This window comes from Pipistrellus kuhlii, unplaced genomic scaffold (assembly GCF_014108245.1).
Source record: "Pipistrellus kuhlii isolate mPipKuh1 unplaced genomic scaffold, mPipKuh1.p scaffold_m20_p_2, whole genome shotgun sequence".
Lineage (NCBI taxonomy): Eukaryota > Metazoa > Chordata > Mammalia > Chiroptera > Vespertilionidae > Pipistrellus > Pipistrellus kuhlii.
In genome coordinates this window covers 157,129,579-157,201,667 of record NW_023425515.1, presented here as the reverse complement: position 1 = coordinate 157,201,667, position 72,089 = coordinate 157,129,579, and the positions used below count along the sequence as shown (strand labels likewise).

General features: G+C 38.9%; 1 protein-coding gene across 7 annotated transcripts; it reads right to left on the bottom strand.

The window, feature by feature from the left end:
* Positions 1–16,173: 16,173 nt before the first annotated feature.
* On the bottom strand, positions 16,174–63,996 carry MYSM1 (Myb like, SWIRM and MPN domains 1). Of its 7 annotated transcripts, none has more exons than XM_036444248.1 (20): positions 63,864–63,996; positions 56,048–56,123; positions 53,366–53,436; positions 48,430–48,507; positions 48,312–48,335; positions 47,167–47,245; positions 43,709–43,807; positions 42,110–42,879; positions 38,242–38,372; positions 37,225–37,328; positions 35,690–35,767; positions 33,497–33,585; positions 30,273–30,327; positions 29,886–29,936; positions 29,142–29,216; positions 28,080–28,268; positions 26,236–26,368; positions 22,191–22,296; positions 21,964–22,021; positions 16,174–19,038 (listed from the first exon to the last, which is right to left on the bottom strand). In XM_036444248.1, the coding sequence occupies exons 1-20, from the start codon at positions 63,944–63,946 to the stop codon at positions 18,871–18,873; spliced, it is 2,517 nt and encodes an 838-aa protein (XP_036300141.1). In that variant the 5' UTR covers positions 63,947–63,996; the 3' UTR covers positions 16,174–18,870. The 7 variants fall into 7 exon arrangements, with proteins under 7 accessions (XP_036300141.1, XP_036300142.1, XP_036300144.1 ...); XM_036444249.1 differs by having other exon boundaries at positions 21,964–22,018; XM_036444251.1 differs by lacking the exon at positions 29,886–29,936.
* Positions 63,997–72,089: the final 8,093 nt, after the last annotated feature.

The window sequence follows — 72,089 nt, the reverse complement described above, 5'->3', positions numbered from 1 at the left end:
GAGAGAGAGAGAGAGAGAGAGAGAGAAACATCAATGTGAGAGGAACCTTGATTGGTTGACACCCATATGCCCCCCAACTAGGGATTGACCCTGCAACCTGTCTATGTACCCTGACTGGGAATCAAACTGGTAACCTTTCAGTGCATAGGACAATGCTCAACCAACTGAGCCATTCTGGCCAGGGCCCCCCAAAAAATCTTGAGAGCAACATCTCTGCCTTACTGACTTCAGATCCTTGAAAAGGGGCATTGGTTCTAGCCCATAGTTTGTTAAATAAACGGATTAGTATGTTAGACTTGGTTATACCTTCAAATCTGTGAAGCATCTTACCAGGAAGAAAGTGTTTTTCTATTTGACAATGCAAATACACATGGAATCCAGGGGATGATATAAAGAGAAAACTTACATGTCTCCCACCAAGTTTCTTTTTGAAGGATGTGTCTAAAAACTAAGGAGAGAGAATATGTGAAACCCATGCAACAGAGGATTCTACCTGGGAGAGCAACAAGGAGAATGCTCCAGGTGGCAGCTGTGCAGCTGGCCTAGAGACAGCCATCTGATCTGAGCAGCAGGCCGGAAGTCCTGGAGAGATGTCTCCATACTAAAGCAGAAAAAAGAGGTAATAACATAGATACAGTATCCAATATGAGAATGTTTTAAAACGATAATCAAAGGATAGGTAGATGAAAGAGCTGATGAAAAATTAAAAAAAAAATAAACTATTATAATGCTAACCCTAATTTTCAGTTAACCTAAAACTATGGAGAAGGTTAGGGATGAGAGGGTGGTATAATAATGCTAAATACTTGAGTCCCAGCCAGGTGGTTGGAGTATTGTCCTGTACACCAAAAAGTTGGAGATTCAATTCTCAGTATGCCTCAGGCAAGCGACTGATGTTTCTTTCACATCAGTGTTTGTTTCTCTCTCACTTCAATGTTTCTCTCTCATCCCTATCTCTCTCCCCCATCCCTATCTCTCTCCCCCTTCCTCTCTCTCTAAAATCAATAAACATATCCTTGGGTGAGGATTACAAAATAATAATGTTAAATACTTGAATCAGAACAGAATGACAATAGTTGGTGTCTAAATTTGTATAACAGAAGATAGTAAAATAAGCATATTGTTTAGAAATATGGAGGTAACCATCTGTTAAGAAAGCTTAAATAAGATTGCCTTTGAATATGAAACCAAGGGATGGAGAAGGGCTTGCTGTGTTTTATTAGAAGCCTCTTGGTACTCTTATCCTCTCTCTTTCTCTCTTTGAAAAAAGTATATGGCCCTGGCTGGTTGTATCAGTGGATAGAGCATCAGCCTGCAGACTGAAGGGTCCCAGGTTCAATTCCGGCCAAGGGCACATGTCTGGGTTGCAGGCTTGATCCCTAGTAGGGGGAGTGCAGGAGGCAGCCAATCAATGATTCTCCCTTATCATTGTTGTTTCTATCTCTCTCCTTCTCATTTCCTCTCTGAAATCAATAAAGAAATATATTTAAAAAAATAAAAATATAAAAATATATGTATGCATAGTTTGATGAAAAAAGATGAATTAAGTGAACCACTAATGTATAAGGAGAAGAGTTAAAGGTATATCAACTTCCCATCTCATTATGTGGGAGTAGAGGGACAGAAAGCCTGCTCCCTTGGGGAGCTGGGTCACCCTTCAGTGGCCTTTCGGCCCAGGGAAGCCGCTCTTCCGACACCTGACCCCTTGTTTGGAAGGAGAAGGAATGTCAAGTGACCACTTTGGGCTAATGACAGTGTCCCCTGCAAATGAGTGTCTAAGGCAATCAGGTTTGATCTTAACAACAGCTCTTCAAAGTGGGTGTTATTATCTCCATTTTACAGATGAAGAAACTGAGCTTCAGAGACACAGCCTTGCCCAAGGTCCATCAGCTGATTCCTGGTGGAGCAGGGACTTGAACTCAGATTTGCTGACTTCAGAACACATGCAACACTGAAGAGTAAATTATCTCTGAAGTCCCACCCAGATTTGTTTTCTGCCACCCTCCCCATCACACCTGCCTGCAACCCCGTCTATGCCCATCCTCCTGTCCACATGTCCTCTTGTCTAAGCAAGGTCAGCCCCAGCCCTGCCTCTCCCAGCCCCCACCCTCCTGATGGACTCCAGCACTTGCAGTCACACTTTGATGTGTATATTTATCTTTCTGTATAGATACAAAAAAATAAATGCTACCATATGATATGCGTGGTCCTATCCTATGTTGTTTTTTTGATATGTCTTGTCCCCCCATCAGTTCAGGTTGTTCCAGATCGTTTATTTGTCACTCATGATCAATACTATTCTGCAGTGCAGATGACCCTAACTTACTTCATCTCCCTCATGTTTTCATAAGGTCATTGATCCCTACTTATCATTCTCATCCTTACAGCAACACTTCCAGCAGAGCTATTATTATCCTGGCTGGTAACACTGAAGAACGAAGGCTTAGGCAGTTTATTCTTAGGACTCAGCCAATAACCCGACAAGAGAGGCTTGAGAGGAAATACACACTGTCCAGAAACAACCCAACACGCTAAAAAGTCCCCCTTACTGGGCATTGCCCGTGGCCTCAGTGACTTTGCCGTGGGCTTTGCAGCAATTTGGACAACCCTGCGAGTCCTCTCACCTGCCGCTCGCTGCAGGACCCGCTGGGGCTCAGAGGCCACCACCCTATGGTCCCATTCCTGTGCCCAGGCCTGCTGCCTTCACTTCCTCACAGGGCTGCTTCCTGACAGCACTTTCCCATCCATCTTCCAGGAATCGCAGGCTCTGAGTGTGTCTCCACTGCCACTGTGTTAGAATTTGGACTCATCCATTTTGTAACTCATTCTCGCCCCATGCTCTCTGCATCATTGTTCACAGCATTTACTTATATCTGATATATTATGTATTTACTTATTCCTTCCTCTGTCCCCGGGGCACACGCACCAGGCCAGCAGAGACTGGTTTGCTCCCTATCTTGTCTCCCACTCCTCAAAGAGTGTCTGGTGCTATTTAACAATAAAGAATATCTACATTAATTGAATAAATTAACCCTCTGAAAACTGTGGAGGCAGCCTAGGGAACTGGATAAGATCATGCTCTTTAGGAGGAGACAGACTGTTCTAGTTCAACCCCGTTACCAGGGACAACTTTGGGCAAGATTCTTAACCTTAATTTTCTCATCTATAAAATGAGGCAAATGAGACCTAACCTCATAGAGAAAGCAAACAAAACCCTTAGAATAGTGCCTAAACCAAAGTTACCACTAACCCCTGTTAGATCACTGTAATTCTGAACAGATCTCTCAAAAAGGTAATTATAAAAATCAAAATTTTAAATCATTTCCTTAGACCACTAAGTTAAAATACTGGGGAGAATACAAGCAGGTGGTAATTACCTCGCCAGCCTGCTGCAGCAATATTTCCCCTAATTACAATGTACATTTCATAAGCTGGTTCTGCAGCATTCAGTGCAGGACACAAAAATCCCATTGGACAAATGAGCACCTTATACACAATAGGCAGAGCCCTTCACCAGAGCACCTGGAGCTTTCAGGGTATTATCATCTTTTGTCCTCGCTGGCAATGGCAGGTGTAATTTGGGAAACCTGGAAGGTGGGAGAACTAGTTTTGAAGAAGTAATACAGAAGTAAAAATAAGAGAAGAAGGTTTGGTTCTGAGTCCTTGTCACTCCATCTGCTGGCCATGCCATCTGCCACAGGGGACCCATCCATCCACCATCCATTTCGACTTTTATTAAGCACTTACTATGTGATAGCCACTGTGCTGGACCTGGAGACAGGAATGAGCAGTTTCAGCCCTCAGGAAGCACAGTCTCTCCTGGGAAAGAGAGAAAATAACAATTATATATCCAAGTAGCAAGCACTCAAGTTCAGTCGCATGTGCTCTGGGACTTAGTCCTGTGATGGGACCAGGAAAATCTGGTGAAACTTGCTGGAGAAGTTGATGCTGAGTCAGTCAGGTGGAAAGAGTGGGAACAAAATTCCAGAAAGAGAGAATGACAAATGGATAGGGATGGAGTCTTGAGAGAAGGGTACATTGATGAACTATGAATAGCTGAGCAAGACATATGTAGAATGGTGCTAGTTAGGAAATGAGGAGTGATGAGTCCAGAAAAGTCCAGTCAAAAACCGAAGGAGCCATGAGAAGCTAAGGAATTTGAAACTTGTCCTAATGATAATGGGACATTGAATGTTTTTAAGGAGAGGAGGGACACAGTCAAATTGGCGTTTGTAAAGACCATGCTGTACCCATTGGGATGTGTAGTCTCTAAGGAGCACTACAGCCAGGTGGGGGAGAAGTGAGATTGACAAGACAGGAGGTCAAAATGACACCCAGGCTAACAGCCCGGGAGAGGTGACCAGGGCCTCAGCTGACACAGGAGTTGTGTGTGGTTTGAGGAGAGCTGAGAGAGATGGGACCTAGAGGTAAACCTCACAGACTGATGGCATGTGGGAAGGGAGAGAGAGGAGGAGCGTTGGCTGTCTTGCAAGTTTCTGGCTGGGTGACCAGGTAGGTAGGTGTCTAGCTGGGATTGAAGGTGGGGCTGTACCTATTGGGTGAGTATTAGGGCTGTATGAATCAGAGAGGAGTCTGTGGCTGGGCTTACTGGATGTCTAACACTCCACCCCCACAAAGCAGAACTGGTTCCAGAATAGAGGTCAGAGCTTGGTCTGAGGAGGAGGAGGAACAGGGGGTCAAGTGGCTTCATATTACCACGGCCAGGGACAAAACACTTTGAGGAGTCCAGAAATTATTCTGACATTCCAAAGAGGTGTTATCATAGATGCAAAAGAAGACCACAGGCTCAGTTTAGGTAAAACTGGCCTTTGCTAGGGAAAAATATTGGCTATTTTTCCCCCACCCCTGGAATGATCTGCACAGAGCAGAGACCATAAACCCCCTCACTGTTACTATTATCATTTAATTATTGATCGTTAACTATCCTCTATTCACCAATACAAAAAGTATGTGCATAATCATTTTACTTTTTATCCAACCCCCGAGATTTTCCCTTTGCCTTCTCCTACCTCTCTAATCTATCACCAATGAAGTTCCTTTCAATTCTGGCGTATAAATTAAGTGGTTGTCAGGCCAGCATGGCTCAGTGATTGAGCATCCATCTATGAACCAGGAGGGTCACAGTTTGATTCCTGCTCAGGACACATGCCCAGGTTGTGGATTGCGGGTTGTAGGCTCAATCCCCAGTGGAGGGGCGTGCAAGAGGCAGCTGATCAGTGATTTTCTATCATCATTGACGTTTCTCTCTCTTCCTCTCTAAAATCAATAAAATATTTTTTAAAGTGGTAAAACTAACATTTTACAGAGCATTTTCTCAATCTGTTAAGATTTTGCTTCCCAGCAATTGTCATCAGTTTGGCTCAAATGAACTCAAACATTCATACAGGTTTGGATGTTCCTACCTTGACACAGCATAAAGTCCATCTATGTTGTAGCCTAAATCAGTCCTCTTTCCTTTTAAGGGTGAGTAGTATTCCATCATATGGATAAACCACGTGTTGTTTATCCATTTTTCAATTGATAGCCAATTGGTTGTTTCTACTTTTTGGTTTTTATCTGTTTTATATGCTTGGTTTTGATGCAAGCTGGCCTTTAAATAGAGATCTCTGGCTAAAGAAAAGCCTGAATCCGACTAGTTTTGTGGTCAGCAGTTAAACAGACTGAGTAGAGCAAGGACAATGGGCCAGGTAAAGAAGGTCACCCCGGTGCCTAGGGACCAGCAAAACTGGGAAAACAAGGACCTCAGGTACCCCAAGGTAACCTTTCCTCCCCTCGTCATGCAGGTTAGATCCCCTGGCAGGGAAACAAACATGGGGCCACAGAATAGTCCTTAGCATTAAGCCCACAGGACAACAAGGCTCAGACCTACCTCAAATACATCAGGCCTCAATTGTTTCAGCTTCAGGCCCAGAAAAACAGCAAAACTAGACAAATGGCACCATGGCTGACCTCAGGACCAGGTGCATTGACTAATGACCCCTCTCCTGGTGTGGACCATTCGGGAAGACCACAACCTGAACAGCCTCACCTGGAAAGCTGATGACTATTCTATTGAGATCTGCCCCTGGAAGCTCTCCTAAAATCTCTACCTTAAAAGCCTGTAGGAGGGAGGACCTAGCGGCTTTGCCTCCCAGGAGCACATCCATGTCATTCCCTCCCCCTCCTCTTCTCCCCCTAGACACCTTCTTCCCTTTGCCTTTCTCTCTCCTAGGTTCCCAGGGCCCTTCTTTTGCCTCTGTAATTTGTTTCTACCTGTGTGATTTTCTAAACAAAGTTTCTCTTATAGTAAGTCTTGCTTTGAAATCTTTCCTAGCCAGAACGAGTACCGAGGTTGCTGAACCCCTTCCCTGTCTGACCTCACCCATCTAACACCTGGTGCCAGCAGTTTCGTGGAAACCCTTCACTTTAGGGTTTAAAGAGGGTGCTTGTTGGTTGCCCAAACCTCTTCATGAGGATCACGAATATCCCGCTCTCTAAAATGCCATGTGACCCCCTTGGGGACCTGACCCCACAGCCCCATCTCCTGTGGTGGCCCCTGACTTGCAGCCACACACAGGGCACACCAGCCGCGCGGAAATCTTCACTTGGCTTCCTGTGTCCCTGTCTTCTCTCTTCCCTGTGCTGCTGCTGCCCCCTACCTTCTGCTGGAGGTCTTTTCACTCAGGGGTCTAAAAAAAAGTAATACTTTTCTTCCCACCTTCTAAGTTCTTCTGGCTGGGCTAGGCATCCATTTGACAGGAGAAAGTAAAGGTTTTAATACATGTCTATGGGGAATTCACAGGCATGGAAATACCAAAACAATGAGGCAACGTTGGGTGCACAAGGCATCCTGGACAAAGGAGAGGAGCAAGGGAGGCAAGGGGTCTTAGGTCTCAGAAGTGAGAGTGAATTTGAGGCAGTGAGGGAGAGGGGAACACACATGCAGGCTAAGTCTTGCTGGGAGGCTCAGGAGCCACAGGACACAGGGGCTATCTAGCTCACTGGCCCTGCCTGCAGCCCTCTTGTTTGCCATACTTACTAGTAATTCCAGTGAGACAAGGGAATAGCCTAACATCTCCTTCTGAATCTCTTGGGAAGGAAAGGGAGGTGGGTCAAGGGTTCTTCCTAAGTCTTGTTTCTTAATAAACAGTTTAAGTCAATATCCCAAAAGGCAGCCTCAGGATAGCAACACTCTAATCCCCTCTCCCCGCTTCCCAGACTGTCCCAATCCTGCTCTCCCTTTCACAGAGAGGTCCCATGACTGGGATTTCAGCTCTTCCTGCCTGGCCCTGCCCTCCACAGCCAGCACTGCCCACTCCAGGGAGCTGGGGTCTGTGTGTGTGTGTGTGTGTGTGTGTGTGTGTGTGTGTGTGTGTGTGTGTTGGGGAGAGGGAGTCATGAGGAAGGACAGTAACACCCCTAAACCAGGGGTAGGGCAGAATCCTGTCTTTTTCTCCTGCAGCAATGAGAAAAGCCTCCCACCCTGCAAGGGCCTGATTTTTGTTTTGTTCTCCTGGGTTTTGTTCTCTCTCCTAATGGGGAAGAGCACTCTATCCTGGGTGCAGAGAGGCAGGTGTACCCCCAGCATGACTATGCCCTCCACATGGGCCTGGGCAGAGAAGCCGGCTAGACTGACTCCAGGACAGGGAGGGGAGCACAGTTCAAGGGCATCTTGCCAGTGGAGACAAGCCTTGGAGGGGAGCTGGAGCCGCCTCTCCCCGCTCCGCTGGGTTGGGTCTCAGGATGTGCACCCACATCCCCTTTTGCCCAACAGAGGAACACCAGTTGCCCAAAGAACACAGAGCCCTTTCACTCCCGAACCTCAAATGACTGAGGCAATCGTGTCACCTTAAACTGATGCTACCACATTGCCTGCTTCCTCATTTTGAGTGGTTTTTTCCACATGCAGTCGCCACAGCAAAGTACACGGGGGGATGGATCACAATGTGTGAATGCCCCAGCTCCCGGTGATCCAAAAACACCCAGGGCGGAGAGTGGTAAAGCCGCTGACATCTCAGAATGATGAGTTATGTCACACTTTTAATTAGAAAGCATGACTATGTTTATCGTGTTACAATCTCACCTGCCTTTTTGTTCAGGGAAAATTGCCAGAGAACGCATCTCCTGGAGCGAGCTGCCCTTGCATAGCTGTGGGTTCCTGTCTCTGGGAAGCTCCCTCGAGCTCATGCTACCAAGGAAATGCTGCTTCTCCAAGGCTCCCAGCCCTCCCACCCTGACTGGGGGCCCCTTTTTGGAAGGAAGAAGGCCCCTCAGTTTTTTTCTCCTCCTAGTAGGAAACAAGAAAATCTGGCGTCTGAGTGTAATAGAACTGATTTCTCCCAAAGGATCTGCCTTGCGTTCTTCTTTTTGGTTTTCCTTCATTCATTCAATCATTTATTCATTCATCAAACTGCTATTTAGTGTATTTTTAATTTATGCGAGGTCGGGTGATAGGAAGTTTAAAGAGGCAAGGTCCATCCTCAGAAGCTCAAGGCCAGTAATGGCGGCAGAACAGGAAAGAGACAAGTCAGAGTGGGTGTGACAGGACAGTCAGAACAGGCTGACAGCCTCTAACCTAGGCCCAGAGTGAAGAGTGTAGGGGCAAGACAGGCTTTTAGGTATGTGTGATGTTTGGATTTTGAAGATGGTCCAGAAATCAGACAATGTTGGGACTAGGGACTGTGCTCCATGCACAGGGATGGGGTTCACCACACTGTTCATACTACTAGAGCTGTGTGTGTGTGTGTGTGTGTGTGTGTGTGTGTGTGTGTGTGTGTGTTGGTAGGGGAAGGAGGATCAGCAAAAGGTGAGACCAGAGAATGGATAAGGGCACATTGTAAGGATGTTCTAAGCTTTCATGTTGGACTTGGTGCAAAAGTGTGCAGAGCCATTGGAGAGTTTCAAGCAGAGAAGTGACATGCTCAGATGTGTGCTTCATAACACACAAGCCTGTGGCTGCAGTGCAGAGGGTGGAGGGGGACTGGTGGGGCAGAGAGATTAATTACTTTTGAAAATTCTAGGTGTGCTTATGAAGTCACTTCTCCCAGGGTTGGCCATAGTGGAAAAGCAGAGAACCAGGCTGGAGTAAAAATCTCTACCCTTCAAATCTTTCTTTTGTCCAGGTAACAGACACAATCCATGGCTTCAGCTGCTGTACTGTTGTGGGGAAACTTTTTTTTTTCTTCTTTTTTCTCCCAAGGGCCATTTGGATATTTATAACACCGTTCGAGGGCCATACAAAATTATCAAATTAAAAGTCAGCCTGCTATTTGATCAAACATTCAATTAACTCGATCAAACATTCAATTAACTCAATCACCCCTAATGCCTAGGCAGGGTCAGACCAAATGATTTCTTAGGCCTTATATAGCACATGGGCCACATATTCCCCACCCCTAGGGTATAGCATGTGCAGAATTGAGTGCTCAGGATTCCTTTGGTTGCCCGAGAAGTCAGAGTTTCCATGAGGTATAATCCAGGAGCACTGGCATTGGGAACACCTTGATTTTTCAGTATAGCCTGAATGTGGACAAGTCACTCCTCATACCTGGGTATCAGTTCTCTCACTAAAAAATGAAGACATTGAACTCAATTGTTCCTTCCTTAGGTTCATCTCAGCTCTGAAACCAGTAACATGATAGTTTGGTGAGCTGGTATTAAAATGATTATATAAGTCTGTTTGAATTCCATCTCTGCCATTTCTGATTGCATGACTTTGGATACCTTACTGAAACACTCTAAAGCGAAACTTAAAATGGAGACAATCAAACCTCTGGCAAGGCTGTTGTAAAATTAGATATTGTATGTAAAGCTAACCTAGAGAGACCATGAAACAAGGAAACTTACACCTGGACCACACAATGTTAAGGAACTAGACCATTGGATGTTTTACAGTGTTTACAAAGTCAGCCATCTTTTCTGACTTTGTTAAACCAGACAGCATTACAGGCAGAGACTATTGTGCTCATGCACTATGACGGAGCGCCCTCTCGTGGCTGCAGATATTAACAATTCATTAAAATGATTGAAGAATACATGTAGCTTTGTGGATTTATAAGCAAACAGCAAGAATGTGGAGGTTTGTTAATCTTAGATGAAGCTAATAAAGCTAATCTTAGATAAAGCTAGTAAAGTGCCATTAATTATATAACTTCTAATAGTAATCCCTTAGTCAACTTTCCCATAAAAGTCGTATTCTGGGAATTTATTAGATCTTGCCATTCTAAAAGACAAAATTACTTTTTAAATTAAAACATAAATTATATTGAACACTTTAATTGCACATAAGATCTTCACAGTTCTTCATGCTATGAAAACTGAAAATAATTTGGAATCACTCAAAAGGATGGTGCAGTAGAACTGGGGGTTTCCTAGAGGTGACCTTGCCACTAACTTGGCTGTGCAACTTTGGGCAAGTTGCTTATTTCTATTGGCCCTAGTTTCCTCAGATTAGACTCTGAGCCTGAACATTTTCAAGATTCTTTCCAGTTCTAAAATTCTTTTATTTGAGGGGGGTAAATGATTCATTTTTTATTTTTAAAATATATATTTTTTTTATTGATTTCAAAGAGGGAGAGGAGAAAGAAGCATCAATGATAAGAATCATTAATGGGCTGCTTCCTGTGCGCCCCTTACTGGAGATCAAGCCCACAACCCAGGCATGTGCCCTGACCCGGAATCAAAAGGTGATCTCCTGGTTTATAAGTGGCAGCTCAACTCCTGAGCCATGTTGGCCAGGTGTAAATGATCTTTTTTAAAAAATTAGGGCTCTGCCTTTAAAGAAATTTGATGTCAATTTTCTATTATGAACTTGGTGTCTCAAGCACAGGAGTTTAAAGCCCATATGAAGATGTGTATAACATTTTACAAAAACCATGCTACCCAGTTGTAACAGAGTAGTCACTAACAGCGATTCTCACTCTCCCTCCATAGTGAAAAGCTTTGCAAAGAAGCAGCTGCGCAATTGGGACTTCATTTAACAGCTCCTCTTTGCATCTGGGTAGAACCATATGACGAGTTCTTACCAAAGGACTGTGAGCAAAAATGATGTGTACTACCTCAAAGTCAAGATATTTAAATATCACGTGTGACCTTCCTTACCTTCTCCTTCACCTTTTCCTCCAATGGATGATACCTGGGCTGCTTGGAGTCACAAGATGGCAAAGCCACATGGGAAAGAAACCTGGGTTTCTGAATTACCTACTGGACATTATCCACCCAGGAGAGCAAAGCGAGCAGAACACCTGCAGTGCACTTCGTGTGAGTGAGAACTTATTACTGTTTCAGATACTGAAAATTAAGGGTGGTGTGTTAGAGAGCTTGCTTTAATTATCCTAACTACTCTCCAACCCCATAATATTGGAGTCCAATTTGAGGCTTTGCATAAAAGCAAACTGACCTCATAAAAGCAAATTCTCTTTCTCTCCAGAGAATGGGGTAAGTCTACTCATTAGGTCTTGTGATTAAGAAAATAGTTGTTCTGATGGTCATGTTCTGATTTGAAAAAAAAAAAAAAAAGTTGTTCTGAAGAAAGGTCTTAAGATTTCGAATAAACTTTGTTACACAAATGGAGTCTGATATAGACAATCTCTGGCTATCGGTGGGATAGATGCCACAATTACTGCTGAGCTGTGTTTATCAGGTATTTTGGAACCACAGAAAGTTCAATAATCACTGATGTAGATAAAATAAACTAAGCAGTTAACTTGCTTTCTGAAATGTTCCCATTCTTTTATAGTTTGAGATGACCTTATTAATGGGAGAAGTGAAAAGGAATCATTGATTATATCCAGTGACAGGTACTCATTAGTTATTAAAGAGAATTGTTTTTGATCGCAGGAAGTATATGGAAGACAAAACAAGTATTTTTATTTAGCTATACTTTTGCAGATACTGACAATATTTTATTTAAGCTAGCATTCTATGGGAAGATAATTGAGAATCAGTGATGAGGAAACACATCAGCAACACTAAGAAAAACCATTACAGTACAAATAGGATTGTGAGACAATGCCGATCTGGAGCCACAGGCGGGATATGATTCTGGCCTCAATCAGAAAATTATATCAAATGCTTAATTAGCGAGAACCCATACAGCTGTACAGAGTAATGAACTTCCACTGAAATAAATGCCTTGTAGAATTATAACTCTTAGGATTTCATTGTACTTTGCCACCTAAATAATCATTTAGGAGCTTGAGTTCAAATTGGTTCTGTAAACAAGATGTACATAGCTGTATTACTATGGGAAAAATTAGCTTATACTGAAAACTTTTCTGCAGATACTAACAAATTTAAAGGGTACATAGATCTTGATCTGGCAACTAAGCTTCTAAAAATTTATTCAGCCTTATCTGGTTTGGCTCAGTGGATACAGCATTGGCCTGTGGATTGAAGGGTTCAGGGTTTGATTCCGGGCACAGGCACATGCCCAGGTTTTGGACTTGATCCCCAGTAAGGGTGCGTGCAGGAGGCAGCTGATCAATGATTCTCTCTCATCATTGATGTTTCTCACTCTCTTTCTCTTTTGCTCGTTTCCTCTCTGTAATCAATAAAATATATATATATTAGAAATTTACTCAGAGACATATTAGCAGTGTACAAAAAAGGTCAATTTCTCATAGAAAAACAAGAACCTAACCTTCATCAATTAAAAACTGACCAGTTATGCAAATCTGTACTACTGAATGTGCTAGGTACCTATTGCCAAGAATAGATGTTTATGTGTGGCTATGGAGGGAAGTCCCCAATGAAAGAACAGAAATTAAAGATACTATATACATATAGAAATTAAAGATACTATTGTATATATATAAAATGGCCGTTGTTTTTCAAAATTGATAGGTTTGTATATACTAGGAGGAAAGACTAAAAAGTTAGACTAGTTAAGAGTAAATTCTAATTTTAAGGTGAGATTTTTCTTACTTACATCTTCTGTATTTTTAGTTGACTGGATATGAATTGCCTTCATAATTAGTATCTGCACATACTCTGGCACCAGATGTTAAATATTCTTTTTAAAAATATATATATTTTATTGATTTTTTACAGAGAGGAAGAGATAGTTAGAAAGATCGATGAGAGAGAAACATCAATCAGCTGTCTCCTACACAACCCCCACTGGGGATGTGCCAGCAACCAACATACATGCCCTTGACCAGAATTGAACCTGGGACCTTTCAGTCCATAGGCTAACACTCTATCCACTGAGCCAAACCAGTTTCAACGCTAAATATTCTTTAAATATTTCTCACTCCTTACATTTATGCCTCCCATGCCAAAGTCACTTCTTTCTGGAACATCTTCCCCCAAATGTCATCTACCCCAAACCATACCAGGCCATTTGAAGGCACTCACTTCCAAGAAAACAGGACCAATGCTCACATTTTAGAGAATCATTTCTCATTTGTCTAAACATCTATTACCTGTGAGGTCTTTTATCTTCAATTACAGTTTGTATCTTAAGAAAAGTTAGCTATCCATGTCAGGTTTTTAAGTGTTTCTAACACATTAGGTAATAGGCTTCTCATGAGAAGAAACCAAGATTTATTCATCTTTGTGCCCCCTACAATCTCAACATAATAGATGCTTAGCCAATGTATACTAAATTAATGGGACATTTTTTTGGCATTCAATGTGTATGCTGTTAATAATTCAGAAAAAGACAAAATGATTCACCACTTTATTTTCAAAACTTTACTTATATAGAATCTTCAGAATGTTTCTCTTTAATTTTTACCACAAGATAAAATCTCACTTTTTAAAGTCAGATATTTTATAATATGTCAGAGTTAAGTATTGGGAGGATAGTTCAATAATTTTGAGAAAAAGTTTTCATAATTTTATAAATATTCATATTCACAATATTCTTTAATATTAATAGACAACATGGCATCATATTTAAATGTACAAAATAGCTTAAGTTGTATTTTGTTACAGAACATTACAAGATTCAAACTACTAAAAGAAATCCATAAACACTGATAATATTTTGGGAAAACAGCAATAGTCTTATCAATAATCATTGTAAACTTATACATAATACACAATTTACATGTCAAATCCACAGATTTAAAGATATATGACTAATCTATTTAAGTCATGCTAGAATCTACATACTACTTTACCATCCATAGGTTGAAACAAATATTCTTTTGTATCCTATGAAAGAAGAACATAATCTATGAAATCATATTTTACATCCTTCTTAATTCCTAAGGAACTACTTAAGGAATTCTCAAAGATAGCAAATCAGGCATTTTCCCCTAAAATTAAAGTCCTTATGAATAAATTCATAAGTAATATTCAAAGAAAATAAAAACAAGATGTCATAAGCTAATTATTTAGGGTGAGACCATATGTGTTCTCTGTCTTGTTCCAGAAAGGATTTAAGATGACTTAAAAGATTCGGATGCCTGGCCAGTGTGGCTCAGTGGTCTGAGTGCCTGTTAGGACACATGCCTGGGTTGCAGGCTTGATCTCCATTAGGAGGTTTGCAGGAGACAGTTGGTTGATGTTCCTCTCTAATCAATGTTTTTATCTCTCTCCTTCTCCCTCCCTAAAATCAATAAAAACATATTTTAAAAAACCTTGGAAAACAGCAGAAAGCACAAATAACAGGTTAAATGAAAACAGAAAAACACTCAGAGAAAACAGTTTGGGGAAACAGCACATATAAAACCACTTAATGAAAGGTCAGGAATTAAATATATTACATTATTCTCTATAATGATTTTCTGGAAATATTGCAAAATCTGTTATTAATTTATAAGAAAATTACTAAACTACTGAAGAACTGGAGATACAGATCAAATGTGTTAAATGTATATAAACCCTGATGGAGCAGGTACTGACAAAAATGTTTGTGTTTATTCCTTTGTGCTTAAGTGAAGTTTTCCTAACTGCCATGATGTGTGTGATTATAGATTTAGTCTCTAGCTATTGGTAGAGGAAAAACGTAAAAAAAAAATAAGTGAACAAACACAAAATGTGGGTATCCTAACTTCATTTTTACTGAGAAATCCATCAACTGGATATCTGCTGATGACTTGAGGACAGGGAGCTACCTTTCAGGTATTCAAATGTCATATGGCTCTTATTTAGGTACAGGACCAAGCATCAATCCTAGGACACCTAGACTAGATCAGATCCTAAGGTCCTCCAGCTCACCTTGTTAGGACCCAGTGTAAAACAGGAAGCAGGTAAACTGAAGAGCAGAAAACCTGCTCAGGTTGGCATGTTGAAGCCATAGTTTCCTCTGTTGCCCAGAAAGATGCAGAGGTTCTCTGACCCTGCTTGTAGGGTGCACGTCACAGACCCTACCACTCCTGTGGGGGAGTCAAGTTAGAGAGAGAGGCTGGGGCAGCATTAATCAGCTCCTGGGAAATATGAATGTGTCTGTCCATCTCTATTCTTCAGGTCCTGCTTTCAACAAATGATAGAATGAATGACCTTGTACCTAAATGCTGACAGGTCAGAAGTAGAGGAGTCCCAGGGATGAAGAAAGGGCTTGAGGGAAATGAAGGGAAACTATAGATTATAAATTCATTTTATGCAAATGCAATGATAATGTACTAAAGACCAGGTGCATGAATTCATGCACCAGTGACCAGTGAGGTCCCTTGACCTGGCCTAAGGGATTGGGCCAAAACTGGCTCTGACATCTCCCAAGGGGTCCCAGATTATGAGAGGGCAAAGGCCAGGCCAAGGGACCCCACTGCTGCAGGACTGGAGCTGGATAGGGACGAGGGAGGTTGGCCCACTTGGGGAGGGACTGTGGAAGAGCTCCAGGGCATGTCTGGTACGTCTTGCTCAGTCCTGGTCTCACTCAGTCCCTATCATCGGCTGGACCCCAGCAGCAAGCTAACCTACCGGTCGGAACATCTGCCCCCAGTGGTCAGTATAAGTCATAGCAAGTGGTTAAGCATCCTTAGCCTATCATTAGCATATTATGCTTTGATTGGTTGAATGAACAACCAGATGACCGGACACTTAGCATATTAGGCTTTTATTATGTAGGATTAATTTTTAATGGAAGAGGTTCAAGAAGATAAAAGTGTCTTAGACCCTGTGATAGTCATAAGGTAGTTCTGGATATGGGACCAATGGACCAACACTAGAATAATGGAGAGGGAAGGAGAGTCTGATCTCATTCTACTGATTTTTCTTTTTTTGAACGTTACTTTGGGATTAGATTTTTCAAGAGAACTAAATCTAACACTGGCAAAGTAATAGTGTCAATTTTTACTAGCCAAGCTAGAAGAAAAAAATTAAGTTCATTTGAAGAGACTTGGATGTTTTCAAATCTATCTCCAATACTGTACATATTTAAGAGGTATATTCTCCTTTAAGACCTTGCCTCCTGAACTTCCTGTACTACACTGCCATTCAGTTCTAAATTTCTTCTGTTTCTCCAAGAAAAACCTGCCTGCTTCAATACCCTAATAGCCCAAGGTTGGCAGTGACAGAAATGTGGGTACTTCCAGCTACAAAAATGTTTTAAGAATATGCTAAGAAAAGAAAAGAAAGCAGGGAAAATGAATGAGGGAGGAGGGGAGGAAATATCACAACTTTTAATGTTCTAAAATTACACTATCCAAAAATAAAATGGGGAAGGATGTGGTTTTTAAATAGAATATTTTGTTTTAAAAAAAATATTTAATTTAAAAAATTGTGCTCTCAAATCTCTAAATGCTGAGAATTAGCACCTTCGCATTCCTCACAGTATGGCTTAGTAAATATAGCTAACCACTTGCATGCAGGAGACCCAGATTGGAGAACAGAGCTTCTAACAATTTCCACCCTTTTCCATCACTCATAAATTTGGGTACTATCGATCACAAAAGCTAACTAATACCATTTTTTAAGATCTGCTCCCCATGTACAATGAGGAAAATACATCAAAAGGAAGAGTACAAAGAAATGAATTACTACACTTTACAGAATCACAGATTTTTCTGCACTTGGAAATAAATACTAAATCATAACATTAGACCCTTGAATTCTAGATTAAGAACCTGAGGTCCAGACAGGTTATGTGATTTTATCAGTCACACAGCAAAGCTGATAAAAGAATTAGGGTAAGAACTCTTAAAGTTTCCTGAGTTTTAGTCTAGAGCTTACACCCCCAATCTCCAAAGTAATTGCTTTATATGTTAGGTTTCATTGTTGATTCTAAATGCATATAGAGAAATAGAAAATACTACCAGTTTTCTTTAAAAACATTTGCTAATTTTATAACTATACCAACTCAAAATATCAAGTTTCAGGTGAGTGATCCAACAATTAAAATTAAATATATGATTTCAGACTTGGAAGGATGTCAGGAAGATAACTCAGATCTCAGATATACAGGAATCTAGGCCTAAAGAAGTTAGTAAGCTTATCCCCCAAAATTACAAGGATGAATCAAGACCCAGGTCATCTAAAACTGGCTCACTGCTCCTTCCAGTACTGCCTTATTTCTCCTTGGCTACTGATTATAACCAAAAAGGTAAAATACAGGATCATACCCAGATTAGATATAACAAACCTGTTATTAATAGGAATGTTGGGGAATGGATATAAATTTGATGGTTAATAGAAATAAACTACAATTAGGATAAATAAGGCAGCATGATTGTTAGGTGTTTTTTTTTTTAAATGTACTTAAATGTAAATCACAATTTTGAGTTTTATTGTTTGAAAATGATGCAAGATCTTTCAGTGTCTCAGGCTCATGCATCTGAAAAAAAATCCTAATTATCTGCAATTCTCTAGAGCAGGGGTTGGAAGGTAATGGGCAGCATTGTTTTTTTGTGAGGCTTATGAGCTAAGAATGGCTTTACATTTTTAAGGGTTGTAAAATGATATAAAGAATGTCTGACAGATAGTATGTGTTCAGCAAAGCCTAAGTTATTGACTAACTGCCTCTTTACATAAAAAGTTTGCTGACTTCTGTTCTACATTCAAAAAGTATATCAAATTGGGTTGTATATGTAATATGTCCTGGAAGGCTTTTTTCTTTTTTAAAAAAGTAAATATCTTCTTTAAGCTTTATTGTAATTTGTCTCTTTCTACTAACAGCAGGTAATAGAAAAACAATCTAGTTTGAGGGTTATGATTATCTGTGTTGCAGTTAAAGTGAGGTTTTATCACATACACACTAATGTGTGGATATATAGTTGAAGCTAATTATTTTATATATCTGAAATCCATACAAAATGTTTCAGAGTTGAGAGAATGGCATATCCTATAGTATTGTGGATATATATTAAAAAAAAAAAATGGAAGCAAATATCTATAATTAAAAAACCGGTAATTGGATTCTCTTCTTTGGGGCTCCTCCCTATTTTTAAGATTTTTCTCCTTAGGCCTCCCCCTGGCCTCACATTGCATGTTGTTATATTTATTAAATCAGTAATTTTCAACCATGTTAATTACCTCTGGGACCACCCATCCATATCATATTTGCAACCATAAACAAATCTCACCAAAACACATGTAAAGGATGAAAGTGCTCCTAATGAGACATGAGTTCCCAAAAATGGAATGACTAGTTCAGGAAGAAATAAAAATTAGAGACACACTCTGCTTATCAACCTGAATACAACAGTAAAGCAGACAGCCCTTCAGTCTGCTGCTCTGCTTGCTGGCCACACCCACAGGACAGGAGCAATGTGGCAAACCCATTTACACAAACTCTGGTACTCACTACATAAAAGCAAGTCCCTATCCCTTTCTGTTACATGATTTAGGTGGCAAAGTTCAGATTTTGTGAATTAGAGAAAAATATCAAAATTGTGTCACTGTTAACTAAATTACAATCATTCAAGGTTGTAAAGGACAATAGGACCTACTGTGTCAAGATTAAAATGTCTTACTTTAAAGTCACTACATTAACAATTCCTTTGGACCTACAGCACAGTTGTCTTCACCCACTTCATTCTCCTGCTTGCTTTTATAACTTGAAAGGAATAAATCTTCTATTTGAGTCAAGAATTCTTCAGCGATGAAGCAATTTGTCACTTTGCTCAGAGTTTTCCTCAGACACTCCAAAAGCTAGTTGAAAAAGAAAAGTTTTACATTTGAACACATGAAAAGTACAAGGTTTACATTATTATCCTTATTTAATGATAAATCTCACATTTTCTAATGCTCAAATGATAAACATTTTTCTTACATATGGGAGAACACAAACTTGTGCATAGTAACTGTGCAGCTGGAGTATAGGAAGCCAATGTTGACTGCTTAGGTTAGTTCCTTTATGATTTATATTAGAGGCCCAGTGCACAAAATTCGTGCATGGGGTATGTGTGTGTCCCTCAGTCCAGCCTGCACCTTCTCCAAACTGGGACACCTCGAGGGATGTCCGACTGTCCATTTAGGCCCAATCCCGGAATCAGGCCTAAAGGGGCAGTCGGGCATCACTCTCACAATCCAGGACTGCTGGATCCCAAACCCTCGCCTGCCTGCCTGCCTATTGCCCTTAACCACTTCTGCCTGCCAGCCTGATCACCCCCTAACCACTCCCCTGCCAGCTTGATCGATGCCTAACTGCTCCCCTGCCGGCCTGATTGCCCCTAACTGCCCTCCCCTGCAGGCCTGAAGGTCCCCAACTGCCTTCCCTTGCAGGCCTGGTCCCTCTCAACTGCCCTCCTCTGCTGGTCATCTTGTGTCCACATGGGGGAGGCCATCTTGTGTGATAGAATGATGGTCAATTTGCATATTACCTCTTTATTATATAGGATAAGGAAACAAATTTGATATTGTATATGCATAAGTGATGCTTTCTACTTTGGACAAATTTGTGACTGTGCTTTTTTTTTTTAAATGCTCATCTGAGGATATGTTTTTATTGGTATTTAAAGAGGTAGTAAGAAAGAGGAACATTGATTTAAGAAACATCAACCAGCTGCCTCCAACATGTGCTCCAAGAAGGGATTGAACCCGCAACCTAGGTATATCCCCTGACCAGGAATAGAACCTGCAACCTTTTGATGCACTGGCTGATGCTACCAACTGAGAGACACCCAGGTATGGCCTGTGTTCTTTTTTTAAGTAGCTACATTACAAAACAAAATATCCAGCCTGGCCCATGTGGCTCAGTTGGTTGAGTGCTGCCCCATGCACCAGGAGGCTGCCAGCTTGATTCCCAGTCTGGGCTCATGCTCAAATTGTGGGCTTGATCCCCAGAATGGGACCTACAGGAGAGAGCCGATGGATCAATATTTCTCTCTTTTTCCCTCTCTCTAAATTCAATAAAAATAAAAAATTTTTAAACTCAGATAAGATTTTTTAAAATCTATGCAAATACAAACACAGGACTCTACCATTTTAAAATTAGGATGCTATACAGTCTATTTCCTGGGAAAGGTGCATATTAATCTTAAAACAGATAAAATGGTTATAATAGAAGGAGGTAAAATATTATAAAAGAAACAGCATGTTTACATTTTCTATTTCCAAACTGCTACCAAAAAAAGAGAGAGAAATGTTGCCAGTCTACCGGTCTTAATTCATTACCTTTATAAACAAAATTAAAAGTGAAATAAAAGAATTTAGGACTCTTATATCCTACCAGAAAATTAAATAAGACCATTTAAATTTAATTGTTAGATATATAATACCATTCTTTAAAATGATCAATTGTTAAAACTAAATGGAAACATGGTGCTTTTTAATTTAATAAAATGAGAAAAATGTTCTCTATTGTGTACAATAATATGCTAAGAAATTTATCAGCTAACACTGACAAATTTATTCTAAAATAGTGTTTTTTCTATATGCAAGTGTGGGCAACAAAACATATTACTAATTTTCTCCTAGAAATTAATTTTAAAAAGGAAAAAAAGCAATAAAAGAAACAGAAAATGTATCCACAAAGCATTAAGCATCCTGGGAAAACACATTGAGATAAATAGCTTTAGAATCCTCGAACAAAGGAACCAATTAAAATAAAGGCAGCTCGGCGTGAGTGAGACAGAGCCCATGCTAGCATGGAAAAGGCTCTTTTGTTTATTGCATCGGACTTGGCTCCTTGGTGGTCCTTGGGGATCACAAAGTCTGGGCGTAACAGTTACAAGTCATGTGGGGGGTGGGGGTAGGAAGTGTGACAGAGAGGGGAGCCTCGGGGCCCCCGGGACCAGAGTACAGGGAAGTGGGGCTGAGGTGGTGAAGAGCAGGTGCCACCAGGTCTAGATGGCCTCAGCCACAAGGCTGCCAATCTCCACAATGACAGGCAGCTCGGGGCAGGGGAAGGGACATGGGTGGTTGGCGGTCTGCCTGTTGGTTGAACTCCTGGTTGAGGGGACAATTTGCATATTAGCCTTTTATTATATAGAATATACAAGAATTATCTAGGATAAAGAATTAACTGTCATGTAGGTCCAGATAATACACTTTGGAAAGAAGAAGGCTTTTTCCACTGCTGAGCTGCCCCTGCCTTTACAGATTGCTCAAAGCAAGCTAATTTGCAAAGTTTACAGGGAATCAGCTGAGGGAAGGAGAAAGTGTCTCCTAACCTGGAGAGGGTCAATAGTATTCAATTTCAGTTTCATTTCACAGAAAATGCAAAAGGAGAATCTTGCTTGTTTCTCTTTCCGCCTGTCGTCTGGCATAAGAAAAGAAGAAGACAAATGTGACAGCCACAGTTAAGTGTCTGAGAGAAAATTTTGATTTCATTACTGTTTAGAAGAGAAACTGACTCTCCACGGTCGGGATTTAATATCTGTGAATTAAAAATTAATTTGTAATGTTAAATTCAATCCAGACTATTTAATTTAAATGGATAACATATATTAAACACCAAAGGTTGGATCCTGGTGGGGACTGATATACACGCTCCGTTTTTATGAATCGTTAGAGAATATTTTTCACCCCTGTATTCTCTTTGGAAAAAATCTGTGACATTAAAGAACATATTTTTTCTTTGGTGGACTAATAAAATAAAATAAAATAAAATAAAACAAAATAAAGGCAGCTTACTTTCTGCAAACAAGTCAGGTCAGAATCCCGGCGAAAAATTTTATCCATAGGGACACTGCTGTTGTGAAAAACAAGAAAACAGATTGATGAAACAAGTACTATAAACTAATCAGTTCTGTAATAAACTATCCCTGATGCCATACATCACAATTTAACTTGGGTTTTCTCTAAAACAATTTAATGAGAAATACTGCAGATACGCAACCATCTCAAACCACAGCACGTACCTATGGGAGAGTCTATATTTTTCTATTATCCATCTTGTCTTTTCAAACACTAATCCCCACTGAGGTTCTTCCAACATCTGCTGTACTTCAAATTTATAAGGTACACCTAGAAAAACATAAAGAAGCACATTTTAATCAACTATTTCTTAAAACGCCAATCTCCTTTTCCCTAGTTATATATTTATTTTATCTTCTCTGATAGCACATTGGACTCCTTTCAATCTCCTTTTAACTACTTAAAATCCCTTTACTGTTTTCACAACTATAGCTTTGCAGACCAGCTGAACAGCACTTTAACATAGTAAGCCATCATTAAATATTTATTGCCTTGCTGAACTTAGTTCACCAAGCATATTAATGCCAAGCAATTAATAATAATAATAATAAAGAAAAGTTCTATTTGCATGACAATTATATGCAAGGAACTGTGAGAGGCAAAATGATCACATAATTTATTACCTAAAACAAGACTTTTTGAGTGAAAGGGGGCATTACTAATAATTGAGCCAGAATGACAATAGGCTTAAACTGAGCCTGATCTAAGCAAACCAAAACATAAACCATACTAGTGATTTTTTTAAATACAGGTTATATTAAGGCTTACAACAATGTTATAAGGTAGATACTATTATTCCTATGTAACAGATAAGAAAACTGAGGCTGAGACAGGTTAAACAATCTGTTCAGACTAGTCAAGTGGAAGAAGTTGGATTTTAAACCATATCATGATATCATGTTTGCCAGATTTCTGTGTGTGTGTGTGTATATGTGTGTATTTAAATATATTTTTATTGATTTCAGAGAGGAAGGGAGGGGAGAAAGAGACAGAAACATCAATGATGAGAAAAAATCATTGATTGGCTGCCTCTTGCCCACCCCACACTGGGGATCAAGCATACAACCTGGGCATGAGCCCAGACGGGGAATCGGGGAATCGAACCATGACCTACTGGCTCACAGATGGACACTCAACCCTCAACCACTGAGCAACACCAGCTGGGCTTTTTTTTTTTTTTTTTTTTTAATGAGAACATTGAGCCACAGAGAGGTTAATAACATGTTCATGGACATATATAACCAGTAAGAGGTGGAGCCAGAACTTGAGCCCAGGCATTCTGTCTCAAGCTTATGTTCTTAACTTTTCCATTATACTGCCTCTCAACTGGGTTTCTGACATCATAAGGCTTTTCAAGTAAATAAAAGCCAGAAAATCAGAAGCCAAAAATAAGAAAAAAAAATATGGCTATACTTCCCCGATTTTTTTTCATGTGTATGGAAGGAGAGAACAGCGGACCTGATGATAATTGATCTTTTTTTCATTCCTCAATTCTCCTCCCTTACATTTCTCACCTCCAAAAATTTAAGAGTGACTCCTTTAAGCAAACTCCCTTTGGTGATCATCGTTCACTTGATATGCATTGATTAGCTATTAAGCACAGACAATGGTTATAATTATAGCTACTAATAACCCTACTATTTGCTAAGCACTTTACACACATTACTGACAACTTTTACAACTCCTTATAAGCAAGGTGATAATTTTTTTTTCATTTTATGGATGTGGCAAAGAAGAATAAAAGTGGTAAAGTAATCTAACCAAAGTAAAATAACCAATAATTGCCAGAGGGATCTGAATCCAGGTGAAAAGCTCCTACTCCTAATGAAAGTCAAAAATGGGCAAAGAGAGAGATAATAAATCCATTTTCAGACTGTTCTGATGTAAAATGGTAAGTACGCACATGTACACGCTCACGCACACACAAGCACATTATATACAGCTCTATTTAGTACTAAGAATATTTTTCGAAGTAAAAAAAGTGGCACTAAAACCAGTAAAAAATTTCCTTTTGAATCCACTAAAAATCAGAAGAAAACTAATCACTAAGTATATTTCATACCTATTAGAAGTATAGAAAATGCTTAACCAGTAAAGACATTTAAAAAATAGAATTTGGATATATGCAAGAGAGAGAGAAATAGAGATAGTCAGAGAGAGGGGGAAAGAAGGAAGAAAGAGCCAGAAAAAGTACCAAAAAATAAGGTATCCCATGGCTTCTAGAGATTAATTCTTGAACCAGAAGATTGCCAAGAGGAGCAAAGGACCTAAGATTAAAATCTAATAAGCATGTTAATAATGGCCAAGTAATTTAAGAAGCAGTTCTGCCCAATATAACTTTTCATTAACATTGAATAATTGTGCATTGTCGTATGTGAACATCCAGTACTGTTCCCTCTAATCCTTTCAAGTGATTCTCTCTCCCATTAGTGTAGTTTCTTCACATGCTTAAGCTGGTCCACATCTTAATAAGTACTAAATTTGTATCTTCTACAAATTTAGTTGGCTCTATGTGACCTTCTGATCTCTGGCCTCTGTCCTGTAAATTTAGCTGCCTTAGTCTCACCTCCATCACCTCAACTCAGAGTCAGCCTAGCTCTGGGTTGAGGTTTCTCCTCCTTGTGCCATGCCTGGAAATTCTTCCAAGTTAGTAAGTTTGGTTAATTTGGGGATCACAATTTTGTCCAATTTGGGGCATTTAATTCTCATTAATTTAAATAGTCCTATGTGGCTAATAACTACTGAATTGAACAGCATCAGAGTACAGGTCATGAGATTAAGAAGTTATCTAAATTGAGAACAAATTATCTGTGATTCCTTCTTTTTAACGTTTTATACAATCATATTGGCTAAAGAATTATATATATATGTGTGTGTGTGTGTGTGTGTGTGTGTGTGTGTGTGCGCTATGTGCATTTTGAACTGAGGTTAATGTCAATACTATTCATTCTACAAATTTCTACAGAGTGGGGAGGTCATTTCCTATTAAGTGCTACCAGAGATACAAAAACAAAGAAGACAGTTCCTGCTCTTTGGGGCTCCCAGTTTAGATAAATTACCATTTACCAAGACAAAGTGACCATGAAGACTGGAAACAGGTATAGTAGATGCACAAAGAACAGAGCAACGAATAGTAAATGACTGGAGATAATGCTGGGAAGTCTTTATCAAACAGAAGGCATAATACCATTAAGAATAAAAAGAAATTTCGTAAACATTCACTTGGCACCTATTTAATGCCAGCTTATGCTAGAAACAGAATAGAAAAATTGAGGATAATATAGTATCTACCTTCAAGGAGCTCATGAGTTAATGGGGAGAAATACAATGTGCAGTGACAATATCTAGAGAAGACAGTACCATAGAATGGTAGTTAGAATAAAGAAGACAAAATAAATATCCTAACAATGTCCATTGTTTTCTCTAATCACTTCCCTTCCATCCACACTTCCTTTCCCTAGTCTGCTGCACTAATTCCTGGCCACAAGTGGAAATAAATCTCAAAAGAGCCAATTCATATGATGGGCTAAACCAATGGTCAAGCAAACTCATTAGTCAACAGAGCCAAATATCAACAGTACAACGATTGAAATTTCTTTTGAGAGCCAAATTTTTTAAACTTAAACTTCTTCTAACGCCACTTCTTCAAAACAGACTTTTGCCCAGCTGCGGTATTTTGTGGAAGAGCCACACTCAAGGAGCCAAAGAGCCGCATTTGGCTTGAGAGTCGCAGTTTGCCAACCATGGGGTTAAACCAACCAAATTCTTTCTTGTAATAGAATGGAAGCAAAGAAATAAAAAAGGTAGGCACTGTTAAGCCTAAACTAAGGTCATAGAGAGCTGGTAGGTAGGGCGGTCATTTTACTTTTTCTTTTTTTCATTTGTAAGCCATCGCAGAGAAAGCCCGTCTGCATGAATTGTACTTATTGCAGTGCCTCCAGTGTCTAACACACACACTGCTTGACCATACTCTTCCCAAGTTGTAATCATTTTGCCCAACAACCACAGTAAGACAGAGGAGACTGGAATCTAGATGAATAGCATTAAAGGGAAAAAGGTGATTGCACTATGTGGCATGCAAATAGTGATTCCCCTGTTAAGGACACAAACTTTTCCACCAACTAGTTTCACATAATTAAAAATTCTTTGATTTGTAGAATTCCAAGAAGAAAAGATAACAGGGAGAAGTTGTTTTTGTTGAAAACTTACGATAAGAGCCATCTGGGCTAATTTCATCACTTATAACCAGGCAGGTAATCTGGGAATATGGTAAAGGATTATTTCGATTATAGGGACTAACAATCATTCCAATGAACTTGGCACCACCTCTGGAGAAGTAACTCTACAATGAAAGGTAAAATACAATTAGTTTGAACTACATAAATTTAAGTCAGTATTTATCCATACCAATATTTTAAACAAAAGGGGGTTTAAAAATTCACATCTAAAGAGCAACGAAATGAAATGTCTTCTATAGTCATTTCACACTAAAGTTTTCAAATGTGTTCAACCCAACCTTTAAAAAAAAATCTTTATTTGCCATGAATGTATTTACTAATTATATTCACAACCCATTAGTATAATCTTTCTCAATATGGTAATAATTTACAAACAGCTGCCTATAGCAAAAGCATAAAATTGCAGAAAATAAAACTTTGTATTTCTCAGAGATGCAAAATATATATTATGTTTCTGATTATTTCAATTATTCCCAGACTCTGTTCTATTGTTCCCATCAATTTTTAAAGGCTCTGGGGGCAGAGCCATGTCTCACAGAGCAAATGCAGGAAGTCAGACAGTTTGGAGACCCCAAATCCATTTCTTTTCGATGTACTAGTAAAACAAAATCTGCCAGTGGAGGCAGGTGGCAGAAGCCAAAGGAAAAATAAAGGTAATTTGTAATCTAAGCCACAGAAGGCGAGGGGAGGTGGGGTGTTCACACAAGACCCTCGCCCCAATTCAAGCTGGGAGTGACCGAGGGACAGAGAGAGCAATCGCCAGAGGCACAGGTGCAATGATAGGACTCCTGTTCTCTAGGGGTGAAGAAGGGGGCGGGAGGGGAAGGGTGAAACCCATCAGAGCAAACGGCCACAGGGTGAAGGGCCACTTACCCAGAGGTCACAGGTAAAGGAGACACAGGACTTGGGCACCTGAGGGTTCCAATTTTAGCTCTGCCCTTTTACTGCTGGGTGCCCACCCTTGAGGAAGTCACTCACCCTCTCTGCTGCAGTAGCCTCACCTGCACAATGGGTCACAGCTGCTCCTCACAGAGGAGTGTGGGGTGATTGTGTGTGTGCCACACTTGCCCTGAGGGCTTCCCACTCATTAGTTAGCATCCCTGCCTCACCACCCTTCCCTCCTCCAGCCTTCCAGGGACCGCATAGGCCCCTGTGGACCTCTTGCATAGACCCTAGATGGGACACTGCTCTCCTCTCTCCTTCTCAATACCAGTTGTCACAGTCCCAGCAGAAAGAAAAAAAGATGGCATGCACAAACGATTTTCTGCAAGTACTTTGACAAAGGGACTATTGACAGGATGGAGAGCAAGGCCAGACAGCCAACCAGGGAGATGGCACCCCAGAAACAGAGACCATCCAAGGTCTCAAAGAGGTGGGGCCACATGATCAGCCAGAAGTGGGCACTTGATCAGGAGGGGCAGGGGCACATGATTAGCCAGAAGTTGACCCAATTAAATCAAAGTGACCCAATTAAATCAAATTTAGTTAAATGGATCAAAGTTAGTGGACTAGTACACTGCTCTAAGGAAAAAAAATAGAAAAAAATTTTAAGGCTCTGGGAATAATTATCACTGTTACTTTGATGGTTTGTCTGTATTAAACAAAATAGCTCATTTTCCAAAATTTTAAATAAACATGTATTACTCTGTAATCAGAAAAAAATGCAAGTTATTTAAAAACTGCAGATGTAAAGTACATAAAAACACAATACTTTGCTAGGAACCTTAAAAGTACACTTATGTAATAGAAATAGCAATGTGGGGGAGAATGTGCAATCATTTACAGAATGCATACACATACGACACATAAACACACCTGGTATTTGGCTTGAGTATCAATATCTCGTAGGGAAGGATTGGGATCAAAGGCAGGATGAGAATGGTACCATCCAATAACACTGTAGCCTCTCACAGCCAAGGCTTCCGAGGCCTGTGTTTGTGAGACAGGGTCCATCTCACACTGAAGTCCTGTACTCAGACTGTTACATGGTTCTGCTGCACAGACCTAAAAAGGATTAAACCTTGTATGATTACACTGGAATTGTTAATTCTACAACCTTAATGTTTTAGTTCTTTCACACATAGACACAGAAACTTTTTAAAGCCAAGCCTTTTGATTACAATCATAGGCAGCCTTTAACTTGCAAATGAATTATACTCCAAAAGTGTGATTGTATGCTAGGAACTCAGAATCTACTTTCTAATAAACAGGTAATAATAATAATTGTTAATTTTCCAAATCAGCCCATGTAATACCTGTACCAACATACTCTTTCAGTGACCCCTATTATTTATGATAATAATTTCAACAGAATGATGCATACCAAGTTTCATCTATAAGGTTATACATGCTTCCTGGCCTCATAGGGATTATAGCTTTTTACTGGAGAAAGCAAAGAGGAACCAAGGCCTGGCAGAGTGTTCCTTCTTCCTCAGTGGTAAAGGAAAACAAACAGGTACTCAATAGATGGAATGTTAAGTCACTTTTGGGAATACATAACTTTCTACATTTGTATGTTCTAATTCACATCATACGTGAAGTCACTGAAATCTATAAAAATATTTGGTATGGCCGAAACTGGTTTGGCTCAGTGGATAGAGCGTTAGCCTGTGTACTGAAAGGTCCCAGGTTCAATTCCGGTCAAGGGCATGTACCTTGGTTGCGAGCACATCACCAGTAGGGGATGTGCAGGAGGTAACTGATCAATGATTCTCTCTCATCAATGTTTCTAACTCTCTATCCTTCTCTCTTCCTCTCTATAAAAAATCAATAAAATATATTTAAATATATATATATATATATATATATATATATATATATATATATGGTATGTCAGTAGGACAAAATCTTTTAAAGTCTTTAAAATTGAGAACTTACTTCGACTATTTTATCTATTTCTGAATATCTTCCTCCTAAGAGACCAATCACTTCTGCCATAGACACATGAGCATGCTGAAAGAAATATAAAACAGACTTAGCCCAAACAAACCACTGGACAAAAAAGTCAGAATAAAATTCACTTATGTGTTTCTAATATAAAGTAGTATGCTAGAGGAGCTAGATGCTGGGCTCAGAGCACAAAGACTTAAGATTTCAGACCTAACTGCACTGTTGTTTGCAAAGCTTTGAACCAAACATTCAAACACTCCATAATGTTACTTTTTCACTTACAAAATAAAGATACCATTTGCTCTCCTTATTTAGGAAAGATATAAGGATACAAAGTAAAAAGTTACTCTAAAACCTCCTACAGAAAAAGTCCATAAACAAATACACAACTATGGAGTCTCAGTAGTTTAGTAGAAAGAAACTCCAAATTATGAGTATTGTTTTGTTGTTGTTATCTAGAAGGCAGCAGAAAAAGGACACTAGGAAATGAAAACAGGGTTAATGATGATAAACAGTCTGCAAAAACTCACATTAATTTACTTTCTCTAAAATATGGAAACATGCAATTGTTTGGCTTTTCTCCAAAAGAAAAGACTTATTTTTAGATTCCTTGTAAAAGAGGATAGTTAAGATCCAAAATACAGGTCTTCCATACTCTCTCTTATGCCTGCAATAAAAATACACAAGATATAAATCAGAATATAAATAAGAAATACAATAGATTATCCTTACCAAATCCATTATTAAAAGTGCTTCTGAAGCCACTTTCACCTGAAATGGCTCCTGAAATATAAAAAAAAACACACACACAACAACAACAAAAATGGGGGAGTATAAAAATGGGGGAGCATAAAAATTGTTCTCTCTCACTGGAATGTCCACCCTCTTTTCCTTTACCTATCACCTATCATTCCAAGGTCTTACTACCAATTAAAGCTCAGTGAGAACCAAACTTCGAAAACAATTTACCATTTAAAACCCTCTCATTTTCCATCTGTACTACTCATCTAACCCTTAATATACCCAGCCTTGCCCACTATATATATATATAATGAAGAAGTATTTCATGTCTGACAGGAGGGCATTATGTATGGTTATTCATTGATGCATAAGTAGTACCTGTTTTTCTTCACTGAAAAAATTACAAGGTATCAGCTGGAAGGGATCAAATGAGCTGAAAAATAAGAAAAATATTTATTTCTAATATAATCTCAACAAGATTAGGAAAATTACATTTATTTACAAATTTGAAAACATGTATCAAAAATTGAAACCTGTCTGAGAGAGAAAAATATTAAAGAAGGAAATTTTCTTAAAATGTTCCATACAACCCTTCTGAAAGCAGCACTGCTCTTTTGGACTTGATTTTTAAAAAGGCGGGGGGTGGAGGGAATGACAGGACTTTTCGGAGAAAGTAATTCTATTATCTTAATTTCTTTAAATATCCAAAGAAGAGAAGAGAACATTAAAAATGGCCAGATATGTGTCCTACACTGAAAGCCGATTTCAAAAAGTCCAAGATTTAACCAATTTCCTGACATGAGACCTGAAAGAAATGTCAACAAAGATGCAAGTTTCTCAAAAACATTTCTGTCCATATAATAATATGGTCAGCATAAAGTAGGGACTCAATAAATATTTGTTGAATGAATAAATGACAAACAGTTCTGCTATAGAAAATAATGTATACAGAAAGTTCTATAATAAACTGATATTTTAAAATGAAAAAGTGCAACAAAAAAAAAAGATGGGAAGAGGAACACCTAAGCAAGTCCAGATATAAAGGCATGTGCTAATAAATCTAAGAGAAATACTAGAAAGGCTTTGGCCAGTAAAGAATTGAGATCTAAGAAATATGTTAAGAATGAAAAGGTTTTGCTCTAGCCAGTTTGGCTTAGTGGATAGAGCGTTGCCTGTGGACTGATGGATCCGAGTTCAATTCCAGTCAAGGGCACATGCCTGGATTTCGGGCTCAATCCCCAGTGGGAGCATGCAAGAGGCAGCTGATCAACGGTTCTCTCTCATAATTGATGTTTCTATTCTTTCTCCCTCTTCCCCTTTCCTCTTTGAAATCAATAAAAATATATTTTTAAAAAAGAATGAAAAAGTTTTCTATGTTCAGATAAACAAATAAAGAATATGTTCATGTTAACATAACTGAAAGAGTGAAACTATTTAGTTCCTTTTCTACCTGAGACTGTTAGCTCCAGAACACATACTATACCTTGTTTGTTGAATACTATATTCCAAGGGTCTAGAACAGTGCCTGACATATCGTAGGCATTCAAAAAACATTTATTGAAAAAGAACGATTTTAAATTAGAAAATGCTTTATCAACATGAATAAAAATAAACTAAGATCATCTAGTAATAATGTCGTTTTTAAACATTCGTTTAAAATCTTGCTTGGCGTTGACTTGTATTGACATAACCTTCAAACACGTGGTATCTACAGAACGTGTAAAGTACAATTAACAAGTTTTGCTTGAAAAAGTTTGTGTTTGGTTTGGTTTTTGTTGCAAAACTAGGGCTAAGAAGATGGCGGATGAAGAGCATATTTGGCACTGCATGCTTTACGAGTTCCAATTAGGAAGAAAAGCAAGTGAGGCTGCAAAAAACATCTGTAGTGCTCTTGGTCAAGATGCAGTTAGCGCCAGAAAATGCCAGCGTTGGTTTGAGAAATTTTGCGAGGGAAATTTTTTGTTAGATGACAAGAGTGGTTGAGGCCGTGTGTCCAATTTTGATCAAGAAGCTCTTCAAGCTCTTTTGGTGCAAAATCCTCAAATTACCCAACAAGAGCTTGCGACAACTTTAAATTGTTCACAAAAAACAATTTCCAATCAATTGCGTGCACTTGGCAAAGTCCAAAAGTTTGGAAAATGGGTTCCTCATGAGTTGACCGACAACAACAGTAATCAAAGAGTCACAATTTGCAGTTCGCTCCTCTCTCGTCAAAACCGTTTGCCGTTTTTAGAGCAAATTGTTACCGGAGATGAAGAATGGGTGCTGTATGTTAATTTGAAAAAGCGGCCTCAATGGTTGGACAAAAATGAGGCTCCGCAGCCCACGCCAAAACCTGACTTGCATGCGAAAAAAGTGATATTGTGTGTTTGGTGGAATTTTAAAGGAATTCTTCATTATGAACTTTTACCATCTAACCAAACCATTACAAGTGCAGTGTATGGTGCCCAATTGGAAAGGTTAGCCCAAGCTTTAAGAGAAAAAGAACCCGCGCTGATTAATCGGAAGGGCGTAATTCTTCACCACGATAACGCATGACCGCATACTGCAAGAATCACTGCTGAAAAACTGCGCCAGTTGGAATGGGAAGTTCTCCCTCAACCTGCATATTCTCCTGATATTGCCCCTTCTAATTACCATTTGTTTCGTTCTTTGCAAAACTTTCTTCTTGGAAAAAATTTAATAATGAAGAATGCCTCAAAAATGCATTGACCGAATTTTTTGCATCAAAATCACAAGAATTTTACAACAGAGGGATTAAAATGCTTCCTGAGCGTTGGGCACAAGTAGTAGAAAACAACGGCAACTATTTTGTTGATTAAATTTTGTTGTATTGTTTAAATAAATTCGATTTAAAAAAGTATTAGAAAACGACATTAATTATTACTAGACCTAATAGATGAGAAAATAGCAAGAATGGATATGCATTCTAAAGCATTGAAGAACCATGATGTGAAATCACTGTCCATGTTTTTTGAAGAGCTGCAGAGAATGGGAAAATTATTGGAAGCCTTGGAATAAGCAATTATTGGTCTTGTTTGAAAACACAAAATAAGCAGACTTTAGAAACAGAGGAATCAGATGTTGAATATTAAAAAATTTCTAGAAAAGATTTTTGAATAGCTGATTAGTGAGCCTTTAGCAAGTCAAGAGGTGACTACTAAGAATAATTATGGGTTCATGAAAATAGAAGTTGTGATAAGTAGACCTAAATTTCATTTTTGATAGGAAGTATCTGCTAAACTAGTAGACTCAAAATGATTCAAGTATATTGACTCAAAATGATTCAACCACATTGCTAACAATCAGCACCACCTAAAGAGAGAACTAGTCATTCATGAGGTTACCAATTCATAATGTCTGAGTTAAATGACCATCTGTTATAAATAAGTCCCCTTTTCAAGAGTTACATTCACTGAACCTGAACAAATTTAAAACTTGTGCTCCAGGTCTCACAAAGTGATAAGCAGTGAAATAAAAAATTTTAAAAATTTTACATGCATTTCTTGACTTAATGTGAAAAATATAATGCAACTATTTCAAATATTTTCCTGTGCATTTTCTAATAATTTATGATTAGTTAAAGAATCACATTTATATACCTTTTTGTTGATCTTTGCACTTTTAAAGATTTAATAGGTTTGCATTTTTCCTCTTCTCTTCTTCTTGCCAACTCCTCAGCAGAGAGATGCTAAAATATAAAATACCAGTTAATCATGGATCCATTAACCACTGAGAGGTAGAATTAATAAAAATACTCCTTTAAAACCATATTTAAGGGCATGTGAGAACAAGACAAAGTTGATAAGTGTGTCTCCTTCTTGTTACTAATAAACAGAAATGCTGAATAATGTGTTTTAAAAAATTGTTCTAAAACATATAGCCATACAAAACTTAAAATTTACTCCTTTTCTTGACTTACTGATTTCAATTAATGGTATCCTGGGTCGAAAAACTCAGGATAACCTGAGTCTTTCCTCTTTCTCATTTCCCATTTCTAGTCAGCAAGTATTGAGTTTTCTTTCACAACTGAGAGATATCCCAGTGTTCATGATAAAGAGCAGATTCTGGAGGTAAAATGCCTGGATCTGCTGTTACAGTACTTACTAGATGGGTGAATCTTAAAGCTTTCTTTGTTTTAGTTTCCTCATACAGTATTTAAAATGGGAACAATATAGTAATAATAACCATTTCAGGATGTTATTGTGAAGATTAATGATTGTAAAATACTGACAATAGTGTTGATACATAGTAAATCTTATGTAAATAGAAGTATTTCATTCCATTTCTAGTACCAACCTTACACTCTAGCCCCAATGAACCATGTACTTTTCCCCAGAACATTTCTAGTATTTTTCCATTCTATGTCTATACCTTTATTTGTGCTGATCCCTCAGCCTGGAATGCCTTAACCTACATTCTACATTTTGAGATTCTCTAGCTCATCCTTCATGCCACAGGTGAAACATCACATCCCTTGTGAAACCATCCCCAATCATATCATTTTAGAGAAACTTATACTTCTTAGGGCCAATATTATGGAACTAACCACAGGCTTTGTCTTTCCTATTAATCTAAGTTACTTCTAGGCAGGAACCATGTATTACTACACTTGATCTTAGCCAAAAGGCCAAGAAGCAATGGAAACACGTGAATACTAATTGTTGTGTCTAGAACTGTGCTCAGTTGTGAGGTTAGGGGGAGGGAGTGGGTGAAAAAAAGAAGACTCACATTTACCACCTTCATACACCTATTTCATTTATTTCACTGAATTCTCACAACAATCATTTGAGGGAGGCATTATCTACCTTCACATTTTCCATTTGTATAGAGCATGAGCAGAGAGGACGTTTTGGACACCTTTGACAATCCAATGTGGAGTCACTGTTAGCCATGACAGTTAGGTCAAGTGTATGTCAAGTTTGAGGAGGGGCTGGAATGGCCAAACCTACAAGTTTGGACACCTGGATAAGAACTCACTGATATGAGAGAGGGACCTCCACCCCTGGTGGGTAAGAACTCAGAGCTCCGACCACGCAACACTTATGTTTGGCTGTACCACAGGTCTCGCTCAGAGCCCTGCCAGACTTCCAATTCACTAGATGAGTGCCATCATTGTAGCTGCCTACCTGAAAACCAACACCCGCCTCACTATCTGGGGACACCACCAGAGACTAAAACTTTGAAAAGGGTGCTCACTTTGCTAGCTTCTATAGCATAAGCTCCCCCTCTGTGTATAAGCTGCATGTGACTCCTTAATAAACCTGTTATTGTGGAAAGACACAAATGTGTGGGAGTGCCTCCTTTTGGGGATGCTTCCTTGTTCATGACACCATTATACTGCACTGGCTGTTCATAAACAAATAATATATATAGAATGAGTGTGGGTGTATACATACACACATTCATTGCCTATTTTCTTTTTAGGACCGTAGTTTTTATTAGTAGAAATAATACTTCAATATTTGTATTATGTTTAATGCTTGGGACATTATTTTAATTGGTGTATCAAAATGTCATTCAGCAACGTTTACTGAAATGACCTGGGCATACCAACTTCCCAGCACCCTGGAAAATATTCTTGAGCTAGAGAGCAGAATGTAGAAATAGATCATCAAAGTTCTGAAAATGAGTCCAACTCCTAGTTAACTGCATCACCAAATCCTTCTACTTGGCTGTTTATTAGTAACTTCTAAACAAAACAATTAACATGGAAATGAGACATATATATGTATATACTTTTAAAGTGTAATATTTGTGACATTAAGATATACATTTGAAAAGGTCAAAGTTACCTCAAATGTCTGTCCTTCTAAATCTTTTGCATCACACCAATTTCCCCATGGGTCTCGGACCCTACGCCTCCTTGTGCGCTGTGATGAGGTTAAAATAAAGCAAAAGGCAACAAAATTAACTTGGAGAAATCACAGCACATTTTAATAAAAGTAAAAAGAAATGATTTTCCAAAAAGCAATTTCTCCATAAATATATTGTATTCCCCAATTGGCAAGGCCTGACTAAATTTCATTTTATTAATTTATGTTCAATAGTTAGCACTCTGCTCAGAAATAGAAGTGATTATTTTCTGTATTCTATGGGATTTCGTCTTTAATTTTCATTTTCTTTAAACACTTGGGAGCTAAAACACTCAAACAAAAAGTATTTTTAAGACTGGCCTGGCAGGTGTGGTCTCAGTTGGTTGAGTGTCATCCCATACACTGAAGAGTAACCAGTTTGATTCCTGGTCAGGACACACGTCCAGGTTGTAGGTTGGGTTCAATCCCAATCCAGGTACATAAGTACATAAGGGAGGCAACTGATCGATATTTCTCTTTCACATCCATCTCCCCCCCCCCCTTCTCTCTCTCTCTCAAAAATCAGTAAAAACATTTTAAAAATATACTTTGAAGTCTAAAAAGAATCCCTAAAAAAATTACTTCCTGTTCAATCACTTGTGGTAGAAAACTTGCAATAACACACAGCAAGAGGGAAAATATTGAAAATTAGAAGCAAAATAATTATATTTCAGCCTTAGAAAGGAAAAGATTGCTTAGTTAATACAAATGGTAAAAAAAAAAAAAATTTACAATGTTGGATAACTGCATTACTAATATCCAGTTTTGCAAACTCAATGTAAAGCCTTTAAATGAATTAGCTTGCCAGAGGTCACTGTTTGACTAGCAACATCTCCAGTAACTATATTTGAAAACATCCTTTCTTACAGTAAATCTAGGTAGAACTGGTTTCAGCTCAAGTACTCTAAGACACCCACTCTAGTATTTATTCCTTTTTATCTCATCTATTACCAATTTAACCTATTTATTGGTTCACATGATTCTGTTTTTTAGGACTTGTTGGATTTATTTTTTAAATAAAATTCATGACTTTTAAACTATTGTAAAATTCACTAACCTCAAGAATTAAAAAGTAAAGTCTAAAATATTTTCGATAACTATCCCAAAAGACTGAATCTTAGGGTAAGAATTTTAAACAAACAAAAAGAAAAAGAAAAAAAGAGCTTAACTGTACGTACAGTGTAAATAAAATCTTAGATTTAGAAATCAAATCCAGCAGTCTAAGGCCACTTTAGCAAAACATTACACTTCTCTATTAAAGATTGCCAGTGAAATTTGAGGATTTTTGTTTTTGCCTTATAAACCTATGTGAAATTGAATGGAAACAGAAAAGTGAATGGCAAGGTAAAATACAAGAGAAAACATGTTCTTCCACTAAATGGCCACTTGTCAAACAGTTAAGAGTAGACATACCTTACTTAATAGGGTAAAAGGCAATTTGGAGAGATCAGTTAGTGAGAGAGGTGACTGCTTACCATGGATTGCAGACGCTGGGCAAGTTGGTATGCTTCTACTGTATCTTTTCTGTCTCTGATTCGTACTTTATCAACTGGTTGTGGCCTGTTATAGACAGCCTGTTCTATTGGAATTTAGGGAAAACAAAACACTCTATTTTTTCATTTGTTAAAAAGGGAGACACATCTACACTGACTATATATTGTAAGCCAATTTCAAAGTTTTTTTTTTTTTATTCCAGAGCTTCAATGTTTCTATCCTACTCCACATTTGAGGGAGATATTATCTACTTTCACATACTTTATGTGCCACTTAGTTCTCACATAAAAGTAATGCTATTATAAGGAAATCTCAATAAAATGTGTTATGTAGGAAATGGATAATTTGTTTAATTTTTTTTTTTATTAAGTCCACTTTGCTAACTTTGGAAGTCTAATCCAGAAAATATGATTGCATTTTTCTTTTAGTGGCTGAGGAAGCTATGTCACCTTAGTTTTCCTGAAAAGCTAGTACTAATATACAGTGCGGTGGGCAAACAAAGACCTCAGGGCAAACTGTAAATTCTATGACTTTTAAACTATTGTAAAATAAAAACCATCTCTGACAGGAAGTTTTCTGGTTAGTTATCTTTTCAAAGACACTACAGAACACTCTTCTCAAACCATGAGTTGCAAGGTTCTAATTACTTTAACATTTTGCAACTATGGTATTATCTTTCTTCAAAAAGTATATGTCATGTTAATAAAGGGGTAGAATACATTTAAAAATTTACTTGACAAGGAATTGCATTTTTAAATTATTTGTACTACCTAGACTGCATATATTTTCTTTAAAAATTATACCACCAATTTTCACTGTAGGTCGAAAGGAAATATAGCTTAATCACCAGAAATCTGTTTTACAGAAAAATCCCAATACAATTATTCAAAAATGCTATAGAATCTCTCTAAATCCACCTGAATTCTAACCATCAAAGAAATTAATGGGTGCCATAAGATAAAAATGTCAAGTAAAACATGTTGGGTTTTTATGTTTACCACATCCAAAATTGATTGCTCCTATCAATTCGAGGTATGTATGAATCCGTCCAATACAATTAACATCCCCACAGTTCTTCAGGCCAGGGCGTACTGAGGTCTTATTTAAGTATTTCGGTTTGCATATCTCCCTAATTAAGAGATGGAAGTACAATTATTTTGGATAAATAAAAACATGAAAAAGGATTTCTGGGAAAACTTTTAATATTTGAAATATGTTAAAAATTTACCCCTTCACAATATGTAAATGTGTAGTAAATATAATACAAATACATAATACCCAAATGTACTTTTTTCTGAAATAAAATGATATAATAACTTACTAGTGTGATTTTTATAAGTATCACTTCTTTCTCAATATTAAATTAAATAAAATAGATGCCAGTTATCCTAGGACTTTTAAGCTAGAAGCTTATTTACCTATAGATCCAGATTTAAGTCTGAATCCTTGACTAAAAAGAACACTTCGATAATATATTGAAGTATATGATATTTTAGGCTTTTTGAATTTTTTAGTATATCACTAGGTTCATCTATTTTTACTTTGTAGAGCAGTATCTTTTCATTATAAACTACCTTATAAATACTTAAAAATTTTATGTCTTTAATCATTATGCCAATAAAGTGCTTACTCTCAGTGGAAAACAGACATTATAGGGGATCCCAAAGAAATCAAGAAATGCCCAAAGATTATGAAAGAAATGAAAAGTTTGTATAATAAAACATATATTTACAGAACATGTATAATGTACCATGCTAGATGGTACAATATAAAGTGTAAGAATAATAGAAAACTTAATACTTAAATATTATTTGCTTAATAGAAGCAAATCATTACTAAGTTCTTATGCCAGATGCTGTACCTTAATCCTCATCAACAACTCTACAAGATATAGATTTTATTATTCTCATTTTAGAGATGAGAAACAAAAAGGTCAGAGAAATTAAAGCACTTTAAGTGACAAGATGCAAACAGACATTACAAACCAAGTATTCAGATAAATCATATAACAGGTATTTCTTACTCAACCTTGATTTTATCCTACAAATATTTATTTTATTTTGTATCCTCTGAATCAGGCATTGTTCTGGGCACTAAGGATACAGAGATGAATAATATCAACTTCCTAACCTTACTTTAACACTTCCTGACAACACTTTACCTAGCTTCATGAACTACTTTAATGGGGAGACAGTCAAATAAACTAATGAATAATATCTATTGTACTGTCAGGTGGCAATGAGTGCTAGGAAGAAAAAAGGATACAGTGAGATAAATAGGCATAGACTATTTTAGATTGGATATTTGGGGAAGGCCTCTCTAAGCAAAAACCATAATTGAAATAATAAATTCTATAAAATTTCAGAGATGGTAAAAAGTAATTTGTGATGTGGGAGGGTTTCAAAGTTCAATTGAAAAGTTGAGATTTCAAATGTTTTACAAGAAAACAAACTGCACAAAAGTCAAGAAAGCAGAAATGAGCATGGTATAACAGGCTACCAAAAAAACTGGAGTCTAAAAATTGAATTGATGTCATTAACAATTATCCAAATCACAGGCTTTAAGCAGAACTTAGTAATCTAGTACAGTGCTAAACAAATGATAAAGCCTCTCAAAACATCTGTTCATGATATGATGAATCATTCATTCAATCTTTTCTTCCTAACAAATGAAGAGACTTCTGTATTCCAAGCATTGCTCTAAACATTAGGGATTTAACAATGAACAAATAGATTATTTTTAAAAATCTGTCCTAGTGTGGAGCCTACATTATCACTGGGAGGGGGGTAGAAGAGGAGGGGAGAGACAATAAATAAAAATATAATATTTTCAGTGGTAATAAATTCTATGAAGATAAATTAAAAACAGGGTAAGAGAATGAGAAGAAGGAGATATATATGTGAGCTATTTTAGATAGGGTGGTTAGAGAAGGCCTTTAATTTCCCTTGGGCAGACATAAATGAGATAAAAAAGCAAGATTCAGCAAGATCTGGAGGGGAAAGCATCCAAAGCAGAATGAAAAGTCTCTAGGTCAAGGCCCTGAGGTGGGAGTGTGAAAATAATGAGTCGAGACTACAGATCCTGGATATCATCTTCACTTATAGTAACCTGCAACAAGTTCCTTTTACTCTCTGAAACTCATTGTTCTCATCTGTAAAAGGAGGACAGGTTGTCAAGAGGATTGGAGATGATTTAAATACAATGCATGGCATTGGTAGGCATTCAATAATGGCATTGGTTACTATTTTTATTAAATTCCCCTAAGTAGAGAGTTGACTGCATGTGCTTTTATGAGAAGGATCTTTTAGCTACAAACAAATGAAGCAGGTCTCTTTTTATTTTTAAAACATTAATTTTTCCATTGTTTTTTAAATACCACATCCAGTCCCTAACCATTCTCTCTTCTATTTCTGGAAAGAACATCTGATTTCCTATTCAATACATTTCTTTTTGCTTTCTCCTACTGAAACAGCAACACTTTAACTAGCTTCATGAACTAAGGCAAATGACATTAGGAAACTACTGCTATATAATTTATACTGTCTCTATAAATTATTCTGCCTCATAGAATCCAAAATTCAAAGTGACAAATAAAATTTGATTAAAGTTACAGTAAATATTCACTGATGATTCATAAAGACATTTTTTGAGTTATTTTAAAGTCATTCAATGTTGGCCATTCATCCTCTTATTTCTAAAATGAAAATTAGATATCAATTTATCTTTTTTAATAGTGTGAATTAGGCAATATGGAATCATGGAAAGAGTGATTTAGAGTGTCAGGACTTGCACAGAAGTCTATCCATTACTGGCTGTAAACCTCTCCTGACCTCAAAATTATTTTATCAAATACTAGTATTGAAAATATCAGCTGCCTATTTTACAGGATTGTTGTTAAGGAATCAGATGACACAGAAATGCTTTCTATAAACTGTAAAACATTATGCTAATGTCAGTTGTTCTTTATACATTATTCCTTACTTTGTTCCCACCCTTACCCAAACTTATATTTTTAACAATCTCAACTGCCTGCAAGAACAAGAACAAAAATCTTTCTTAAGAATATAGTTATCCTTAAAAGCCAAATCACTCAATATTGTACAGCAAAATGGTTACTGATTTAATAACCTGTTTTCCTTTGGTAATCTTCCTAGATTGTAGCAGAAGCCCTCTATAAAGATGGCCCTATACAATCCTGAAACAATTAACAACTGTGAATGTTTAATGATGTCTCAAGCTATTATGAAAAATTCAATTACATTCAGAGCATTTAGGTTAATAAAGTAGGAAGTTTTTTGGTTTGTTCCCCAACCCCCACTAAATAATTTAAGTAAAAGGTACTGACATTTTTTAGGGTAAACTGCATATATCAAAAATTCCTGTTTCCTGATGAAGCTGGATGAAGCAATGAACTATCTGCTACAGGTTCAAAGTTCAAAGCACTTAAGGCAGCTATTTAGAATGACATTATCCTGCCATGGAAGTTTTCTTTCTTTGTATTTCAAAGTACAGAATAAACTAGGAAAGGTGTTATGTCATCCTCTTTTCCAGAACAGTAGTGCTTTCTATATCTCCCTAACAATGCCCTAAGAAAGTACTTCTTAAGGTAATCATCTACCCCTTTTTCCAGATCCAAACACTCTAATGAACAGAGATGGATTAAGATAGCTACAGATAATAATGTTTACCAAAGCTTTCCCCAAAAAAGTTCACAAGAAACTTAAAGTCTTGCCTATTGAAATATATTATGTTCAAGTTCTCTGGATCATTAGCATTATAAAATACTAACTTCTGCATAAGCCTAATTAAAATACTATAGGGTATCATAAGTTTTAAAACAGTATCTATAATATAATTCTTCCTTACCACTGATCCAAAATGTAATTCCTAATTTTCAAATAGCGTTCTGGTGTTTTAGCTTGGCGCCCCTCAAAAAACTCAGGAATTGCTTGTTTTTCTTCTTCTTGAATAATATTTCTATCTATTTCTACTTCTTGCTCCGGTGGTTTAAGCTCTTCTTCCTCATGGTGCTCTTCCTCCATTTGACAAGAATGAAAAAGCGTTTCATGATCACTCAAATCTTTCTGAACTTCACAAGGCTCCGGAGAAGGCAACAGCCTGGTATCATCTACTATTCCATTTCCATTATGCTTATCACAGTTTTTCATCAGTTTATTACATTTCTGATCATTTAATTCTACTGACTTTTCATCACTGGTGCTCTCTTTTTCAGTCCAAAATTTAATTCTTGAGCTTGAAAGCGTTTCCATCTCAATGTGCTTTGGATTCTGAAGATATTCCTTGGAAGATTTAGAAATGGGATCTTCCTGGCTGTCAGAGGTAATACATTCTCCTTGGTAGGTTTCATTACTTTTACTATTAGGGATATCTAATAAAATATCACTGCTAGGATTCTCCTGAGGTGCCTGAGAAGTCAATTCATCTGCCTCATCTGTGATGTCTACTTCTTCATCGTCAGATAACTTTTCAATTTTTACAGCATTCAAGTTGGGATCAGCACGTCCCCTTAAACTTGAAGGGGTCCAAGACTTTGTGCTTTCATCTTCACTTTTAACCTGAAAATCACTGCTGTTCTTCTGATTTGATACTTCCTTCTCTGGACCATCTAATTTTACCTTATTAAAAATCAAGATAAAACCCCAATATTACAATTTGAAAACTTAATAATTGGCACAAAAAGCAGGATAAATACAATGTTATTAAACTGAGCACATCACTGATGTATTGTACCTTTATTGTTCTTTTCTTTAAAGCGTTTATTATATTTTAACCTGTTAACCGGGGAGTTCCCTTTTTAATTAGGCAACATACAACGGGCGCATACTCTTTCACTAGGACATGTCAGTATGTCATGCCCAGTGGACATAATTTTCTATTATTATTATTTTTATTTATACTTAATTAAAATAAATAAAATATATTTTTTCATTTATTTATATATAAAGCACAAAGGAAAATACAAAATTACAAACAAATAGAAAAGAATATCAACAAAAAATGGAAACATCGAATTAAAAAATTATAAATTTTACAAACAATTATAAAGATTACAAAAAATATATACCGTCCCTCTCAGGGCGCAACATATATTTCAAGGATGTATTCATATGTCCTACCCGTTCCCGATAGTGCTTATGTTTGACGTATTTATAGGTCCTGCTTGGTTAACAGGTTAAGTGAGCAATTAAAATCTTCTTCTATTTAACTGTATGAAGTTAAGTAGAATAATATAATACCTATTCAATAGAAACAATCATAACACTGAAGATATACTTAGAGATTTTGAAGATAAACATCTATAAAGTACCTGTTGCTCCTGTTGTTAGGAGATATTTCCACTATATAAACTTTGAACATTAATATTTTAATACTTGAATTAAAACCTACTTTTCTTACTAATTTTATTTAAAATATTATCAATTAGTATAGTTATATTCTGCTTACCTTATTTTTAAAGTACTGTCTGGCATAGCTCTTCACTTGTAAAATAGTTCGGCTTCCAATTAGCTTTGCAATTTTGGTCCACCTTCGGCCAAATTTAGCCTATGTTATCAAAATGAAAAAGAAATTGCTTCTGTTGAACTGACTTATTAATATTCTAAGCAAATGCCACACTAAAAAAAGCAAATTAAGAGAAAAAACCATCTTCATTTATTTTCTAAAGCACACAATGAAGCTTCATTTATAGCTAAGACTTAAAATCAAGGCCCACATTCTTCTTTCAGAATCTGGACTTAATGACAACTGACCAAAATAGTTTAGAAATTAGTTTTCTTTTCATAGCTATCTAAATAAAGATACATCACTTTTATGTATTCCTAACCGTTATGTATTCATATTGCACATTATGATGCTCCAAATCTTAAGATAACTTAAAAAGTATCTGAAATGGAGGCAGGTTGCATCTGTCATTTATACAATCAACTGAGTATGTTCTGACACTAATTTAAAAATACCCTCTTGCCCAGATTTTATCTGTTACAATATCCATTATACTCTACACAGACATCAGGGTGAATTGACAAGAATTTTAAATGAAGAGAGCTGCAACCAGAGCCTCCCTACACCCCTCTACTGTCGAAGATTGTCACTTGCTAACAGTAAGCTGTGGTGAGAAAAACTAAGAACTCCAGGGAGTTCTGGCGTGTTCTGAAGTACAGAAAGGAATAAATGTAATTTTAAAGCTAAATGGAATTTTTAGGTATCAAGACTCATTTGATACATACATAAACCTCCTTTATAATATCTCTAACACAAAATATTCTCTACTTCCCAAAGTAACTCAACAATTATAATTTTTTAGAATTCTTAAAGCTATGAAAAACAAACCAACAACAAAAAAAGTCCAGCCGCAACTCAGGGGAGTTGACCTCAGGGCAGGCTTCAGGCCAGGCAGTCATGACTTATGGTAGCAAGTCATCTTCAAAGATCCGACCCAAATGATAAACCTTAATTTATACAATTATTTGTGGTATTCATGAGAAAATATGATATGTGGATAATTTCTTAAAACTGAAAGTATTTCAGGGTAAATTACTAGTGAGTATATATTAATTATCTACATTGCTCTTAACTAATGCATAGCAAAGATAAACTTACTGCAGAATTCATTATCTTATTGTGGAATAAAGTCAAGCAGGTAAACTGGCAGCATGGAGCACTTTGGAGATAGGACAGATCTGGTTAAGTGTGACCAGTAGGAACTGTAAGGGCTTGGGCACTATGAAGCTTACAGAGGGGACACTAACAACAGGAGCAAAGAAAACATTCATTAATTTTAAAATAGAGCAAAGGGAGAGCTCTATGCCCAAGAAAAAGAAGGAAAAAATCTTCCTTCATCATTCAGTACCACATAATCCCCTTCTCTCAAACCTGAGAAATTTCAGTCCATAAGCGAACTATTGTACATCAAAAGGTTAAAATATAACCAATAGTTCCATTTATTTTTGTGGAAAACCGTTCTAAGTTTAAAATATCTGTTTATGGTATCTACATCCTATATAATAAAAGCCTAATATGCTAAGTGTCCAGTCGTCCAGTTGGCCATTCAACAAATCAAAGTATAGTATGCTAATGATATGCTAAGGCTACTCAATTGCTCACTATGACATGCACTGACCACCAGGGGGCAAGTACTCAGACCAGTAGGTTAGCTTGTTGCTGGGGTCTGGACGATCATATGAGGAGGGCCAGACATGCCCTGGATGCCTCCCGCAGTCCCTCTCCAGCTGGCCCACCTCTCACTTCCTTCCTCAGCCCCAATAGTCCACTGATGGGGTCCCTCGGCCTGGCCTTCGCCCTCTCGCAATCTGGTAACCCTCCAGGGATGTCGGAGAGCCAGTTTCAGTGGAATGACCAGTCACTATGACACACACTGACCATTAGGGGGCAGATGCTCAACACAGGAGCTGACTCCTGGTGATCAGTGCATTCCCATAAGGGGAGCGCCACTTAGCCAGAAGCTGAGCTCACAGCTGGTTAGCACATTCATGGTGGTGGGAGCCTCTCCAGTCTCTGCAGCAGTGCTAAGGATGTACGATATGACTGATGGCTGGGAAGTAAGCCATCAGTCGAACATCCCCCGAGAGTTCCTGGACTGTGAGAGGGCGCAGGTGGGCTGAGGAACCCCTTCAAATGCACGAATTTCATACACTGGGCTTCTAGTATATAAATAAATACACATTTGTTTATACAGGGATAAATATCTCTGGAAGGATCCACAAAAAAAATTAAAATGATTATCTCAGGCATAGAGAACTGAAGGCTGAGACAAGAGTTAAAACTTTACACCTTATAAACTTTAGGCACCTTTGAATTTTGAACCATGCAGATGTAGCTCCTATAACTACTACCAATGTCAACAATAATAACCTAAAAATTCACAACCCACTTACTCTGATATGTGTGTGTGTTTGTGTGTGTGTGTATGTGTGGTCTTCAGTAAGGGACAATTTAAATAAATGGCTAGTTAGTTAAGAGTCAGATTATGTAAATGATAATCATGCAACAGACTGAAATGTAAAAATATAAAATATAACAGCACAGGATAAAAATCTCAAGAAGAGATAAAACACGCAATAGTTTAGGTATTTATATAAAAACATCACAGAATATATGACTGTCATAGTAATGACTATAAAAATACAAGCACATTTAATTTCCCATCTGTAGAAACATTATCAATAATACTTCAATTAGCATTTCTGAGTTCTACATAATTATATAAATATCCTATAAATTTAATGTAAATATATAACTTCAAAATTTATTTGGTATAACACTGGGTAATGTGTACCTTAAAGGAAATGATATAATCTATTTTCCATAGCTAAAAAACTTTTCTGAATATTTTATTAAAAATGTCTTCATATTAAGAAGTATTTTCAGAATTAGAAATTGGCATACATATTTTTCCATTATATAATTTGTAGACATTTATATAGGTCTCAGTGAAACTTTCACACACAAAAAAACACACCATGTTTTGTCTTTTATTACATCTGCTAAAATATTTAGATTATATGCACAATGCCAACTATCTGAATAAAAAATAACTCAACCAACACAGACAGTTCCATATGCACAGATAACTAAATAATTCTCCCTTTTAAACCAGGTAGTTTAAAGAAATAGTTCAATTTGGGAGTTTTACTAGTATAAAAATAGGATAAAAACTATTCAAAAATCAATCCAAATCTATTTTAATATTTTATTAACTTAAGTGAGTTAAATTCTCTTGTACTATACTACATACATTATCACTCTATCTATAGAAAAACTACATATATAATCACTGTGATTAAAAAGAAATTTCTGGTCTCTACAAATAATTTAACCTTATAATTCTATCTATATTTGCTTCTAGAATTATTTTACTATAAGTCAAAAATTGCTCTATTTACCAGCCCTTGTTCAAACAGCTCTTTTTCTTCTATCGTCCACTTTACTGAGAAACTGGCTGGTTTTGTAGGAGATTGTACCCTGAGGGGGGAAAAAGGAATTGCAAAAAAAAAAAAAAAAAATCTGAAATGGAACATTCCATATTTATGCAGCTAAAGATTATAGATAGCCATAAAATAAATTCAATATTCTGAGTCTAAGAACTTAAAAAAAGTAAAAGACGAAGAAGGCTGCAGCCTCTACATGACGAGGCAGATTCACCCTGACCCTATAATTCTCTAGCTCAGTATGTTAGGAGTCCCAAAAGACATAATCCTTGGGTCTGAGTGAAGATAACACTAAAAGACATCAAAGGGAGTCAGTGTGAAAACAAACAAATAGAGTTCTTTACGCTGGACATAAAACAGCAGACATTAAAATATTTCCAAATCCTGAAAGGCATGTAAAAGTTTAAACTGACTCTAGAAATATTATCTCTGATTCTTCCATGTAAATCCATGTAAATAACAAGCCAGAAAAGTAATAAAAAAAACTAAGTATGGCATTATGTTTATTGCGTTTGAAATTGCAGTCTCTTAAAAAAATTAAAAGTGATGAGGCTCACTAATTTAATTCAAGCACACCATTAATCTTTTCATTAATTTCATTTTTTATTTTTGTTTATTCAGCAAAATGAAAAAGCCAAAGTCTGTTCATTGCTCAAATTTTTGGCAACTGCAAATCTGTAAGCCTTATCCTTTAAGGGAGCATAAACATGCAAGTTTATAAACACTAAATAAAATAGTTAATAGTTTCTTTAATTTTTTAAAAGCTACAAATTCAAATTAAATTTTTGTTTGAAGTGATTAAAAGTTAACTGACAGTGTCAATTCCCAATATTAAATAGCAGATTTTAAAAGTTTCCCCACAAATCCCTAAGAAACCTATTTTTTCCATAATCTGATGAAATCAAAAGAGAAATTTTGAAAAATAGCCGCATAAAATTACCTTGGGGCATTCCAATGTATACAAGAAATTTTTATTTTATCTTTTTGTATAACTCAAGATCAAGAAAGCTTTTCCACAAGCCGACTATAATTTTTATTTAATTTTCCCATAACTTTTAACTAATACAAAAGGTTTTAAAGTTTTAAACATAAGTACATACATGATTTTTGCTGTTTTCTGCAGACTGCACCACCACATGAAAAAAGAAAATAGGGAAGTGTGTGAAGTTTGTAAAAGTACTGATCATATTTTTTAAAAGTATGATAATTAATTTTTACCTCTTCATGTATTTTTTATCATCTTCCTTTTGATCAAGCCAGAATTTTTCTGGAAGTGATTTTTTAGATAAATAATACCTGTGTAATTATTAAGGAAACTTTAAAAACAATAAAATCATAACTTTTACATGACTCATATAAAGTAGGCATTATATTATACTAGTGACCCAGTGCATGAAATTCGTGCACATTAAAACATTAAAAGGGAATTAAGAGGAAAGCCTATCTAATAAAGAAGGAATATGCTAATTGACCATTATGCCCTTACAAAGATGGTGGTGCCCACATCCAGTAAGGAGAGAATATACTAATTGACTGCCATGCCTTCAAACATGGCAGCACCCAGTCCTCTCAGCCCCACTGGGGCAACAGGCAGGTCCGGTCACTCTATGCACCTGCCTCCAGTTTCCCAGTCCCCTCAACCCTTCAGCCTCCCAGGGCTGGCCCAAGTCACAGGTAAGCCTTGGATGGCCCCCCAGGGCTGCCTGAGGCACAGGTAACCAAGGCCGGGCTGAGGCTTACTCTATTGGCAATGGCAGCAGCAAAGGTGTGATGGGGGGGGGGGGGGGGGAAGGTCGCCTTCCCCTGATTGCTGGGTCACCTCCCACCACTGAGAGCTCCCTGACTGTGAGAGGGGACAGGCCAGGCTAAGGAAGCCCTACTCCAGTGTATGAATTTTCATGCACTGGGCCTCTAGTATTTTAAAATTGCTATTTGCCCTTTCTCTATAATATAACTGTCAGAGATGAAAGAAAATTAAAATGTGTATGAAAATCTTCCTCTTGTCAGAGTCTGGGGTGCACCACAGGGCATAGAATCAAGTCCCCACCCACCCATGTGCACCTAGAAATTATGCAAGACCCAAACCGGGCCAGCCCCACACCCATCGGGCTATATCCAAACCCAGCTGACCCCACCTCTGTCAAATCCCACCAGGTGACGCACTTTGAGGTCCCCTGGCCCAGGCCAGGGGGTGCAGCCTGAGGTCCCCCGTCAAGCCCTGGTGGGCGGGGGGCACCACCTCAGATCCCTGCTGATTTCTTGTTAAGGCTTGTTACAGGAACTTGGCCTCCGCTGTGGGTGCAGTCATCTTGTGTTATGGGATCCCTGACTAAGCTAGAGATGCAGCCATTTTGTATTATGGAATCCCTGACTCTGCTGTGGGTGCAGCCATCTTGTTATGGTATGATGGCCAATTTTCATATTCCCTCTTTATTAGACAGGACTAGAGGCCCAGTGCATGAAATTCATTCACTGGAGTGGGGTCCCTCAGCCTGGCCTGCATCCTCTCACAATCTGGGAGCCCCCAGGGGATGTCCTACTGACTACAATCTGGCCTTTCTCTGCAGGAGTTGACCAGCCAATCAGGTGAAGGCGCCACCCCTATTACTCCCTCGATACTGCTGCCTCTAGCCTCCCTCTGTGGAAGGCGACCAGGCCAATCAAGGGAATGCACCACCCCCTTCACCCCATTACTGCTGCCACTGCAGTCCACTGCAGCTGCGAGGCCTGAACCCCAGGCCTCGCAGCCACCAGGGTTCATGACTGCCTGAGCCCCAGGCCTCGCAGCTGCCGCCATGGCTGCCTGCCCTCAGCCCTCACAGGTGCTGCCATGGCTGCTTGCCTTTGGCCCTTGCAGCCACTGCGGCTTTGTCTAGAAGACATCTGCTCTAATTAGCATATTACCCTTTTATTAGTATAGAGGCCAGTGCACGAATTTGTGCACAACTGGGGTCCGGCTGGCCCAATCCCAATGGGGCAGAGCAGGGCCAGGCCTGTTGGGAGGAGATGGCAGGAGGTTGGCTGGCTGACCCACCCCAATCAGGGTCCAATTAGGGCAGAGCCAGCTGGAGTAGGGCCTGTGGGCAACTGGCTGGTGGGCCCTCCCCCATTGGGTTGAAAGAGAGCCTACAGGGGGGCAGAGCCGGCTGTGGGGAAAAGCTATGGGCAATGGGATGGCTGGCCCCACCCCCAATTGGTGTGGGGAGGGGCGATCGGGGGTGGAGCTGGCTGGGGCAAGGGGCTGCAGGCTGATTGGGGTGGTAGGGGCTGATCGGGGTTCCGCCAGCTGTGGGGAGGGCTGTGGGCAGTGGCCTAGCTGGCTGGCCAGCCCCGCCCCCAAATAGGGTCCGTGGGGGCCAATCAGGAGCCAGTGGCCTGAGGGAGGGGCCATTGGTGGTTGCCTGGCCCTCCTTGCCCCTGATCAGGGAGGGGGTGCTGATCTGGGGTGGAGCTGGGTGGGGCAGGAGCTGCAGGAGGATGGCCAGCTGGCCCCACCCCACCCTGATCCAGCAGGTTCGCTGGCTGCAGTGGGTGTCATAGCTATCAGTTGTTCTGTTATTACTGCCTTCTGGTTGCTGGCTTTTTATATATATAGAAACTCATGAAAGTCACACTCGAATCCTAAATAAACCAATTCCTTTCAAAGCCCTTTTCAGATCTGTACAATTTTTGATAAAATTATTTATACCTCACAGGGCTGTTACATGGATTAACACAAAATGGTACCTGCATAAAATATTACATAAATGCTCGTTTCTCTTATCTTCCTTTTCAGCGGTGGCTAAGAGAAGAAACATCTTCAATGTTTAATTCTTTTTCCCTAAACCATATGGAGAATGTAATGGATGAATTTGATTGGTCGTCCAGGGTAATTTTGGAACACCAACTGTCTTCATATTTCTCAAGGTAACAGAGAAGAGTTCAGCGTTGTTCTCTACCCTAATAAACTAGCAAACACTTAGGTCAAATCTACCAGAAAGCCTCCCTCTCAAACGTCTTAAAACTGCCTGTTACAATAACTTAATCAGAAATATTCTTCACTAACAATTATTGCCTGTATATTGTGGATGTCAGGCACTATGCTAGGTACTAGATACTGAAGACAAAGATTTAAGAAAATATTATCCCTGTTCTCTAAGAGCTGACATAGCTTTTACTCTCATTACTTCTTCCACGTCTGGAAGTGAACCAGTAACTACTTAAGTATTCATTCATTTAGAATTGCATTGTTCAATACATTGGCCAATAGCCATATGTGTGACTACTAAATACTTGAAATGTGGTTAGCACAAACTGAGGCACGTTGTAAGTATAAAATACACACTGAATTTCAAAGATTAGGAAACAAATGTGAAAGATCTCAATAATGTTTTTATATTAAATGTTGAAATAACATTACTAGTTAAATAAATTATTAAAATTAATTTCACCTGTTTTAAAGGAGGCTACTATAAAATGTTAAATAAACCACTACTCATTAAACTATTAATACCCAGAGATGCAAATCAAAACGACAATGTGGTACCATCTCACACCTGTCAGAATGGCCAACATCAACAAATCAACAAACAACAAGTGTTGGCGAGGTTGTGGAGAAAAAGGAACCCTCGTGCACTGCTGGTGGGAATGCAGACTGGTGCAACCACTGTGGAGAACACTGTAGAGTTTCCTCAAAAAACTGAAAATGGAACGCCCATTTGACCCAGTAATCCCACTCCTAGGAATATATCCCAAAAAACTAGAAACACCAATCAGAAAGGATATATGCACCCCCTATGTTCATAGCAGCACAATCTACAATAGCTAGAATCTGGAAACAGCCTAGGTGCCTGTCAGCAGATGATTGGATCAAAAAACTATGGTACATCTACACAATGGAATACTATGCTGCCATAAAAAAGAAGGAATTCTCATCATTTGCAGCAACCTGGATAGAACTAGAGAACATCATGCTGAGTGAAATAAGCCAGTCAATGAAAGAGAAATACCACATGGCCTCACTCATTTATGGATATTAAAGAACATTATAAACTGACAAACCAAAAATCAGATATAAAGACAGTAAAGCAACAAGCAGACTGTAAAATTACAATGGGGAGGGTAGGGAGATCTGGGGGAGATAAGAGATCAACCGAAGGACTTGTATACATGCATATAAGTACAACCAATGAACACAAAACTCTGGGGAGGGAGGGAATATATGGGAGGGGGGCAGCAATGTTAAAATATGTACACAGATAATAATTTAATTAAAAAAAAAGAAAAGAAACTATTAATACCCTTTATAAATCATAAAATCAGAAATCATTTTGTTAAATCCTCACATTTTACATATAAGAAAATTTAGTCCAAAGAAATTAAGTTGCTAACATCACATACAGATTAAAGAAACAAGGACAAGAAGCCAGTGCCTGACCATGGATAAGGATTTTTTTATGGGGGGGTGAGGAGGAGGAGGATGGCACATCTTTATCCTTTTGTTTTTGTTTTGTGCTTTTTACTTTGATTCCTCTTACATAACACCTGTAAATTGGTTGAGTAGGAACTGAGAACTTGCCAAAACCGGTGTTGCTCAGTGGATAGAGCATCGTCCTACGGACTGAAAGGTCCCAGGTTCGATTCCAGTCAAGGGCATGTACCTTGGTTGCGGGCACATCCCCAGTAGGGGGTGTGCAGGAGGCAGCTGGTTGATGTTAATCTCTCATCGACGTTTCTAACTCTCTATCCCTCTCCCTTCTTCTCTGTAAAAAATCAATAAAATATATTAAAAAAGTGAGAACTTTTACATATTCTAATTCTGAATCCTTGGACAAACCAATATCTCTGGATTTCAGCTTATATAAATGAAGATGGGGGATTTGGATTAAATGGTCTTGGACTACAGGTTCTAGCTAACTTATTTTATAATTTTAAATCAATATTCAGACAGTATAAAGAGTTGGTTAACAATAAAAATTCAAAAATGTTGATTCATACCTCAGACTTAGCAATAAAACAGAAACCAAAGGAATAAAATGCAGCTTTTTTGCATAGGTAGGTAACATATAATATTGTAGCAATCTGGGGCCAAATTAACAGTGGTCTCTTTTGTAATTTTTGCATTTAGAGGTATTAAACCCTGAAATTTTCTTTCCTCACAATCATTAAAGGATACTCTTCTTCCAACAACATTTTCTCAATGACAGCTCTGTTCTCTTCACTGATGGTGCTGTCCAGAGTCCAAGGCTATTATAAAAGAGAAGAACATATTTTCTTTTTATTTACTACTTTTTGAAGTTATTTTCCATATATTGTTAAATGAAAATGTACAATGATATGATTAACAATTTCAGCTGTCATTTACAGAGCACACAGACATAGCTTTGATTCTTATGATAACTCTACGAAATAGGCATTGTTACTTCACAGAGGCATCCCTGTTAAGAGTTAAAGGCTCAAGTCTGTTAAGAGTCCAAGGCTCAAGCTCCTATCCATGATAAAGTAATAATGGCTATCTATGATAATAAAAGCACAATATGCTAATTAGACTGGTGTCCTTCTGGATGACTTTCCTGATGAAGTTGGGGCTGTGAGGGAAGCCCGGGTCCCAGGTGCCAGAGGGAAGCTGGTGCCAGCAGCCAGGGGAAGGAAGGTCTATTCTTGCATGACTTTCCTGTATCCGGCCTCTAGTCATGTATAAAGGACTATTAGTTATCAGCATTATGCTAGATATTTCACCTATTTCCAAAACTCACAATTCTTTTTTCCCATAAGCCACAATATCTCCTTGAATAATCACATTCATTTTCAACTCTCAAAACTTAAAAAATTTCAGCTCAGGCCGAAACCGGTTTGGCTCAGTGGATACAGTGTCGGCCTGTGGACTGGAAGGTCCCAGGTTCCATTCTGGTCAAGGGCATGTACCTTGGTTGTGGTCACACCCCCACTGGAGGGTGTGCAGGAGACAGCTGATCAATGTCTCTCTCTCATCCATGTTTCTAACTATCCCTCTACCTTTCTCTCTGTAAAAAAATCAATAAAATATATATATATTTTTTTAAAAATTTCAGCTCAGTTCTCGTCTCTAAGATCTAGACTGTTATTTTCAACTGCCCCCCTCAAAACTTCCACTTCAGTATCTAGTAGGCTTCTTAAATTTAACATTTAAATCATAATTCAGCCGAAACCGGTTTGGCTCAATGGATAGAGCATCGGCTTGGGGACTGAAAGGACCCGGGTTCGATTCTGGTCAAGGGCATGTACCTTGGTTGCGGGCATATTCCCAGTAGGAGGTGTGCAAGAGGCAGCTGATCGATGTCTCTCTCTCATCAATGTTTCTAACTCTCATCTCTCTCCCTTCCTCTCTGTACAAAATCAATAAAATATATATTTTTTTTAAAAATCATAATTCAGCTGGGACCGGCTGTGTAAAATTAATAAAATATATTTAAAAATAAATAAATAAAAAATAAATCATAATTCACCATCACATACCTTGCTTCTTCCCAGCCTTCCCAACTTTATAGATGGCACTACTAGTCACCAAGTTATTCCAGCTAGAAACCCAAGAATCACTCTGGATTCTTTCCTTTTCCTTCAGTTCTATGTCCAGTCTACCAAAGAGCTCAACCTCCAAAATATAATTAAATCTCTCTACTTCTATTGATTCTGCCACCACCTCAAGCCAAGTTACCACCAAATACTGCTTAGAATACTCAAATGTTTCTTAACTGGTCTCTTGATTCCTACAAATATGACAGAGCTCTCATCTGCCGTCCCAACCTTGTCACACCTCCCCTTACCATATTCTAGAACTGACTTCCAACCAGCCTTTGTAATACTATTCTTTCTGCCTAATGTTTTTCTTCAACTCATCACATATCTACTCCCCTTTTATTACATTTCAACTTAAAAGTCACCTTCTCAGCCCTAGCTGGTTTGGCTGGATAGAGCGCCGGGCCTGCGGACTAAAGGGTCCCGGGTTCGATTCTGGTCAAGGGCACATGCTTGGGTTGTGGGCTCAATCTCCAGTGGGGGGTATGCAGGAGGCAACGATTCTCTCTCCTCATTGATATTTCTCTCTCTCTCTCCCTCTCCATTCTTCTATGGTCAATAAAAATAATTTTTAAAAAAGTCACCTCCTGTTTCCCATACTGACTTTATCTAAAGTAGGTTCCCCATCCTGTCACCCTTAGTCTGTATCTAATATCCTTCATGATTTATAATTGGTCTGTCTATTTGTTTAATAACTGACTCTTTAGACTATAAGCTCCTTGAAAGATCATGTATGTCTTAATTATATTTGAACCCCATATCTGGTTGTGTCTGGCACATAGTACATACTCATTAAATAACTGTTAAATGAGGAAATGAACCCTGCAATGATCCCCATTTTTCAGATAAAACTGAGGTTCACAAATCTTGTAAGTAGAGAGAAAGGACTTGCATTCAAATCCAGCTGGATCCAACAGTTGTTTCCCATTTGTAGCAATTTTTCAAAGTCAAAAGAAATAAGAATAAGTTTCAGTAAGAAAAATGTTTCGCCCTAACTGGTTTGGCTCAGTGGATAGAGCGTTGGCCTGCAATCCCAGATTTGATTCTGGTCAAGGGCACATGTGAGCTTGATCCCCAGTAGGGGGCATGCAGGAGGCAGCCAATCAATGATTCTCTCACATGTCCCTCTCTCTCCCTCTCCCTTCCTCTCTGAAATCAATAAAAACGTATTTTTAAAAAAGTTTAAATTTATTACCTTTGTTATTGCTGAGAATTAGCACCAAATTTAAAAAAAAAAAAAAAAGAGGTACTTTGGGTAATGAGTAATAGCTTAATGTCCCTAATATTTTCATAAAATACTTACAATAAGACCATTCTCAGTTCTCCATGATGAATCAAGATAGTGATCTTGTAAAATAGATGCTGTATTTTCATAGTTTCTGTAGTAAGAAAATGAGTATAAAAGTGATATTACGTAAGTTAATATATACATTTTACATAGCAGTGACTGGCAGGTTGAGATGTTAAGCAAATATTTAGTTCCCTTCTCTCCTTAACAGATTTAATGTTTTAGAAATGCCTGTGGTACCTCTTTGGTCTGTGAATTAAGTTACCCTATCTCAACTGCTAAACATCAAGTCCATTCACTCCTTTTGTTTCCCAAGAATAAACAACTTCATAAGGAAAAAAAAAACAACCCAAAACAGCAACCACACATGCTCTGTGGCCATGAATCAACACTTCAGATTTCTTTTGAGGTGTATGTAGGAATTCAACTTTACAATTAATTCTTTTAAATATACCTAAAGCATGAAAGCTACCATCAATAGCACCACCCTCAAAATAGAAAAAAAAAAAAAAGCTGAAACCGTTTTGGCTCAGTGGATAGAGTGTCAGCCTGCAGACTGCAAGGTCCCAGGTTCGATTCCTGTCAAGGGCTTGTACCTTGGTTGCAGGCACATCCCCAGTAGGGGGTGTGCAAGAGACAGCTGATCGATGTCATTCTCTCATTGGTTTCTAACTCTCTATCCCTCTCTCTCTTCCTCTCTGTGAAAAATCAATAAAATATATTTTTTTAAATAGAAAAAAAATAAACAAATGGAAGAAACTGAATAGAAAATAGTTGAAGGACAGCACAATGAAGAGATACGAGAATGTAATGTTTTAATACAACTCATATAATTTAACAAATTAACTTGGGTTAATGGGCTCTTTTCTATATCCATGGGGATCAAACTGTTAAAATTCACTCCTTTCATTAGTAAACTAATAAGAACTCTTTCAAGTCATATGTTCACTTCATATGCAAAAAGGCTGAACAGTTAAATATTTAAGTTTTGGAAAGCCTAATCTACGATATAATTAAATTTTTGCTTTTGTACCCTGTTTCCCCGAAAATAAGACAGTGTCTTATATTAATTTTTTCTCCCAAAGTTGCGCTAGGTCTTATTTTCAGGGGATGTCTTATCTTTCCATGCCCTAGGTCTTATTTTCGGAGGATGTCTTATTTTCGGAGAAACAAGGTATGTCCTAAAGTTATAAATTTTCCCAGTTAAGTTACTGACTTTTCCCAGACCTAGTGTAGTGATAAGAATTTGACTGCAAAAACCTACAGTCAAATTCTTTACATTTTTGAATCTTCAATTAGTTCCGTAGTGGTTATAATGAATTGTGGGGCTAACAGTCTATCTACAATAAACTAAAAGTGATAATGTCTCTCAATTGTTGATAACAAAAAGGTTTTATCTCGTGCAAATTTAGATTCGGTAGGGGCTACCAGAAATACAAACTAAGGGATTCTGAAACTTGTATCAGCAGAAGAAAACATTTACTTAACTAGGTCTGCCAAGCATGCAAGAGGTGGGACTAGTACCACTTCAAATTTACTTCAGAAATATTTTTACATGTTATTTCTCAATAAGGATTAGCAACACCCACATCGCTGGTGTATGTGGACACATACCTGAATCTCAATAGGTATCCCATATTAGCATGTTTAAACCTGAGTTCACCTTTCCTCTCAAATATGCTACTCTTTTTATTTTATTTATTTTTTCAACATTTGGAGAACATTTATTGAGGCTTAGAAAAACATTTTTGAGGTCAGAAAAAACTTTGTAAATGAAACACAAAATCCAAAAGCCAATAAAAATAGACATAATTGACTGTATATTTTTAAAGTTTGTATGTCCCCAAACAACATAAAGTCAAATTACACATGCTAGTTTTAGAAAAGCATTTTCAAAACAGATAAGGCAATATTTCTAACACAGTTTCTTTTTTTTTTTTTAATCAATCTTTATTGTTCATATTATTCCAAAGGTTCCTCATTTCTTCCCTCCTCCACCAGGTTCCCACCCCACTCTCCGCCCCCTCTCCACCCTCCATTGTCCTCATCCATAGGTGCATAGTTTATGTTCAGTCTCTTCCCCATCCACCACTCCCCCTTTCCCTGAGAACTGTCAGTCCATTCCCCTCCCATATCTCCGACTCTACTATAATCAACAGCTAATATTGTTCATCAGGTTTTTCAATAGCCTTTTTTTGTTGTTGTTTTTTTAATTAATAAACTTTTACACTTCTAAGAATAAATTTTAAAATCTATTATAATAATTTTAAACCTTGTTTTTTCTGCCCTGGGAATTGGGAAGCAAACTTGTTTACATGTAAACTTGCCCTTAGGCTATCAAAAGGTGTAGTCATTCAAATGTAAGTGAACACATTGTTTAAAGATAGCTGCTGGTTGGAATTGGATTACCTGTTCTGGGTGGGAAGGGCTTATCCTCCCCTTTCTCCATTAAAATTAAGGTGTTAGCTTTAAAACCTCTTTTTGGCAAGAGACCTTAAACTTTCAGAACTTTAAATTTTTCAGATAGTAAATCAGTTACTTAGCATTTTCTCAAATCAATAATACCTCCACCTGCCCAAGGATACACTTCACACAAAAGACATTTCCAAGTAGATCAACCAACCTCATCCAGACCCCACACAAGGCACTCACAGATCAACACCCCAGCGCTATACTAACTCAACACATCAGATCTAAGCCTTCATCACTTGATTCAGCAGACCCTCAAGTTCCCCCAAAAGTTTCCAGCCATGTCTGAGAGGCAGCCCTAGGGTATGGGCAGGCGAGGAGCGAGCTGTTCCGGGCCTGGCCTCTGTTGCTCTGGTCCACTCCACAACTGCTCCGGGCCTGGCTGCTTCTGACCCGGCTGCTCTGGGCCTGGCCGCTCTAGGTCTGGCTGCTGCTGCTCCGGGCCTGGCTGCTCCGATCTGGCTGCTCCGGGCCTGGATGCTGCTGCTCTGGGCCCGGCTGCTCTGGGCCCGGCCACTTCCGACCTGGCTGCTCTGGGCTTGGTTGCTGCTGCTCTGGGCCTGGCTGCTCCCAACCTGGCTGCTCTGGGCCCGGCTGCTTCAGGCTCAGCCGCTCCGGGCCTGGCCGCTCCAAGCTTGGTTGCTGCTGCTCTGGGCCTGGCTGCTGCTGCTCTGGTTCTGGCTGCTGCTGCTCTGGGGCCTGGCTGCTGCTGCTCCAGGCCCTAGCTTCCACTGCCTTGGGCCTGGCCACTCTGGGCATTCTGTCCTTTTTCTCTTCTTTTTTTTTTTTTAAAACACATTTATGTTGCAATGTTGGCTGCTGAGCTGAGTTCTGTATTAGTCTTCGATTTCTCAAGATCTTCTTTGTATTCTTTCTTAAGTAATTTTACTATCTTTTGCTATAACTTGATTTCTTCACATTGAAAACTTCTTCGGTTTCTTCCTCCTCGTCCTGGAAGCTCAGCAGGCTGGCCTGCGGAACCCCTTTGTTCTCCGCGGCCTCCTGCGCGGCTTCAGCCTGTTGCCGGGGTTGGCGCCACCCAGGAAGCAGCCTCCGGTCTTGGCTTAGTGGCCTGCAATCAGCAGTCAAGGGCCCAGCGGCACCTCCCCCCCCCCCCCCCCCCCCCCCCCCCCCCCCCCCGCCAGGGGCCCCCTCGCCACTCCCCTGGGACTCCGCCTCACAGCCCCATCTCCCTCTGTTTGAGTCTGGGTCCCCAGGGTCTGGCCTAGAACCGGGGTTCAGAACAGTCGGAACTGGGGCCCAGCACGGCCGGAGCTCATTTCCTTCCCGCCAAGGCAATCTAGCATCAGAGTCAACATTCCTTCCTTTGCACACAATGTGCATGACTCCAGGGGCTCCGCTTTTTGCCGCACCCCTGGGATTCCGCCTCACAGCCCCATCTTCCCCTGCCTGAGCCTGGGTCCCCAGGGTCTGGCCCAGAACTGGGGCTCAGTGCTGCCGGTTCTGAAGTTTAGCCCAGTCCAGGGCTTTTATTTCCTTCCTGCTAGGGAACGCCAGGCAAGAGCCCAGCCTTCTCTCCTCTCCGGCTCTGTCCCCTCCGCGCGCGCGCAGCATGTCTCTGTACCTTAAGCTTTTTCAGCTCCTCTGATTTTCCTTCTGGTTTTCTCTTTCCTTCTTGTTGTAGAATTTTCAGTCAGTAGACTACCTGTAGCTCTGGGCAATGACCATTTTATATTTTAGTTGTATTCCATTGAAATTGTTGTGTGCTGCTGCGATTAGGTGTTTACCTGTGCAGCCATCTTGGATCCTTGTCTGGAAGGTGGTTTCTCAAATATTCTACTCTTTTATCATTACCTATATCAGTCGATGGCACCTCCATCCCCTAGCCCCAAGACAGAAATCTGCACCTACCCTTATTTCCTCAAAATGCACATTCAACTTGTTGCCAATTCTGTTGCTTCTCCCTTTTCCAAATCCAGTTCTTACACTATATTCACACTGACCTTTAAGGACCCATAGTTTCAGTCCTGATAGTTATCCCTGGTTAAAATTGCAAGGGACTCAGTTGGTAAGTCAGCCGACCACTTTCCCTCCTTCATCTTTTCCAGTTCTCCCCATCTGACATATACAGAAATGTTACTGTCTGACTCATCTAATAAGAATGTTAGTTCTACGAAAGCAAGGACTTAGTTTTGGTAACTGCTGTATACACAGAGCTTGGCATACAGAGTTGTTCAATCAATATTTCTTAAATGATTGAATGAATGAGGTAGATGAGGCATGGATCAAACAGGTGTCTCTAGGAGTTAAGGAATGAAGACTTTATCATAAAGCCATCTGGGGATTGAAGAAAATAACATGATCAGACCTGGATGTAAGAAAGAATGCTCTAACTTCAGGAAAGAGTAGAAGGAGCCAAAGAGGCAAGGAGCAGTTAAGAGTGATTCCAGTATAAACACTAGGAAAAGGTGACAGTAACTTAGACCTCGAGAACAAGCAGTGTGAATAGGAAGAAGTGAATACATTTGAGAGGATATTAAGAATCAATAGACCATTCATAACTGATAGAAGTGGAAGGAGAGAGGTAAAGAATACATGTAAGTCTGTTGCTTCGGTGACTGGGAGGATGGTGCCATTTACTGAAGTAGGGAACCCAGAGAGGCACATGTGGTGGGGAAGGTTTATAGGCTGAGATTGAAGGCCTTGTGGAACATCCAAATGCAAACAGACTGAGAAACTTGGATAAATGGATATGAAGATAGGAAAAAATTTGAGTTGGCAGGGAGATTTGGGCAAGATCAACATGTATTAAGTGAACTTATGAAACAGTCATTTTTGTAGGTCAAATATTGGCAAACTTTCATATTGTCCAACCCAACAAACAGAAATTTAAGTCTTGAGATATGGTATCACCAGGGACTACTAGTATGTATTTATTGAGTAGATGTCTTATGACAAAAACCACTTAGAACACTATGACTTAAAGGACAAGCAAAAGAAAGGGAGGATGATAAGGAATGGTAGGAGAAATAGAAGGGGAAAAAATTTCAATGCCATCCTCTAACTCTGGTACCTAGCACTTAGCAAGTGTAAATGCTCCTTGACTTACGAAGGAGTTTTGTCCTAATAAACCCATCCTAAGTAAAAAATGCATTTAATACACCTAACCTAACAAATATCATAGCTTAGCCAAGCCTACCTTAAACGTGCTCAGAACACAATATCCAAAAACTGCTGGCAACTCAGTTTACTGTAGGAGAATCTCTTGTGATCCCCTGCCTATTTAGGAGTTACATGATGCCACTGCCCAGCATCATACGTGAGTATCGTACATGTTATCACTAGCCTCGGAAAAAATCAAAACTCAAAATTGGAAGTACGATTTCTATTGAATGCTTATTACTTTTGCACCATCGTAAAGTTGAAAAATCACATCAGGGGACACGAATCCCCAGAATATAATGTCACTGATACTCCTTGGAGATGGTAAAGCAATGACTGACCACCAGGAAACAACAACCTTTGTAATCCTTCCTGCATAAGACTAAGATGATCAGAGGTGCCACCAATAGACTCAAGGCTCAAACAGAGTAAGAAGAAAGAGAAATGGGGTGGGGACATGGGAGAAAAAGTAAATACAATAAGAAAAATAAAGAGCCGAAGCCGGTTTGGCTCAGTGGATAGAGCATTGGCCTGCGGACTGAAAGGTCCCAGGTTCGATTCCGGTCAAGGGCATGTACATTGGTTGCGGGCACATCCCCGGTAGGGGTTGTGCAAGAGGCAGCTGATCGATGTTTCTCTCTCATCGATGTTTCTAGCTCTCTATCCCTCTCCCTTCCTCTCTGTAAAAATCAATAAAATATATTAAAAAGAAAAAGAAAAATAAAGATGAAGAAGAATCCACAGAAAAGGGGTAGAGCCAATGCCCTCAGGTGATCTTTAGTGTTTCCAAGTTCAAGTTATTTCTCTCTTGACTGCAAATAAATATCCTTGCACACTGATCTCATAGACTTCTTGTGAAAACTAAATTAAATCATGCAAGCAAAAGCACTTGGTCAAGATTAACAAGATAATTGTTAATAAAATAGGCTCTCTACTCATTTTGCATAACTTTGGGCTGCTCTACCTAAAGACTTTGGGAAAAAATAACTACATATGAACTTAATTACTCCGCACATTTTTACAGTGCTTTAGCGTTCACGAGCACTTTAAACCCTCTATCTTAGACCTTCATTGTCAAGAGTTACTATTCTCCTCCACCATTTATGGAGGCTCTATTATTAGATTGGACCATATGAAATCGCCACTTTATAGGTAAAAAATGGTCTAAGATTGAACATTTCACATGGTTCAACCTAACAGAGTTCTAATAAAGTTGTTCATAGTTACAAGCAACATAGCTGGCTGAGTTTGGAACGGAATTCTTTTGATTCCTCATCAGTCTAGGCCTTTTCCATTACTAAAAGGAGACTCTGGAAGCACAATTTTTTTTTTAATGGCATGTATCAATTTCTTCTCAGAAAACAAGAAATGAAAGGGCTAGATCTCTCCGTCTGTACACTGCTGTTTAAAATCCACATTGGCCTCATATGCAGGAATCAGGAATCGGTATTAATAAGTGTTGACTCCTCGCTGGGTCCTCACAATACCATCCCTAAAAGTAACCGGATGGCAAAGAACACATTTACAGAACACCCTATCACAGGCAGAAATTCATCCCGTATTTATTTTAATGGCTCCTCACAATAACCGCGCGCGGTACATATCATGACTGTCAGTTTACACATGGGCTGTCAGAGGATGGGACCAGTTAAATGGCCCAAGGCCACACTGCTAGTAACGGGAAGGGCCAGCGATGCAGGAGAACCCAGAGCTGTCCAACTCAGTCCTACCCCGTGCCTTGAAGCCAAGCTGCCTCTCGGAAACTTTTCCACCACTAACCCTAAGTGGAAGAGGAAACCTGTGGCCAGTAGGACTGAAACGACACGCCCAAGGTCACAGGCTTGCAAATACTGGAACAAGGGTCTCAGAGCGCAGGTCCCGTCCCGGGCAGCCCGGGTTCTAGTTACTGTCAGGCACAGGGCGAATTATGGCGAGATTCTGAGGCGGAGGTAAAGAAGGAATCTAATTGCAATGTGCTAGGGCGAAGTACACATGCTCACAGCATCCCTGTAAAATGGGAAAGGGCGTCCGACACGTGCACGAGCCCCCGGCAGAGGGCCTTGGGGAGCAGGAGCAGCCGGCCTGCGGGATGGGCGCGGCCCTTCTGCTCCGGGACGCCCCATGCCTACGGGGGTTCTTCCGCTCCCCTGACCCTGGACACACCCGCGGCCTTTCCAAGGCACTTTCCGCGCATCCGTGTCCCTCCGCTTCCCTGCGGGGCCCGGTCTCTATGCCTCACCCGGGCTGTGCCGCCGCTGCCACCACGTCCCCTTCAACGTCCACATCCGCCTCCTCCGCCGCCATGATGGGGCCTGACCCCATCCGTCTACCCAGGAGATCCCGCGAGAGATGGGCAGCCTGGGGGCGGGCCCCGTGCGTCACCGGGAGGAGAGGCGGCCTGGGGGCGGGCCGTGTGCGTTACGAGGTGGAGCGTGGAGCGGCGGCCTGGGGGCGGGACCCGTTCATCACGGGGTGGAGCGGCAGCCTGGGGGCGGGCCGTGTGCGTCACGGGATAGAGCGGTGGCCTGGGGGCGGGGCCTGTGCGTCACAGGGCGAGTGGGAAGCCTGGTCCAGCCCCTCCTGAACTTGCCCTTCCTGAGCTGAGAAGCCCCCAGCTGGCCAGGGCTTGGTGCTTCTGACTTTTGTTGTTGTTTAAAGACCTTGGGAAGTGGTTCAGGCTCGGGTTTTGGAGAGATTATGTTCTTGGACAAATTCTTTGGTTTCTCATTTTAGTAAATATCTTTCTGAGGTTCTGAAAAGGTCAAGTCAGACCTGCTTTGAACTATGAAAGCTGTTACAGTGAAGGATGCCTACCTGCTGGTTCCCTCTCTTGCTTTATTATTTTTTTTAAAAAAAGATTATTCAGCACTTGCATGAAATGCTGAACAACTCATTTAAAATTCAAAAACCAAGTGAGACTCTAACGTGATTACATATTTTATTTTATAAGGATATTTACAATTAATTAAGAAGTCACTCTCATGACCATTGATCTTTGCAATAACCTGGTGAGGTAGGTGGAAATGGTAACAACAGTTACACTTTACAGATAGGAAACGGAGGTTCAGAAAGCTGAAATGATTGTCAAAGGATACACAGCTACTCAGAGAAAAATCTGGGATCAGAATCCAGGGTGCAGTTTTTTGTCGTTGTTTCTTTGTCTGTTGTTTTGATTTTTTACACAGTGCTCAACCTTCTACAAATTATGTTGTTAGGAAAGATAAACACCATTTCTCTCAAAGAACTTATGTCCTCTCAAGAAATTGGATATTGGCCTTATGTATTCTTCTACTTTAGCATTTCTCACTCACATTATTATAACTATTCACTTGTCTGCCACTACCACAGGACTGTGAATTCTTCAAAGACAAAGTCTAGCTGAAACCGGTTTGGCTCAGTGGTAGAGCGTCCTTCTGCGGACTGAAAGGTCCTGGGTTTGATTCCGGTCAAGGGCTTGTACATTGATTGCGGGCACATCCCCTGTAGGGGTGTGTAAGAGGCAGCTGGTCAATGTTTCTCTCTCATCAATGTTTCTAGCTCTCTATCCCTCTCTCCTCCTCTCTGTAAAAAATCAATATATATATATATATATATATATATATATATATATATATATATATATAAAATAGAGCTTTCTCTTAGCCCAGAGAGGGTCCTGTTTAAAAAAAAAAAAAAAAAAAAAGACTAAGTCTATATCTGCTAGTCTTTGTACTAACATTCAACATGGTGTCTGACACATAGTAGATGCTCAATAAATATTAAACTGATGAATGAATAAACCAATCAATGGAATGAATACACTTCCCCTACTATTCTCACTTTGTTCCATTTCACATTTGTCTGGGCTCAAGGCATTAGATTAGCTGTACTATGAGTATGATGGCAGAAGATGGAGAGAAAGATTTGTAACAAAGGAGATCCACAGCTCAGAAATTGAATATTGTTCCACCCCTTATGTCACTTTGGGGGTACTATTTCTCTTGTTAAAGGGCTTATCCAATGGCCAGTCCCAATGGTAACTGGAATATCTAGGACACGGAATAAGTATTCTAAAATATTGTGGAATTTAGTTTAAAACAAGGTAAGAAAGATGTACATGTCCAGATAGTCAAAAGAAAATACAGAATAGAGATGTCTTTGATTGATCTTGATGTAACAGGCTGGATGGAAACTCTGATAGTGCCGTCTGGATACATGTGATAGCAAAGGCCCCCTACCCATAACACAAAATACTATGTGAACAATTGCTCTTGCCACAATGCCCTAGAGGCTTTCTGGCTCAGGGCCAGGCATCAATAGTACTAAAATATATGTGGAAGAAAGGAGAGGTTTGCACAGATTCAAATATGCCCCAAGGCTGTTGGAGTAGTCTGAAGCCTTTTGTACCTACCCCACCCATATGATGTCCCTGATTAGTTGGCTTACTGTGAAATCTTATATAATAAGAGGCTAATATGCAAATTGTCCATTTGACTGGGAGTTCAACTGGGTATTTGACCAGAGGGAAAGCATAGCCTGCCAAATGCCCGTGGCCACACCCTCAGGCCAGCCCAGCCCAATCGGCCCTGATGGGCCCTGATCAACCCAAATCAGCCCTAATTGGGGCTGGTGGGCCGGCCGGATCCTATCTGTACACGAATTCTAGTAGGCTTATAAGTGTCAATACTCAATCCCACCTGCCAGGATAGGACTATAACCTCAAAGTCAGGTGAACTACTAAGGCCTTATCTATTTAAAATCTCCCATTTTAGAGTTCTGCAACTCTGTAACTTATTTAGAGATCATTTTCTCACCAAGCAGTTTGGAAGCAGAATTCAGAATTCATATTTCACAATTACTTGTACTACTACTGTGCTCAATACTGAGGAAATGGCATTGAGCAAGAGAAACTCAGTCTCTGCCCTCAACAAGTCTATTAAATATGCAATTTCAAGACGATATGGTAATTTCTATGATAGAGGAGTTACAGTCTGTTGTGGGATCACAAAGGATAAGCAATTTATCCCAGAATGAACCCTCTTCTGTGCCACATTTTTGAGGATGATATTGATCAGTCAAAACTTGAGAGCAATACTCTAGACTCGGGGGAATACAGAATAGAAGATACTGTTCTCTAAATTCGAGAAAGAACCAGTGGGAAAACATTGGAAGGAATAGTGCAGTGACTAGTACTCACAAACAGCCAGGAATAGTGCCTATTCCTCACTGGCCAGACTGGAAAAAACTGATGATTCATGTGGCATTGAGTAGATAACTAAGAGGAGTATTGTCTAAGTAGTTAAGGATAATTAGCTCTAGGTGGAGCACTACTCTGGTGCCATCTATACAAATCTTAAAGATAACATCTGAAAGGATAAAACTGTTTGCAGTTTAACTTAACTGTATCTCCACATCTCCCCCCCCAAATAAATAAATAAATAAATAAATAGATAAATAAATAGATAAATAAATAAAGCTTAAGAATATTTATAGGAATACAAAATACCCAGCACTCAACAAGACAAAGTTCACAAGGTTTGACATCCAATTAGGCATGCAAAAAAATAGGAAAATATAGCTTATGAGAATGAAAATAAATAAATTGAAACTCACCTACTACAGACACAGATGTTAAAATTAGAACACTGAAACAGTTATTATAACTGTATTCTATGTGTTCAAAAGTTAAGTAGAGACATGGAAAATATAAAGAGAATGTAACTAAATATCTACAAATAAAAACTATAATTTTTTCATTTCAGCCTGCCATGAAAAACACACTGGGTTGGATTAATGAAAAATTAGACATTGTAGAAGAAAGGATTTGTGAACTTAAACACATAAAAGAACTAACCAAAATAAAACACACAGGAAAATTTAAGAAAGAAACAAAAAATCAATGAGCTGTAGGATATCTTCAAGCTTCCTAATACATGGACAAATGGAATTCGAAAAAGTGGGGAATAGGCACCAGGAAAAATATTAGAAGAAACAGTGATTTAAAAACTATATATGCATAGATTCAAGAAACTCAAAGAATCCTAGATAGAAGAAATATAAAGAAACAGCACTACGGCCCATTATAATTGCTCAAAAATGGTAATAAGAGGGAAACTTTCCAGAGAATAAAGGCATGTTGGCTACAGAGAGAAAAGATAAGAATGACAACAATCTTGTTGGAAACAATGGGAGCAAGAAAGTGTTAAATCAATATCTGAGTGACTAAAAGAAAAACAAAATCAGTCAAATTAGAGAATTTATACCTACTAAAAATATCTTTTAAAAATGAAACCCAAATAATGTCTTTTTAAAATACAAAATCTGAAGAACTCCTTATCAACCTATTTTTACTATAAGAAATGTTAATGGACATCCTTTAGGCATAGGAGAATATTAGATGGTAATCTGGATCTGCATAAAGGAAGGAAGAGGACAGGGAATGGTAACTACAATAAAAAATGATAACATTTTTTCTTAGCATTTAAATCTCTTTGAATGAGAATTGATGTTTAAGCAAAAGTGTGTGAGCTTTACTTGGAAACAGCCTATGTGCCCATCAACAGATGAGTGGATAAAAAACTATGGAACATTTTACACAATGGAATACTATGCAGCAATAAAAAAGTAAGAACTCTTGCCATTTGCAACAGCAAGAATGGACCTGGAAAGTATTTTGCAGAGCAGAGAAAGATAAGTATCACATGATCTCATTCATATGTGAAATCTAATATACCAAATAAACTGATGATCAAAAGTAGATCCAGCCCTAGCCAGTTTGGCTCAGTGGATAGAGCATCAACCTGTGGACTCAAGGGTCCCAGATTCGATTCCAGTCAAGGGCATATGTCCAGATTGTGGGCTCAATCCCAAGTGGGAAGCATGCAGGAGGCAGCTAATCAATGATTCTCTCTTATCATTGATGTTTCTATCTCTTTCTCCCTCCTCTTTCCTCCCTGAAATGAATACAAATATATTTTTTGGGGGAAAATAGACCCAGAGTTATAGAAGCATGAACAGACTGTTTAATGTTGAATCTTTAGAGAGAAGGGACCGTGGGTGGGAAGAGATCAACCAAGGAACTTGTATGCATATATGCATAACCCATGGACACAGAAAATGAGATGGTGAGGGCCTGGGGTAGAGGGTGCAGGGAGGATAGGAGCAGGCTGGAAGAGTTTAAGGAGGGGAAAAGAAGGACCTAGGTAATACTTTCAAAATTAACTTTTTTTTAAAAAGGAAAAAAAAACAAAAAAAAAAAAACGTGAGAGCTTTATAACATGTATATAAGTTAAATGTATGACAACAATAATATGAAGTCCAGAAATGGAGAAATCCTATATAATAATAGCCTAATATGCTAAGTTTCTGCTGTCTGGCTGTCTATTCAACCAATCAAAGCATAATATGCTAATAATATGCTAAGGCCACTCAACCTCTCACTTTGATGTGCACTGACCATCAGAAAGCAGACATTCAACTGGTCAACCATTTGCTATGGTGTGCACTGACCACCTGGGGGCAGACGCTCTGACCAGTAGGTTAGCTTGCTGCTTGGGTCCGGCCAATCAGGACTGAGCAAGATGGGCTGGACATGCCCTGGAGTTTTCCCATGGTCCCTCCCCAGCTGACCAACCTCCCATATTCCTCCTCGGCCTCAGTCATGCACTAGTGGGGTCCTGGCCTGTCGTGCTCCCTCTCACAATCCGGGACCCCTTGGGGGATGTCAGAGAGCCAGCTTTGGCCCAACTGTGGAACAACCAGTCACTGTGACATGCACTGACCACTATGGGGCAGATGCTTATTGCAGGAGCTGCCCCCTCGTGGTCAGTGCACTCCCACAGTGGGAATGTCACTCAGGCAGAAGCTGGACTCATAGCTGGTGAGTGTTACAGCAATGGCAGGAGCCTCACTCACCTCTGTAGCAGCACTAACTACCGTATTTTTCGGACCATAAGACGCACTTTTTTCCCCCCAGAAGTGGGGGGGAAAAGTTCCTGCGTCTTATGGTCCAAATATAGCCTACACATATACTTAAAAAAAAAAAAGTTTTTTTACTTGCCCGGCTCTGTGTGGTCTCTGTGTGCTTGCCCGGCTCTAAAATGGTTCTAAATGCTGCTGTTTACTTTACAGGGTTGATTACATGTGTTTATGACTGTGATGTTGGGTTTTAATGCACATAAAATATTTTAGGACAATATTTGTTTCAGAATCTTTTTTTCTTCATTTCCCTTCTCTAAAAACTGGTGCATCTTATGGTCCGGAGCGTCTTATGGTCCGAAAAATACGGTATGTCTGTCTGACTTCGGTTCACTCCCTGCAGGCTTCCAGACCATGTGAGAGGGCACAGGCAGGGCTGAGAGATCCTGGAGTGCATGAATTTCATGCACCATGCCTTTACTGCAACTATATTATTGTCAGATTATTATACATCCATGAAATAGTACTTGAATATGTTATCACTATTATATATTAAAATGTATAATATTAACCTTAAAATAATTACAATAACAAAAAAGTTTGAATGTTAACAATTAAAATGTATTCATATATTTTCTGTACTATTTTAAAAAAATATATTGTATTGATTTTTTTACAGAGAGGAAGGGAAAGGGATAGAGAGTTAGAAAGTCGATGAGAGAGAATGATTGATCAGCTGCCTCCTGCACACCCCCTACTGGGGATGTGCCTACAACTAAGGTACATGACCTTGATTGGAATCAAACCTGGGACCCTTCAGTTCACAGGCTGACACTTTATCCACTGAGCCAAACCAGTCAGGGCTGTACTACTTTTTTAAAAGCAATAAAGGAAGAGTTGCTAACTTGCTAAAGGATATAGAACTAGAAATTGATGGAGCAGTAATTCAAACTAAAGCCAGCTTCAAAACTCGTATTGTTTTTCCCACACCAGGCTGTCCCTCTACTCTATATATATACAATATGAATTTTTTTTCAGTTCTTGGGGCTACAGATAACTGACCCTCAACGACTGTAAATAAAGAACATTGGACTCTTTAGAATGAAATGGGGAATCCATCTCATCAGGGCAGAGATATACAAGGAAACTTAAAAAAAAAAAAAATGGAGCAACATTTAGGCCTGAGTGAATTCATACACCTAAATTCACAATAGTAAGTGCTGTTGATATCTTTCCAACCAGTCCAAGAAGAAGGAAGCTGGACTATTACAGGTTTTCCGTTCTAGTGTGAATAGAGAAAGATTCTAATATTTTCCATCCCATCAGCCAGACCATGATAAGGTAAGTGCCACCAGAGGAGGGAGTTTGTTTTATTCATTGCTTTATTCCTATGGCCCATAACAGTGCCAGCTGCATAGCAGGCACTCAAACAACATTTGCTGAATTAATAGTGGCATAAGGCCATGACGAATAGAATGAAGCCGTTACACTGTATACATAGTTAACTCTCCTTGTTCTGATTCCACACTCAGAAAGCAACCTTCAGATTTTGTGAATTATATTCTCACAGAAACAAGTGAATGGACTGACCACACTGATGTGGGTTTTATAGACATGTAGAGGTCACAGTTTTCATTGCAAGGAACAAGTTGACAGCCCGGTGGCCACATCAGACTTGCAAGCCTTTCAGGTAGTGCTTGTTAGCTTCTTGAGGGTCTGAGCACTCTGCACATGGAGAGGACAAGCCAGGTTACAGACATGTAAGTGTGCTCCAAACAGCCTGCTAACCCGTCCCAAGCAGTCTTCCCACTGTTGTTCATTCCCACATCACTTCTTGAAAATTTTGTACAAAATGACCAGATTTAACTAACATAATGCTAAAATTTTATGTCAGGTTATCATATTTTTTCCATCAAAATGAATTTTTATATTTAATCCTAATCCCTTTCTTTAAAATTTAATTATGCATTTAAAAATACATAAGACAGACGTGGGGAAGAATATTTTAATTTATTGTGGCGCTCCTATTTCCTGTAAACTGAATGAATGTCGGAGTAATTTTAGAAGGGAAGAGGAGGAAGATGTGTTACAGACAGAAAGGGTGTCACACCTCAGATTTGTGTGAGGCATGATCTCTTTTGGATCAGCCTATATTTACAACAAGAAATGTTGAAGAATATTGTTCAGGAAGAAGAAAATGATATCAAATGGAAATCTGGATTTGCATAAAAGAGGAAAGAGCACAGGGAATACCTCCCAGGAATCCTGCAGAGTAAGTATTATCATCCCCATTTTAGAGGTGAGAAAACCAAGATTTAGAGAGTTACGGTCACAGAATTGAGTAGCAGACCTGGGATTCTAAACCCAAGTCTTTCTCACTCCATACTCAGTCTGTTGTATTTTTATATTACAACTGAAAGAATAGGATATTTACCAATACTGTGTGAACTGGTATTTTTTCACTTTGGTTGAAGAATAAATCATGACCGCAGTAAATCACAGAAAAAAAATAATTTCCTCACTTCTTTAAGGTGTGTAAGTCTAGAAATGAGTATTAACTATAGTTAGA

Coding starts and splice junctions, on each gene's coding strand:
- MYSM1 (XM_036444248.1), bottom strand. CDS start 63,946: ATGGGGTCAGGCCCCATCATGGCGGCGGAGGAGGCGGATGTGGACGTT. Junction 37,329..38,241: donor AGCAATCAATTTTGGATGTG/GTAAACATAAAA, acceptor AAATTCCAATAG/AACAGGCTGTCTATAACAGG. Junction 35,768..37,224: donor CCCAGCGTCTGCAATCCATG/GTAAGCAGTCAC, acceptor ACCTCATCACAG/CGCACAAGGAGGCGTAGGGT.